At 39.5% G+C, this 72,089-nt stretch overlaps 4 protein-coding genes across 7 annotated transcripts in view; 1 reads left to right on the forward strand and 3 right to left on the reverse strand.

Annotated features, from left to right (window-relative positions):
* LOC116045936 (macrophage mannose receptor 1-like) overlaps positions 1–11,595 on the forward strand; it is a 36,420-nt gene extending 24,825 nt beyond the window's left edge. The window contains exons 28-34 of the mRNA XM_031293967.2: positions 1,812–2,044; positions 3,377–3,539; positions 3,790–3,960; positions 4,081–4,197; positions 9,085–9,243; positions 10,638–10,667; positions 10,756–11,595. Of these exons, the coding sequence (XP_031149827.2) occupies positions 1,812–2,044; positions 3,377–3,539; positions 3,790–3,960; positions 4,081–4,197; positions 9,085–9,243; positions 10,638–10,667; positions 10,756–11,012 (1,130 nt within the window). The 3' untranslated portion in view covers positions 11,013–11,595. The remainder of the gene's footprint in view (positions 1–1,811; positions 2,045–3,376; positions 3,540–3,789; positions 3,961–4,080; positions 4,198–9,084; positions 9,244–10,637; positions 10,668–10,755) is intronic.
* Positions 11,596–19,732: 8,137 nt separating this feature from the next.
* Positions 19,733–58,324, reverse strand: cacnb2b (calcium channel, voltage-dependent, beta 2b). 4 transcript variants are annotated; one of them, XM_036005444.1, is made up of 15 exons: positions 57,449–58,324; positions 31,119–31,184; positions 28,028–28,150; positions 27,721–27,860; positions 26,561–26,622; positions 26,417–26,442; positions 25,983–26,063; positions 25,740–25,798; positions 25,524–25,633; positions 24,599–24,607; positions 23,634–23,785; positions 23,372–23,467; positions 21,663–21,836; positions 21,357–21,383; positions 20,567–20,818 (listed from the first exon to the last, which is right to left on the reverse strand). In XM_036005444.1, the coding sequence occupies exons 1-14, from the start codon at positions 57,494–57,496 to the stop codon at positions 21,372–21,374; spliced, it is 1,158 nt and encodes a 385-aa protein (XP_035861337.1). In that variant the 5' UTR covers positions 57,497–58,324; the 3' UTR covers positions 20,567–20,818; positions 21,357–21,371. The 4 variants fall into 4 exon arrangements, with proteins under 4 accessions (XP_031149830.2, XP_031149831.2, XP_031149832.2 ...); XM_031293970.2 differs by lacking the exon at positions 21,357–21,383 and having other exon boundaries at positions 19,733–20,818; positions 57,449–58,314; XM_031293972.2 differs by lacking the exons at positions 21,357–21,383; positions 57,449–58,324 and adding an exon at positions 47,726–48,301 and having other exon boundaries at positions 20,072–20,818.
* A 3,404-nt stretch (positions 58,325–61,728) lies between these two features.
* si:dkey-32m20.1 (transmembrane protein 236) lies at positions 61,729–66,778 on the reverse strand. Its single transcript, XM_031293974.2, has 4 exons — positions 66,233–66,778; positions 65,312–65,384; positions 64,395–64,518; positions 61,729–62,691 (listed from the first exon to the last, which is right to left on the reverse strand). Exons 1-4 carry the CDS (start codon positions 66,643–66,645, stop codon positions 62,051–62,053), a joined length of 1,251 nt encoding a protein of 416 aa, XP_031149834.1. The 5' UTR covers positions 66,646–66,778; the 3' UTR covers positions 61,729–62,050.
* Positions 66,779–67,200: 422 nt separating this feature from the next.
* The window catches only part of stam (signal transducing adaptor molecule (SH3 domain and ITAM motif) 1), a 13,561-nt gene continuing 8,672 nt past the window's right edge, over positions 67,201–72,089 (reverse strand). Inside the window, exons 13-14 of the mRNA XM_031293975.2 lie at positions 71,183–71,304; positions 67,201–70,059 (exon numbers count right to left, since the gene is read on the reverse strand). Coding sequence (XP_031149835.1) covers positions 69,849–70,059; positions 71,183–71,304 — 333 coding nt within the window. The 3' untranslated portion in view covers positions 67,201–69,848. The remainder of the gene's footprint in view (positions 70,060–71,182; positions 71,305–72,089) is intronic.

Consider the following 72,089-nt stretch of genomic DNA (forward strand, 5'->3'; position numbering starts at 1 on the left):
CTCTTCATTTGGAAATTCAAACCAAGTGAGTCAACATGGGTATATTCCTGGTCATGACAATTTAGGTACGACCTGGGTCACAACCAGGGAGCAATGCATAACAATTACCTTAAGTGAAACCGGCAGGGCTTTACACGTCACATTCAGTGAACAACTAACTTGTCAAATACTCCAGACCAGCTGTATACCACAATGTTTTGTAGGTATTTGAATTTGTCATTGTACAGAAGAGAGAGAGTGAGAAATAGCAGGCTGGAGACCTGTCTCGTGCGAAAGACGGGAGTGAGAGCAGCTGTGCTGAGAAACTTAAACTAAGCTTATTTACACTAAGTTCTTACAGGCAGATTTGCCTGTAAAAACTCCGCTACCGCTCTGCAAAAGTTTAACTCATGGAGTCAACATAGGAGATGGGCAGACATCTGGGCACACTGTCAGCAGACTGTACTGATAGGAAATTAATTGAACTGCTCCGCTCTGCTGTTGTTAAAACTGCCTGTGAAAATCCAGCGTAAAGCAGACAAAATCTATGTTGTTGTTGTTGTTTTTTTAAAGTGTGCGGTGACCTGTGACGACTGCCCCAATCTCATTTCCAACCAATCACATCATTTGTCCCACCCCGGCTGTTAGCGACCCAGGCCGTGTGCAATTCATATTGAAATCGTCCCTTGCCTGACCTTGATCCAACCCACCTCGCTACGTGGGTCACGAAGCCGAGTCGATCGACTAGTAATAACCCATTTAAACACACAATCGATCTTGGTTCAACCCTGGTTGAGCCCTGGGTGTGAAAGAGGTATAATAGACTGTTGGTGTGTTTTAGAACAAATAATTGAAAAACTCAACAGCAGTGTCTCTTTCCGAAAATCATGATCCGGTTACTCAAGCTAATCCACAAACGTTGTGAGCAGTTTCATGTAGGGACTATGTTCTTATTAACTCTTATTTTCACTGGCCCTAAATTGCCAAAAAATTTTAGTTATTGCAGGTTTAAGGAAGGGAGTCTTAACCATAGGAATATAATAAACACCTTAAATCAATGTCTCTTCTACTTTTTCTCCTCTCCGTTGATGTATTTCACAGACAGTTTAGAAAGCTCTATTGTCAATAAAGATTTTTAGTATAACAGAAGGCAGGGCTTACACACTACAGGAGCAGAGGCTCTCTGCAGCACAGCAGACTAGCAGCTGAGCAGAGAGAGAGGGTGACTCTGCAGTCAGCTAACTTGTTGCTCTCTCTACCAATATAAGCTGCTCTGTTTTAACAATGTTAAAATGTTATGTTAAAAAAAAAAGAGCAAGCAGACTATAAACAGAGGAAAACTCAGCTAGCCGATTTAATCTAATTTATGCAGTGTAAAGTACAATGGCAAAACACTGAAGCGCTATGCCGTAAATCTCAGCCAGGAACGGAAGTACTAAAGCCTAGAAATAATTCATAATAATCGGACACACAAAAGAAATCCCCCGATATGTTTAATGGACGGTCCATCCTCTTTGTGCAAAGCCAAAGTGACAAACAAGTTACTTTTTTTAAATCCAGAATCCCTTATACATAGGATAGAAGACAGTCAATGATGATAACGAAACAATGATTATTGTGTTATTATATTTCATATCACACGACATATGCACTCCTGTTACTTTGACCAGCGAAAAGAGTTTAATCCCAAAAAAGAAACGCTCCGCGGGAGCTTTACATCACCGCAGTATTGTGGTTGTCGTCACAGCCCTACTTAAGAATCTATACAACAGAGCTCTTGAACTTAACAAGGATAGAAAAACTAAATGTATCTAATTTCTCACCCTAAACAGACCCATCCCTCCCAGACTCCCCTGAACCAACAACTTCTACCGACTATGTCAAAATACTTAATGACTCTATCAAGGTTGTTACTCAACAAATGGACTGGGATGAAGCCAAAAAGCACTGCGAAGGTGATGGTGCCAAACTGGCTAGCCTGCGAAACGAGTGGTCACAGGCCTATGTTGAGCTGCTGGTTTTGAAACTCAACGCTCCTCTGTGGATTGGACTGAACAAAATGGAGGTACAGGGCAGAAAGCCTCTTAAACTGAAGATGCTTACCTTAGACATTGTAATGTAATTTTATTTAAACAGGGACAGTGCATAATTAAACATTATCATAGTATAAAACAAGGAGAAATGCATCCACCAGGATGTAGCCCAATTGCTATTTTCCACCCGTAGTCCCTGGGCAGGTGGGTAGAGCAATAAATATTCAATGCAAGTGGAATACAAAACGTCAGAATATACAATTTTACAAACACATTCACACCAAATACGTGCAAAGTTGCAGCAATAACATTATCAGGGGCTCAGTCATTTCCACATCCTAAAACCAGTCCACCCACTCCTTCACAAGTATGTAAAAGTATGAATTTACTGTAATAACATTTGATAGGAACAAAGCTGTACAATCAAGTCCTAACCCCCTAACCCCTCCCATTACACACATGCACGCACGAAAAAAAAAGATCATTCCATTTGGGCTATATGATGGGTGCTGAATGTCTAAATTTAAATAGAATGGCTTGGGTTTCTCACAATAAATCATGATATATAGCCTATAAGGGTATACAAATGTAGCCTATACTGTTAATAAAAATGTAGAATAAGTCATGTGGTTTCATTCTCCTTAATACTAGAACAGCCAGAGCGGACACCATTGGGCACTGTGAAAATGTAAATTACTCATCATTGTTATTGCTATGTTTCCCTCTTTCCCTGACTTTTCCTTAATACCTATTCTGCACATACCTGGGTTCAAGCTGTTAGACAGGCTAGACTATATGGCTGTATATAGTGTTACAAACACTAAAGTTAACCTGGGCTCGTTAAAACAACAAAACACAGCTGCTTAAGGTTAAACTACTAACTGTGTGTTGCGTTTAACGTGAGAATGAGACTTAACTCAAGACTTTACAACAACCAATGTTGACCAAAGTTCTGTACAGAGGAATCAATAAAAGACATACAATACATAACTCACACAATGCTACTAAAATACAAACAATACATAAAACATAAGAAAAAATAACAGCCATACAATAAAAATAAAAATAAATAAAAACAAAATGTCAATGTCAGGTGTCAAATGCCAAGGTGAAGAGTTTGAAAAACAGACTGTTAAGATGCCTGTCTAATGGGCAGAGGCAGATCATTCCAGTTTAGGAGCTGCCACAGCAAAAGCACAGTCCCCTTTTCTTAACTGACTTTTCATCAATGTTGGAGACTAGCTAATTGTAAGAAGAAGGTGACAGTAAATACTTAACTATATAAATATTTCCTTAAAGAAAATAACTTGACTATATTTTGAATTAATGATGCTGAATGCAGTTTGATCAATCTTTGCTTTCAGACTGGTGGATATTTCCGATATATTGACGGCCGGCGTCTCACCTTAACCAATTGGGATAGCCGGGAACCAATGTATCAACCTTGTGTGTTTGTAAATGTGAACGGAAAATGGAAGACTTCTGACTGCAAACAGAAAATGGCCAGCATTTGCATGAAGTCTACAGGTAAGGCTCATGTAAATGTTAATAAATTCATGTGTGACTCATTCCTAAATGTTACTGTTAATTTCCACATACATCCTGTGTTTACTTGTTTGGAACATTATTACAACTGCGACGTAGATGTGACATAGTTCTTTCACTCTATAATATTGACACATACAGTAGGTGCTTTTTTCAGTGCACTGGATTTGAAATCATGTACTATACAGTAAGTAGTTAATCCCAGTGTCATCAATGTCTCTCTCATTCAAAGATGTGGCACCAACAGAGTCAAGCGATTTCCCAGGATATTGCCCTGATGACCCAGAACCACCTAGACACTCAATACAGATGAACAGCTGGCTACCATTTAGGCATTATTGTTACCTTATTATCCAAGATAGGACTAAGTGGCCAGATGCATCTGCTAACTGTGTAAGACATGGTAAGGATTTCCTTTGGATGGTCTAATACATATTCTTAATCACTGAGCTGTGTTTAGCTTTAACTAAATACCTACTGTTTTTTTGTTTTTTTTCATTTGTTTGTTTGTTTGTTTGTAAAGGTGGAAATCTCGCCAGCATTGAAGATCCTTCTGAGCAAGAATTCATTCAGAGCAATATTCAAATATATCAAGACGGCCTATCCTCATTCTGGATCGGCTTGTATAAAACTCACACAGGTACAGTAACATTGTCTGCTCTTTCATGAAAAGAAACATTAAGCTACACTTGAACATAAAAAAGGAAATTATCCTTGTACAACAGAAGATCTGACACAAAGCGGTTACAAAATTACTGTATCTTTATTATTTATTCCTGCAATAATAAAAGGCATAGAAACTATGTTTGGTCAACAACAAATGGAGAACAAATATATATATATATATATATATATATATATATATATATATATATAAAAATAAATAAATATATTAGGGCTGTCAATCAATTAAAAAAAATGTAATCAAATTAATTACATACTCTGTGATTAATTAATCGAAATTAATCGCATACATAATTAACGGTGCCTGAACCGATACTTTTTAAGAAAGTAAAAAAAGAAAAGAAAAAAAGGGTACTAAACAACAGTCGGTGACATTAAAGAACGGCTTGTTTATTGCTAAGGCCATATGGTCAAAATTAAATGATTTAATAATAATGTATAACAATAACTTATTTCACTAGTAAATTGCTGTTGAACGACAAAAACAACCACCAGATGGGAAAAGGACATTTACAATAACTTCAAATGCACCACGAGGCTGTAGTTTACCATTTTTATTGAACGCACCATCTGTGTTGTTTTTCCGACGGCAGCTGCAGATTGTTACATCCCGGTGTTGAATCCTCTACAGTAAAACACAGTCAAACTTTACACCATTTAGCGTTAGCCGTCAGCATTGTAACCGTGTTTAATCCAGCTACTAGCTAGCGGTAGGCTAACGTTAGCTGCTGTCGAGCGTAGTGTTAACTAGCGTCACATGCAGCAGTGTTTGTGTTGCCTGTATCGTCTTCAGAGCATCAGAGAGAAGTGCAGACATATCAGTGGCACCAGATTTCGGTAGCCAGGGTTGGCAGGAAGAAGATTTTTACAAGTAAATGTTCCAGTTAATGATCCAGGCAGCACATTCTCATCTCCCTCCTTCATTTTACAGTCGAATGGTGGCTAGAACGGCTCTGGGTCAAACCTCAATATGGAATAGGTTAATCTGCGTAATTTTTTTTAACGCGTTATTTTTTCTCAGATTAATTAATCGAAATTGACGCGTTATTTTGACAGCCCTAATATATATATATATATATATATATATATATCTCAACATCACACAAATCTTGACTTTATTTCAAATATGGATCAAATGACTATGCTTAATGTGAAAGCCGTCGCTCATAGTGCCAAACCTGTGATGAAATATCCCCCAGCCCCGCAGTTGCCCTCAGCTCTACAGTGTTTTAGCATCTTTCAGCTTGTTTGGATTTTCTGGCCCCAACACCACTTTAGCCAACCTTATTTACAGCTGCAGCAAATATGCTGTGATAAACCTAGTGGTGAACATAGTGGAGCATTAAAAAGATAAAGAGTAATATATTTCCCTCAGTCAAAACAGGGCTAAAAGTAGACTGAACACTGGATATTTATTCATCGGGTAGCCAGAAACACATCTATAAATGCTAATGTTGCTCCAGGGGCGGATTGGCCATCTGGCATTTCTGGCAAATGCTAGAGGGGCCAGACCATTTTTTTTTAAATGTGGGCCGGTCAAATGTGTTGTGTAATATTAAGCATTTGGCCAGTCGGCAACGGACTGCCTGGTCCCGAGATGGGCCGACCGACCCAATCAGAGGTTACTTAAATTGGGACGTTCGGTCAAAATCAAGCATGTCACCTTCAAACGGGATCTCTGTTTGCAGGGTTCAGGCTGTACCGGACCCTCCCGGTGATCATGCTGCACTGGGGGACCGGCTGCGCAGTGAGAAGCCGTTGCTGACGGGCGCAGAGCTCCGCCGGAACTCCGACTGCTGTCTGTCTGAGCGGCCATCTGACGGCATCAGTATTAAATTGATAGTTTCATTACCGGTTAAAAACGTCTCGTTATCACGTTAAATAGTAGTCTAATTCGGTACAGTTGGTTTTAACGCCTGATGCGAAGTGTAGGCTTGTAGGAGTACACATGAAAACCCTGAACAAGCAGCGTCGTTCTGATCTGTCTTTCTGCTGTGCCTCATTCACGTAGTGTTTAGTTTTACACTGTAGGTGTAAGTGTAATGTAGGTTAAACTCTGCAATTAATCCGCGGTTCACATGTATGTATGAGGGTCAAAGACGAATAAGGATTTAAAATTTGAAAATAAATGAAAGTGTCAAAAAATGCCAACTCAAGCACTTTCTATTTTCATTAGAGTGTTCTATATACATCTCAACAACAGGAATTTAATTTAGAAATGCAATTTAATTTTTTTTGATGAATCATGTGATTTATTCCATGAAAAATGTCCTTCCTGGGTAACGGGAATGGATTTAAAAAATATTTAAATGTCTACCTTTTTAGCATATAAATGTTTAGGCATATCCATAGTTACAGCTAAGAAAATGCACACTGTTCAGAAAAACTAAGTTTTTAACACAATTAATATGATATATTTAGGTATTTATAATTAAATGGTCTCATCGTTTGATTTTGGTCACACAATGTTCCATGCCAAAAACAGAAAAATGATGAAAGAAGTCTTGAAATGCTTTACAGTAAAGGTTATCAGGTTTGTATTGTATACTCAACTGAGGAAAACATGATTGTGTAATATACCATGAAAATCTGAGTTTAAACACTTGACTGTGTCATTGTTACTCGGGATGACATCCCGTTAGCCAGAAATGACATAATGCAAAAATGCCATAAAAGATTAAAGAAATACATATTATTTTATTAATATAATCTAACATTATCAACACAATGCTTGAAACGTGATAAATACTAATAAAAAAACTATTTTCATTAACATGTCCAATCTGGATAACAGAAGATCTTTTTTTTTATTATTAGATTATCCAGGAAGGACAAACTGTTATCCAGGAAGGACAAAAACATGATTTTCCCACCAAAACTCTGTCAAACATGGCATACTCAGCTAAAATATATCTTAGCCTTTAAAACATTAATGCCATATTTCACATGAAATAGGCATTTTTTTAAATATCAAAATATCAAATATGTTTTATTAGCGTTATCCAGAAAGACACATGATTTTTGGACATAGTTCACCAGTGACCAAAAAAGCAAAATATCAACTTTTTTAAGAGAGGATTACTAAACTCTCCAGATGTTTTGGGGTCCTTCAAAATCTTCTTTATGATGTAATATCATATTTCATGACTATGCAATTGCATTATGGGTAATATATAGAGTTTAAGGTCTGTTACCCAGGAAGGACATTAGGGAAATCCAAAAGTAAGGACAAATGTATTTCTTGAGTAACATTTTAAATAAGGGTAGGATTGTTACTATATTTGTAGGTATCACTGCAAACATCGACACAATTATGCCAAAGTAGATAATTAATGCTCTTATTATTATTTTTGACATTTTTGTCACATTTTTATACTTAGATTTTAAGCCCGGACGTTACCCAGGAGGGACAGTTTGGTACTTCTCAGCTCAATAGCTCTTTGAATTTTATTTTTTTGCAATAAATACCTATTAAAGTGAGTAAAGAGGGGAGAGTTGAGTAATATAATGTAGTTTTTTAAAATTTATATTTATCTTTTGCATTATGAATATGCTTTGGACACCATAATTGACATGCCACGTCTTTGACCCATGAACTGTGGTGGTCCTTTACACTGTAGGCTATATTCAACATCACTGATTAAGTAGTCTAAATCAATCCTACATTTTTCAACTTGGGAGAAAACATGCTCCTTGGGGGAAAAAAATTACCATAAAGCCCTGTTCATGCTAATTAAACAACTGGACTTTGGGGTCAAGTGTTGGCGTTTCCGGCCCATGTCCCGGATGTGAAAGCCTCCTTACTGGACTACTGAATATAATAATATTCCATTATATTTTGTATTTTGAATTGTTACCTGCCACCAGAATTTTGTGATTTCCTTGCAATAAATAGACATTTTTACCATAAATTGGTGCCTAAAAATGTATCAGAATGCAGGAATTGAAGTCTTTTACCCTCAAAATTTCCTGGGGGACGACCCCTAAGACCCCCCTGCTTTATGTGTTCCCCCAAAGACCAATTCTGAGCAAGGAAAAACCCTGAAGTATAATCACAGACAGCCATAAAAAATACTTAAATTGCAGAGTTAGAGAGTTAAAACGGATGAAAAGACCAGACAGACAATATGTACAGTGTCAACAGAGAGAAACACGGACAATCGAACAGACAGTGACAACAAAGAACATACTGTAGAGAATGACAGTAACAGCATACAAACGGCATAAACAGGCAGTATATGTAAATTTGTTATAAACGTGTACTCTTTAAAAAGTAGTAAGCATTGTTTGCCAGTTACATTAAAAGTTTAAAAATATGTTACATAAGGTTGTTGCTTATATTATTTCACCATCTGTACACAAATGTAATTAGTGAATGCACGTGTCCGTGGGTGGGGCTGCATGGGCGTGGTAATGTGGGCTGGTGTGGCTAGAGTGCCAGGGCTGAATTTTTGTCCCAGTCCGCCCCTGTGTTTGCTGTTAGGCAACTGTCTGGTAACTGGGGGAGTAACTGTTCAAAAAAATTCACGGTTCGGTTCACATCACGGTTTTGGGGTCATGGTTTTCTGTACAGTTGTGACAATGAAACGCCATAATGAAAGTGCAGAAATAGAAAATATCCAACATCTGTGTCCCTGATACACTTTCTCGCTGTCCTCATTTGTTATCTTTAGTGTGCACTCCTGGTTAGCGTTCAAGAAAATGTCCGCTCCATGTCTGCTGCTTTACTGCCTTGCACTACAGAGAACAACTTACACCGCCCCCTGATATTAAAACAATGCTTAATCTAGTACACAAAAAGAAACTGTAGAGAGGAAAATACTGAATTTCAATTTGTCCCTAGGAATTTGGAAGTGGCTGGATAAAACCACCATGGACTACACTAACTGGAGTGAAGGTCAACCTGGTGGCAACAGTTATGGTTTGATTACAATTACAAATGGGAAATGGTCGACAGGCCAACATTGGTATGACAGAGGATATGTTTGCAAAACACCAAAAGGTGAGATCATCATACTTATTAGAACTCAGTTTGAATTAACTTTATGCCTTTACAATAACAGGGAATAGTTAACACATAAAGTGTTGAAACTAGAGCTGGGCGATATGGAGAAAATCAAATATCATGATATTTTTGACCAAATATATCAATATTGATATTGCGGCAATATTGTAAGGTTGACTATTGGTGCTTTTGCAAAATAATTACACAATGAAATTGTTGATAAATAATCATCAATAACATCAACATAAATACAATATTATGATGATGTGAGTAAAGGCTAGATAACAGTTAATCAGTAACATTACTACCAGCAGTTTTGTGATGTATATTAAAAAAAAACACAATTTATTTTTTTTTGTCCAGTAAAAAATATGCTTGAATAGTGAATTTTTTCATCTACCCACCAACTTGGCCAGTGAGTCAAAATGTTAATTTCCAACACTGCACACAGGGACTGACGTCACTCACTCAACGCACCTTGCCATTCTCGCTCTAACTTACGCTACTCTTGTAACTCCGCATTTCCACTGGATGCAGAACGTCTGCGGACCGGTTCCGCTGCGGAACGGCTGCGTGCTCCGCCGTCCGTCAATACCCACTAGGTCTGGATTTGTAGCTGTAGTCACGAGGACCCACAAGATCTCACGAATTCACGTAGAATAGAACCACAAAACCAACAACAGTTTGTTTCCATCCAGTGGAGTAGAGGGGAAACAACTCTGTGCTGTGTTTTCAAGGTGTAGTGCAGGGAAATATGATCCGCCGTGAGCATGGTGTATTTTATTTTGAAAATTAACCAGATTTTTATTTTGTTTCTGTGCTCGACTTCCTGTCCCGCACTATCTGCCGTGTGCTGAATTGCTGCGGAGCTCTCCAGCGTCCGACAAAAATAGAAGACCGCCGGAGCTGGGACGCAGTCGGAACGCAGCCGTTCCGCAGTCAGTGGAAATACACACATTGACTTTAATGGAAACCTAATGACTCCACCGACGTTCCGGAGAAGATCCGCAGCCGTTACGCATCCAGTGGAAATTACCGGTAACAGGGGGTTGCGGTTGACCACCATATTGCGGTGAAAAAATCCATACCATCACAGCCCTAGAAAAGGCAAATAATAGAACAGCTAGAACAGTCTGGTAAGTTCAGAAAATTACATCACTTTACTGTAATGCAGTCTTTAAAACCAGGGAAAGACAACATTTGTGTCATTGCGATATCTAAAATTTAAGATGATATCGAGCCTCATATATTGATATAATATTGATATATTGCCCAGCCCTAGTTAAAACAACAAATGAAATCAAAAATATATTCATAAATTGATTTTGATATGTAAAATATAATATCAATCAAACTATACAGAAATGATACGCCTTTTGTTATCTTTTTAGTATTACGACAAACGCCAGAGACACGTGTTGGTAAGTTACATCTCCTTATCCATTTTAATTGACTCATAATTATACATTGGTTCTTCTGGCTCATCATCTACGTGTTGAATCTGTGCAGTACCTCCTACGGTGGATCCTCAAACCCGTGGCCACATCATTTTGGCAGTTGTGCTGGCCATTACTGTGATTGCCATAGTCATCGCATTGTTTCTCTTCAAGAAGTCTGGCCTCCGCTTACCTATTCCTGAAAGGTTATCTACCTTTGACAACCCACTTTTTTTCAACAATGAGCGGTCCCAGCCTGATCTGGTCGACACTAATAAACTGGTAGCAAATGCAGAGGAAGAGAACTCTGGATCTGTTATAACTGTGTGATGTAAATACCAGCAGAATCTACTGGGGCATTCAATGTATCCTGGGCAGAGGGTTGACGGCATTTTCATTTGCACAACCAACTGAAATGAGAGTATCAATGTAGATGGCAATAACTGGCTTTAATGAACAAAACAATTTAAGCTGTAGGATGTCTTATTTGGTATAAAAATCTACAAAAATTTGAAATTATGTTTGTTGTTGTTGTATGTTGTATATTTTATGGCACCTAAGAATGTACTGATTGATTGAATGAACAGGGGGAATCTTAATGGATGGATGGAGAATTTATTGATTGATTTAATTCATTGAATCATACCATATTTTATTTTAAACAACTATTCTTGCTAGGATTGTGAAATGTCTACTAGACATTTAACAAGGCGGAAATATTAATGTCCCTACTGGACCATAGTATGAGTTAAGAAGGACCGTATATGCCCACTGCATTTCATCGTTGTTGAAGCTACTGTAGATAACATTTCATCGGTCTAAAAATTCAGGTGACTCCAAAGATATGTCTTGCACATGAGAATTAAAACAATTGTATTAAAAAGCATTGTGAATAAATACCCATGGGCATTAAGATTAAATTTTGTTTGACTTTTTCTTAAACTCTAAAAAGAAAGGTCATAAGGGTGTATTTTGACATGCTTAGCTTTACTTATCTTTTCTTTTTAAGAGATTTTCTTTTGGCATTATAGGCCTTTATTTGATAGGATAGCTTAGGTATGAAAGGAGAGAGAGAGGGGGAATGACATGACTGAGCCTCTGCATATGGGCGTGCGCTCTACCAGGTGAGCTACCCAGGTGCCCTACTTAACAGCATTTTGAACTTTTATACCTTACTTTTATACCTTATAGACTTTTATATCCTTTACCTATATCTGCTGGTTGTGGTTACTGATTATTTAAAAGCTATGTTTACTGAGAACCAATAAAATAACCTGGACAAACAGGATACGGACAACAGTATTATCTACCTAGAGGCTGCTAGAAAAGGCAGTGTTTATGTGAAGTCACAGTTAAAACAGTTATTCAGGGTTTTTTTTAATGAAAGCTTTTGTTAAAAAGAAGTGGAGGAAAGTTTAAAATGCCATTATAGGGCTGTGAAATTAATCAGATTTTGATCGTGATTTTGGCTCCTAACGATCACAAAAACAATGTACTCGAGATAATCATTTTTGCACATTAAAGGTGCAATATGTAATACTGACAGCTAGTGTTTAAAATAGTTACTGTAGTACAAATTCAAAATACTGGAGAGAGTCGTCTCCCCCGCCCCCTCCTCCCCAGACTCGAAGTTCACGTTGGTTGCCAGGCTGATACCGGAGCATCCACAATAATGTTGCTAGACGCTTGTCTCACATAGCCAGACATCACTCCACAGCACAGCGGAGTAGCTAACGTTAGATGCTGGCTATATTGTCATAAAAGCCCGTGTTCACGTGGAGCTCTGTACCCAACTGACTTAATTTAGAATTACCGTAGGAACTGCTAAAAATTCCACAACCTCACCATCCTCTTCACACGCCAGACAGACACACTTCCTCGGCTCAGAATTACAATAGGAACCGCTAAAAATACCACTACCTTGCCATCCTTTTCCACCCGACTGAACACACTTTATTGGCTTAGAATTACGGCAACAATCTAAACTATATAATTCAATGTGAGTAGCTACACAAATGTTGAAATGACATAAAATGCCCGTCTCTAGTAGCTGTGATAAATTAGCCTGAAGCTAATGCTTACCGGTTCAGGAGGAAATTAGCCAACTCTGCGTCATTTTGGGCTCTAAGCTGTCTCCATCTTTCAAATACAGATCCAATATTTACCCAGACGGGTTTGTTACATCTCTAGTCACGCAACTATTAGAAACGTCCCGTTTTTTTTGTCGGGTAAAATCAGTCTCCGTTGATCCTGTTCGTTTGTTTGCTGCTTTTATGGCTGTACTAACCTTACAGCTATAGCACGCTGGGTTTACGTTTTTACAGGTATATCTGGCAATCCGGCCTGGCTGACAAACTGGGCAGTTGATACAAACTTCCGTCACGGAACAGAAATTTCAAAAGGAGAAAATACTGGCATTAGTATTGTTGTCAGAAAAGATAGTATTTCAGCTTAGCATGTTTCCTTAATATCTGATGACGCATTGGGGTCATTTTTGGATTTATTACAGTAAATATATTACATATTGGACCTTTAAATTTTGCAAGTAAACTCTTATTTTGTCTTGTGTTCTGATGGGGAATTCAAAAAGTTCAATGGGAAAACTATTCAGGGAAATTTGACTGTTTAAGGTGTTTTCACTGGTGATTTGTTAAGGCCAACGGTTTCACTGTTTTTTAAGTTATTTATATATAAATGCAACATCTAGTGTCCAATGTGACAATGTAACAGTGGATTCACTGAGAAGCAGGGGCGAGTGTTTCTTCAATGCCAAAATAACTTTTAAAATATATAAATAAATAAATATATTCTCTGCATACAAAAAGTATGTGCAATTCTATAGGTAGTTCAAGGTATATCGCGGTTTGAAAAAAGTCACGGTTTCAAAACCACTCCAATTTTCCGTCATACCGTTTCTGCGGTATGAGTTGTTTTTTATGAGTCGTCAAGGAAAGAAAGTGTAGTTTAGAAATCCCTCTCCCTGCCAGTGTGCAGTGCGTTTAAAAATAAAAGATTTTTGCTGAAGGTTATCATACCATCAGAATCGTATAGGCCCATGCCTATGCAATACATTATTACAAAACTTTCCATAGATATTATTAAATACTGAAAAGACCAAAAATATTAAAGAAGTGTACGTTCACATCAAAAAGCATCAATGCATGTATCAAATACATGGCTTTCACACTGTTACTCATATGCTTGGCATATCAGATTGAGCATTCAAGGCCTGCAGTATTCTGCTCACTGGTTAAAGCTATTTACACGCAACACAGCTTAAAGGTCCAATGTGTAGGAATTTCTCCCATCTAGCGTTGAGATCATATATCGCAATCAACTCTCTTGCACCACGCAGTTTAAAGTACGTATTACAGCTACGGTAGCCTTCACGCTTCAAAAAGCCTAGCTCTTGCTCTTTTCGATACCATTTTTTGCTTCCCGATACCGATTCGGATACCTGAATGTGAACTTGCGTGTCGGCCGATACCGAGTACTGATCCAATACCAGTGTGTCATATATTTTATTATGTTTTAACAACTGTGTACTACTATCCCTGTATGGATGTGATATTATTTCTATCTTTGTTGTCAGTCTGGCTCAGGTTAAACTCTTTGTGAAACATGAACAATGAACGCCACAGAACTTTCTTTTATTATGCAGTTTGACAGTCAGTTATAACGGAAAAAGAACATAAATAAACTACTTTAATGTAGATTTTCTTTAGGGCTTTATTACATGGTATCGGATCGGTGCATAAACTCCAGTACTTCCCGATACCGATACCAGCGTTTTAGGCAGTATCGGAGCCTTTCTCTACTCTCTACTACATCTCTACTTTGCAATATCCTTTTTCTTTTTCCGGGCGAAGAAGAAGACTCCTGTTCCTGAAATTTGGATTTTGAATACGTGTGGTCCTCCATGTTTCCTTCTTCAAACTTGATGGGGCCGGGAAGCTACGATACCCATAAGCAGCATTAGCAGCACCTGTGAGTTTATCATGTGACAGCGAAAACGAAAAAAAGGCGGAGCAGTATGTCCTGGATGTCCCTTACCAGCTAATGTATTTCAAGATGGCGCATGAATATGGAGCGTCTACCCCAGTTCATGCAAATGAAAATGTAAAATTTCAAGCCAAAAGGAATACTTGGAATTGATGGTGGTGGTAAATATTCATGAAAAAGGACAAGTTTGTGAACGGGCAACACAGATTTTGATAATGAACAACTAAACATGTTACACACTAGACCTTGAAAGACAAAAAGTGGAGGAGGAAACTATCCTCGAACAACTAACAGACTGTATACACATACTCATTTACAGGTCACACAGTCAACAGGTGGCTGAACCACCAATAAATGCAAGAATTGAGAAATTTCCAAATTATTCAATACTCCGTTCCTGCTACAGTGTCTCCATAGACAACAGTTAAAACGCAAGAGCAATATAGTCCAGGCTGCACAGCAAATAATATAACCTCCATAACATCCATTAACAAAAACGCAGCCAACGATTAAATACACAGCCACGGAGCGAGCAGAGGCATTCAGGTGACAGCTGGCAGGGTTTTGTCCTGCATAGAGAAATCACCAGCGCCAAAACGTCTGATTTTCAGCAGCCAGCCTTCCTCTTCTCCACAGCTGATGAGGCTGGCACTGATAAGACCACTAAACTGCATCGTTTTGAATGGAACTGAACGCTCCGCTGTGACGCTGCTGACGGGATCTCCGTTTGCAGAGTTCAGGCTGTACCGGACTCTCCTGGTGATCATGCTGCTCTGGGGGACCGGCTGCGCAGTGACAGGCGCAGCCGTAGGTCCGTCTGCTGCCTGTCCATGCGGTCATCCCACGGCATCAGTATTAAATTGACAATGTCATGACTGGTTAAACACGTCTTGTAGTCGCGTTAAATAGTTGTCTAATGGGGCGACCTCTAGCCCTCCCCATGTTGGCCGAGTCCTGCAGTGGCGCAGGTTTCGAATCTGACCTGCTGCCCTTTGCTGCAGGTCATCCCCCATCTCTCTCCCCCTTTCATGTCTATCCACTTTCAAATAAAGGGAAAAGCCCCAAAAAATAATAATAATAAAAAAAAAATAGTTGTTGGTTTTAACACCTGATGCAAAGTGTAGGCCTACGGGAGTACACATGAAAACCCTGAACAAGCGGCGTCGTTCTGCGCTCTTTCTGCTATGCCCCATTCACGTAATGTCACTTTTTCATCATGAAGGTTAAACTCTGCAATTTATCCGCGGTTCACATATAAGCATGAACTGTGATTGTCCGTCACACTATAGGTTCAACATTACTGATCATTTTTTTGATCAATATAATGTAGAAAACATTACACTTCATAACGTTTTGTATCCATAACATGATTGTATTATTGTACAAATTAGCAGTAAAAGCAGTAGCCTATGTAAGACAATCCTACATTTTCAACTTGGATGCAAAACGTGCTCCTTGGGGGAAAAAAGTGACCAAAAAGCCCTGTTCATAGGCCTACTGATTAAACAATTGGACTTTGGGGTCAAGTGTAGTCTATCTGTGCCCATGTCCCAAATGTGGAACCCCCCTACTGGAATACTACGGTTCTATAATTTTAGGCTATAAATTAACTTTTCGCTGCATGAGAAAATGGAGGTATGGCATGAGATGAAAAGTGGCAATTGCATTTATTTTTGAAAATGTACAGATTTTTGTTTCAAATCGCACACTGAGTGACAAACAGACATACAAACAGACATTTTAACGTCATCTGACTCACATTATTTGACGACGAAGTCCATTCTCCTTTCTGTCACAGAAATGAAGTATCCATGCCATATATTGTCCAACTGTTGCCGTTCATTTCGGTTGTTGCCAAAAATCCCCATCTTATTTCTCCATCCCTGCTAGCTAACGTTAGCCAAAAACACGTAGAAACAATATGTTAACTTAAGTTTAGCTAGTTAGCTAGCTGATACATCATTAGCCATAGACATGTCTATGCTCATTAAGTTCGCTAACTTAACACTGGAAAACAAGCTAGCCAACGCAAACAACTGTCCCGGTTGTTTTTAGTTGTTAACTTTATAATGTTTGATTTTTAAGGTATGAGTATTCTTTTTCTAGAGAACCTGACAGTTCATATTTTGCGCAGTGGTGTGACCGCATTTTATTGTTTGATTCTAGCTAGCTAACGTTAGCTAGCTAATGTAAAATAACATAAAGAATGTCAACCTTACCTATTCAGTAGACTTCGTTACCATCTTTCAACACATAACACGACTGGATTACATTTACCAGCCGTTACGTGCTGGGGGCGCTGTTTCATGGGCTAGCCACCCCATAGATATAATTACTTTCGGATTCGGACCTGTGCTCGGCCGGTCCATAGACAGTAAAGGGTCGGTCGTATAATACCGGTAGCATAGACTGTACTAAACAGTCTATGACCGGTACCCTACATCCATGGCAGCAACCGCTTACGTAGGTCCTTGTTAACTTCCTCTCAGTAAGTCGCTTTGGATAAAAGAGCCGTCAGCTAAATAAAAATGTAATATAATGCAACAGTGGTGGAAAGTAACTAAGTACCGGTAAATTTACTCAAGTGTTGTAAAGTACAAATTTGAGATGGGCTACTTGGAGCCTGCCCTACATTTTGTGCTACTTTATACTTCAACTCCACTAACGTTACATTTCAGAGACAAATAGTGTAGCCTACTTTTTTTTTTTTACTCCATTACATTTATTTTTATATAACTTAAAACTAGTTTCTACGTACTTTGCAAATTCAGATAAATAATACAAAATATAATCAACAAATACATGTTGATGTAATATATATATATATATATATATATATATATATGTATTATATTATATAGATTAAAATAATTGATCCTCAGGGGGACATTCACAAGCTAACCAATGTATAAAATAATTAAATTTAGGCACACTTTTATCAGCTGCAACATAAGACAACACAAGTATCATGCAACTTTCACGTCAAGGCCAAATCTGGAGAGTAATAAGTGATGGAGGTGCTGACATCTTTACATTAAATGTCAATTAACACATTGCTTGTTTTACATTTTAATAATTTTCAAATTTTCAAAATTAACATCTGAATGCTGTACAAAACAAAAATAACCAAAACAAATCATTTTGAAAAGAACAGAGTCAACTCTATCTCATCAACTCAAAGCAATCATATACAGTAGGTCAAGTTCTACCAAACAGTGCAACAGGCTCTCTGGTTCTCCTTACATTTACCTAACAAGGCAATTATGAAGTATGTACAAATGCATAGAGATTGTATTCAAGCAATATATTTTATCACAAGAAGATGCATAGAGTATCCAGCATATAGCACAGGTCAATGTCACCAAAAGATATTTCATGCTTCCAGACAGAGCAAATGCAAGTCAATAAATATGCTTGAACACCATTTAGAAAAGTAGGAAGCAACGTATGACTTCCCTTTAATCACATAGAAAAATAGTTTGACTTTCCTTACCAATGTTTAAAATAAATTGTTGGCTTTTGAAGATACACCGACTGTAACACATGGGGGCAGAGTCAGATGTGACACTGAAACACACAATTCTGTTGTACTACAGTTTTTTTTTTACCATCTGATCAGACAAAACATCCTTTTGTGTAACTTTGCAGAAAGAAAAATCATGAGATGCATTCCTTTTACGAAAGCCGAGAACAGCTGTTTATCAATTATTTTATTGTATCCCATTATCTCACGATCACAAGTTTTTTTATTGTATTATGTTGGGATAACTGAGATGTTGTCCATGATAACCTGATTTGAGCTATGACTAATGATCATTTTCATTATCCGTTAATCTGCTTATTACTTTCTTGATTAATCAATGAACTATTTAGCATATAAAATGTCAAAAGAAGTGAAAAAATGCCCATCATAATTTCTCAGAGGCCAAAGTAACATCTTCAAATAGCTTGTTTTGTGCGACCAAAAGTCCAAAACCCAAAGATCTTATTTTTTAAATAAAATGTTCTAAAACAGACAGGCTGGAACCAGATATTTGGCATTTCTGCTTGGAACTATTAAAAACTAGCTACTAACAAATGAATCAAGGATAACTATTTTGCTATCTTGAGAAAACAAATTGTTTTCTGGAGATATCTCGATAAAAGAATCTTTTGTTTTTCTCATACTACAGTTGTATAATACAACATTCCTGCAATAACTACTACCTTCACAAAGGTTATGTTCGGTTTTATTGAAACTGTTTTAGAGAGGTGTGATCATTCTGGAGGATGTAATTTGTGATGCTGTTGAACTGAATTGTGGTCACCCCATTTATATCAATGAGGGTAGGCAACATAAGAGAATCGCCTGTCAGTATAATGCAATACAATTCAACGGCTTTACAAACTACATCCTCCAAAATGATCATAAGGTTGAATCAACACCACTCTTAAACAGTTTCAATAAAAACTAAATATTATAACTATATATATATATATATATATATATATTTTTTTTTTTTTTTTAAAGATTATTATTTTGGGGCTTTTCCCTTTATTGTGTAGAGACAGTGGACAGACATGAAAGGGGGAGAGAGATGGGGGATGACACGCAGCAAATGGCAGCAGGTCGGATTCAAACCCGCGGCACTGCAGGACTCAGCCAACATGGGGCGAATGCTCTTACTGGGTGAGCTAGAGGCCGCCAACATTATAACCTTTATGAAGGTAGAATTTATTGCAGGACTGTTGTATTATACTGCATTCTAGGTGTTCCTAATAAACCAGCAACTCAGTGTAATTGTAAGGTTATCACAATAAAACAAACCAGAGATAACAATAAAAGTAATGTAATTGATAAATGATTATGTTTTAGGAACCTTGCTGTGTTGTTTGTTCAATAACATCTATGTATGTATGTATGTTGTATGTCTGTATGTTTGTAATGATAATAGCAGCAGCATGGGGGTTGGCCCAAGCTAAATTTTCCACATTGTGGAACAATAACGTTTATCTCATCTTATCTAACTCTGTGTAATGTTAAGGTTATCAATAAAATAAACCAGAGATAACAAGAAAAGTAATTTAATTGATAAAATGAAATTATTGCAACCTCGACTGTTCTTGGCTTCTGTACATCCTGTGTGACCAATGCAAAATCAAAAACACATGCTGCATGAGCACAACGTTGCAATAATCTTGTCTAATGTAATAAGGAAAATAAGAACTAACACGAAAAAAACAGAGAAACAAAGGATAGTGTGTGTGAGTGGCAGAGCATACAAAAAAAGTCAAACAATATGAGGAGTAACATTTCTACAAAGATGACACACTCTGTCCTGTCCATTAGTGCATTATAACTTGAGCAGCATGAAACCATGCACCAACCACAGAAGAAACAACAGTCACTAGTGTATATAGGAATCCCTGTGCAATTGTCGTGCATCTCTGTTTCTATCTCTACCTCGATCTCTCTCTCTGTCCCTATCTCTGTCTCTTTCCCTGTCCTTGTGTCTTTCTCTGTCCCTGTCCCTGTCTCTGTCTCTGTCTCTGTCTCTGTCTCTGTCCCTGTCTCTGCCGTGGTAGTTGTGATGATTGTGTGCAGGGTAGTGACCTGTTTGGTGTGTCCGTGGTGGAATATGCTGGTGATGTCTGTGCTGACGGTTGCGTTCATTGTGCTCCTGCTCATAGTCTTCCTTAACGTGTGACTGGATGTTCCCACGGTGATGCTGTTGTTGTTGTTGGTGGTGGTGATGGTGGTGGTTGCTGTTATGATGGTGGTGGTTATGGCCTCGGTGGTTATAGCGCTTCTCCTCCTCGTCCTCCTCCACCACATCCTCCACCTCCTCCTCCCTCTCCTCAGGCAGGCGCCTGCGGGGAAGCCTCTGGCTATAATCTCTGCTCGACCGTACTTCCATGCCACCGGATGTCTGGTTGTGTTGGCTGTGGCTGTGATGCTCCATCCGTCGGTGATGATGGTGGTGGGTGTGCTGGGGTCTCTTTGATTCAGTCCTCAGTAGCTGCTCTTCCTCCTCTTTTTGGCCCTCCTCAGCCCTCTGCTCCTGTGCTGGGGCTAAAGGTTGCTCCTGGTCTAAATGGTTCTCTCGGGAACCCTTCCTCTTGGGGGCAGCTGACTTCTTGTTTTTCTGCCCATCCTGGGAAAAGAAAATGCAACGTAATGTCACATACATCCACATGAAGGACACTCATATGTAGACAGCTTGCTCTAACACACACACACACAAATACTGGGCCCAATCCTATACACTGTATGTCTTCACCTACACACTTGTATTTGCACGTCCATATGTACAAACACAGCTGCTGTTAGAGAGGCAGCTGGCTCTCAAGTGCCTAAACTGGCAATTACCAGAGGCAATTTGAATATTTTTGGATGATAATGCTCAGTTTTATCATGGGACCTTGGGCCATCATTGCACGGTATTGCTATAGCTGACACAGATTTCATGTGGCATGGTTGAGGGCAGCATATTTATTTACCTTTACAAAGTCATTCTACTGGTTTTCAGCAAGTTGCTTTATTTCTTAATTTAAAAAATAAAAGAAATATATATAAGCTATCATATTAAAGCAATACATTGCCTGCACCTGCCTAACCCTAAACAGAAAACCCATGTTAATCTTTGTTAATCTAATTTTTTTTTAGACAATACACAGAATTATTTCACTCACCAGAGTAGACCTATTTCATTTCTTCAACTTTCCAGTGGAGTAGGATGAGGAGAAATGAAATGAAAATGTTAGATGAATACATGGAAACAAATACAGATGCAGCACACTGTGGAATTCCTCTGTCTAGAAAAATAACATTCCTGCTGAGCTCATAATTTACTGTGCAAACAGTTTTTCCACATTCAGCAGACTGCATGTGCAGGTGGGATGAGTGGGATGAGATGAGATGTATGAAATCTTTGCAAATGATTTTTATTGTTAACGTAGTTGTTTCCCATATACAGTATGTGTCTGTGTTACATGTACCGGTATTGCTGAAGGACTGGTGGGCAGTGTATTCTCGGCCAGCTGGGCCACCATTGTGTTGGGAGGCTCCATCTCTGGTGGATGAGTGGCTCTCCAGTAAGACTCCAGATAATCAGCAATGTGCTCACAGGCATCAGTTAGCTGGTTCTCATCTAAGATGACGTCAAACATTTCCTACAGGAAAATGAGAATAAGGACAAGAATAAGTAAAAGACCAACAGTAGGAAACAAACAAAGGACTACCCTTTAACCGAGACAATAGTTGAAAGTATAATCTATGACTCCATTGAAAATGTGGCAGAAGAAGTGCCTGTAATGAGATCTTGCGACCAGATTCAGGGAAAGGGAAGTAAGAAAATAAGGTCATCTCAAAAATGTGAATAGCGACATGAGCATTCAGCGAAGACTTTGAATTTGGCAACAGAAAAATATGCTGAATTTAACTATGTAGTCTACAACACTAATTTTGATATCTATAGTATGCATAAAAGCAAGGCCTTAGCCAGGATTTAAAAAATGCAGAGGTCCTGCATGGGCACCAAAAACAAAGTCTCTAAAAAATTCTATTGAATTGTTCATATTTATTTATTCTGTTAGCGGTTTAATCATTTGTGTTTTATTAAATGAAATACTTTAAAAATAAAAAAAAACTTGATTCTGTCTGAAAAAACAACAACCATTGTTTTAAAATTGTAGAATATAAATTCCAAGTTCCAAATTCCAAGAAAAAAATACTGGGCACATAGTCTGGATCAACAGAAGTACATTTCCAGGATAATTTCCTGACATCCGTTCGGCTCACACGCCGGATGTCCCTCCACTTCTGCTCTCTGTGTGTTGCCGTTCTCAAAATCCATTCGCTTCGGGAAACAACAAACTTCGAGCTAGCAAGCTACACGCTGAAAATGGCAAGTTTTAAGAAAATTTGGATTGTGCAATGACGTAGTCCTGCTTGGTTCTTTCGGGGAATGACTGTAAAGATTTACAAAGAATATGTTTACGGCATTTACAATCTAACTGGGACGTTTCAAGACTGATTTGTGGGGTTGCTGTTGATGAAGCACACATGGCGATACACTGGCAAGAGCAAATTATGTTTAACCATTTATCCAGCTAATTTAAATGTATTGTGTGAACAGTTGACTTCATTTAATATTGTGTTGCATTTTCTTTTGCGGTGTGTAAATGTTCCTCCAAAACAAGTTCCATCCCCAGACTATTTTTCAGAGTGACCGTCTGGAGCTTAGCGCCGCCCAAGATGATTGTGACTGGTTTAAAGAAATGCAAATAACCCAGAGCATTTTTTTCTCCTATCCCAGAATGTATGTGTGGTAGAGCCAGACCTTACTCTGCAGCGCCGTGGAGATAGTTCTGGCAATGCGAGACTACTGAAAACATGACCTCACTATTGTAAATGGTAGCCATGTCCCTGCATTAAAGTCAAGAGGGCCAATAATGTATTTCCAGTTTGCATCAAACTCAGTACTGATTTCTTTCAATTCCTGGTCAGATGTTACCTGTTTAACAACTTCAACAACAGAGACACAGCCAAATGTTTAATTCTGTGCAGCAAATGAAATAACTAACATTAGCCTACAACATGATAACAATCCATTTATTCATTCATCTATTCAAGATAAAATGTAGTATTTCTGAACAGTAACTACCACTGCAGCAATTTCACACACTGGCAACTAGATGGCACTCACCGTCGGGCATTGGGCGAGCTTGTCTGCGGCCACCATCTGAACATTAAGATGCTTGGTCTGTGACTTCCCTCTAGTCTTGATCAGTCTCGTCAACACCTACAGTGAAGAGATGAGGAGAAAAAAGAACAGAGGAAAAAAGGTTAAGGTGGCTGTCTGCATTTTACAGGATCATGTTTGCTTAGTATACACATGCAGTACAAAATATTGAGAGAACTTAGGAACAATCAGGCCAAAGAAGGTGCAGGTCTCTAGTAAAGCTTACCTTTGGTGAGGAGATCTTGACATAGACAAGGATGGGTGCCAGGGAGGTCTTGGACACCTGGAGCGGGTGGTTGATTGTGTCTGCATCTAGAATCACCAGCTGCATGCTGCGGGCGAGCTCAAAGATACGCTCCACCTCCCCTTGGATCTGGGCTGAAAAAGCAAAGAAGAAAAGCATGACTCTGACAACTAAGATCTAGGAAATCCATCAATTGTGCATATTTCATTTCCTTGTTAAAATATAACTTATTAACTTACAGTAGATATGTTCCTGTCACTGACCCATAGCTTTGGATTTTTATTGCACAACTTTACGAAAATTTATTTGAAAAACCTACATTATGCCATTGTGTGTAATTTTAAATTATTTCACATGTATTTGCATTGCAAGAGCTGGTAAGTGAAGATTTTTTTCATTCTTTATTGTATTTAATCAAGATGAAGAAATGACGATACAATCTGAAATCTTTTATTTTGAAGGTTAGACCTACCAAACCAGAGGTAAGGTAAGAATTAAATTATCAAGTTATATTTTGAGATTTAAGGTTTATTGTTGGAAAAAAAAAATGATCAATTTACTGCAGTAGCTGTTGTGGAACGAATCACAAGAACTCACATGACAGCTTACAAAACCCTTCAACAGATTAAAAACTGTAAAGGTGACCTATGACAAAACACTTGTGAGACTATGGTTATAAAATAAAGGATGTATGGGAGGAGTAATTCAAAGATTGTCCACTAGAGGGAGAACAGGAACGCATGGCACAATTTCAGCCCTTTAAGAAGGGTTGAATTACATCTTACACATCTCAGTTAGCTTACTAAAACAAATAGACAGCAGAGAAAACATTGGTGTATGTTTACAGTAACAGTGTCAGAACAGTGGCTGTTGGTGCTGATGAGGTAATGAAAGGAAGGTGGACATTCAAACAGACATGGACTACCAGTGCTTTCAGTCATACATACCGGCAGCATCTGGGATGAGAGAGCAATGAGGAAGAGAAGAGTAGAGAAAACCAAGTAAATCTTATCCCCCTTCTGTCTGATACCCATTCTTTATTTTCTTAACCAAAGTGGGGACTTAACCTATCCTACTGCACAATGTCACTGGGGCAAAGACAATGAATGCCCAGTAAATATCAAGTACAATTATTACCATACAAGCTTTACTGACACAATCCAACAACCTTCTTATGTCTCAGATGTCAACCTGTTTTCCAACTTACACTTAAATGAATATTTAACTAATATTTCTAACTTATTTCCTTTCTTGCCAGAATAAGATTAAAAGGTCGATGCCACACTCATATGTGTACGCTGATTATGAAGCTGCAGCTAGCAGCTAATTATCTTAGCATAAAGAATGGAAATGGGGGGGAAAGAGCTAGCTCATCTAGCCCTCAGCAAGAAAGCAAATAAGTGTATCTACCAAAATGTAGAACTATTCCTATTATTATCTTCATTGTGGTGCATCCAGTGATCTCTGGCATTATTATTCCATTGAGTAAAGGATCATCATATGCAGTATACAGTATATACAAAACATCTTGTGAACCCAAACTGCAGTGTTTTAATGAAATAAAGAAAAAGGGAAAGTATGACACATTCATTTTAGACTTAGGTGAGATAGTATTGGTTGCTTGTTTTAACCTAATTAGGGTTGCAAATGGGTGAGGTTTGCCACCAGGGACAACACGAGTGCCAGAAAGCTGAGACAATTACAAAAAGTTATTTTAGAAGTCAATTTAGTGTACTTTTCTGTTACTGATACTCTGTGAATTGTACTGATGAGTTAAACCCCAACCGTCCTGCTTCCAAAACAGATAAAAGTGGTGCCAAAGAAAATTTGTCACGACTATTGGCTCCATGTTGCGATGATAAAGCTGTGTACCTAAATTGGAGCGGGTGTTCGACCGGTCCATTAAGGCCTTTTTGCCAGGGTTGTTGAGGATGGACCGTTTAGCCAGAGAGATGTCTGCTGTTACCCGTGTAATAGTAATTCTGGAGAGGACACAGAGAAGCAGGGATTGTTACACAGTTGTGATTTGCATTATGTTTTATTTCCTCATGAAAAGGTGTGGCACTAAAGAATTAAATCAGAACTTACCTGCCTTCAAATCGATGTTTTAAATAGTCAAATAGTGCTTTTTGCATCATATCTGTAACCTGGAATCACAAAAGAAACATGGATTTTAAATAAAATTCCCCTCTATTCAAGTTCAATACAAAACATCAATATGTATTTTAAATACTAGATTAGGTGTCTCAGTTTTACAGCATCTTAGGCCCTTCACAAGTCAAAGGCAACTTATTAAGAGATAACATTAACGAGTGTGTGAGGCAGACTTACCTCTAAACCCTTTAATGATGGTCCCATTAGAACCACAGGACGCATTGTAGGCACTACATCATACATAGCCACCTGCTCCCCCTATAGCCACAAAGAAGTTACGCAAGTTTAATTCAATGTATAAGTTACTGCTGATACAACATGCAGGGCAAACATAAGATAAGATAAAACTTTATTCATCCCGAGGGAAATTGCTATTCATAAGTTGCAGAACAAACAAAAGAGTGCAAATATACAAAAGACTAAGATAACATAAAAGCAGATGGAAAAACAAAGTGAACATGGATGGAATGTGAGTGTTTGTTCTCACCCTAATGTTCTATAAAGCTCTTTATAATAAAAGAAAAGGTCTACTAAAAGTTTCCAGATACTGATGTAAAATAATGGGTTAAAACAGATGCAGAAAGCAGAACAACAAACATTGGGTCACTTACCGGTTTCTTTTTCACCTGCTGATTGGCTGTTTATACAGAAGGATAAAAAAGGTATCTAATGTTAACTCACCAATCACCAAAAATAAAACAACAAAATCATCTTTCTTTTTTTTTTTAATTGACCACACACACACACACACTGACCTTGTGATGGAGGAGTATATTTCTTTGAGTTCAAATCTTGAGCTACTTGAGACGCTGCTTTGCTGGAATGAGAGAAAAGTCCTGAATTAGGTCAGATTTTTTCACTAAAGATAGAGACAAACAGCCATTTTCTTTAGAGTCAAAATCTTAATGTTTCACTCATGGTGAAAAAAGAGCACCATGTACTGTATCTAGGAAATAAAAGAATGTGTGCTTAAAGACTGTATATCTACGTTTATAAGACACAGCTATATAAAGCTTAGAGGGTAAATCTTTTGAAGTGATGACTCAGCACACAGAGTTGCCACTGAAGCCAAATTTCCAAGATCCTCTACGTGAGTTTCTTTCAGCCTAACTAGGTAAAGTCCAAATCTTTCAGTCTGTAGTGGATCGTCCTGCCTGCCAGGCTGATTAGAGTAAAAGCAACCTGCTGACTGAACAAAAGGTAAACATTCCTGATTCTCAAACTAGTTTTTTTGTTTCTGTGAAAGTGGATTTTATAGCATGTTGAAATAAATCGAAACCAATGGCTGTCTGATAGCTATGGAAAATGTTTAAAATCTTTAAAAAATGCCAGCCCCAAAAAGCCGCAGTATCACTGTGTGACGGCTGGTTTGTAGTATTTGATTAATTACAAATTTGCTCAGGAGTATGTTCCACTGAAATGATAAGGGTCTATGGATAGAGGGTGTTGTATGCTGTACAGATTGTGAAGCCCCTTGACATAAATTGGTTATTTTTGGCCATATAGATAAATCTGACTTGACTTGACCTCAACTCACCCCTAAGTGCGTACATTGTATTTGTTTGGTTCATTTTTGCTCACTAATGCATAGAGAGTGCGAGAAAGGAGGGTCAGTCGGGGCCCTCAGCAAATTTTTGCCACAGTGCAGCGGTTTGCAGTTTGATCCAGCCATGCTTGCTTTCCTTCTATCTAAAAAACAATTCCTGGTGTGACCTTTTCCCAATGAAAGCACTGTTTTACTCAAAATATAGTTGACAAATCTGTGGATGTTTTTGACATATAATCCTCTGTATGTGACTTTGTAGTGATATTTGTGTTTGTATGTGTGCTGGACCAATAAAGATTATTATTAGGCTGTAGGATTACGAATGAATCTTGTATTGAAACTTGTGGAAAGTGGAAATGCTGTACATACTTGGCTAAGGCCTTGGCAGCTTTCCTCGCCTGGACTTCTCTTTTGATGAGAATGGTTTCCAGATTGACTGGACTAGGGATGAAGCCCACCACACCATCCTCCTTCACCGGCCGTCCGATCCACCACTCATTGTTAAATTTCTGGTAATTAGAAGGAAAAAAAAAGGTGTGAATTTAAGGCCTGGCTCATATTTATTTTTTACTCTGATGATTCTTATAAGTCTATTCAACACCTGCATTATTGCATTTTATGTCATTGTTACCTCACACCTGTATGTGACAGTGTGATCAGTGTGTTTGTTTCAAACCTCTTTGACATGGAGGAAGTCTCTGGCCTCAAAGGTGACGGCCTGGCCTGGTACGGGAACGTTGTCATCGTCTGCTGGTGTATAAGAGAAGTTGCAACGTACTGCGAATGCCACAGGCTTGTACTGGGGACACAGGACAGGTGTTCTTAACAGAATGTAATTACTAATGGATGTCACAGTTATCTTTAATTCCGCGATTTTACCCAGATACACATTTTACACAAAAAATCATTCATATTTTACTCAATTTAATATTTTATATATATATATATAACACATTATAATAAATCTACGCATTGAAAACAAACTTTCTCACAACCAGGAACAACTAATGTTGTATTGGAGGAGCGGAACTAATGTGAAATGAAGCCATCTGCGCACAGAAACATTAAATACTGTAATCTGCCTAAAAGTGCTTTTGAAGCATCGGTGGATTTGTTAATGAGAGAATAAATGTTTTTTGTATAGTTCAGTTTGTATTAAGCTGTACATATTCTTTTTAAACATCATGATACCAGCATAATTATGTTCCACTGTACCTGCCTGTATGCATGCTGTGTGTGTGTGGCATGTCTTGATTTGGGTCGTTTTCCCTACTGCCCAAACAGCTCTGCATTTAAATATTAACAACTTGTAAATTGTAGCATTTGACCTTACAGTACTTATGTAAAGGAGATTAATAAATAATGCAAAACAGTTAGTTAGTTAGTTAGTTAGTTAAACAAGTAGGATGTATTTGGAAAAGATAGCTAAATATGTTGCAGATATACAGAACCCAGCTGGTATCATGGAGCAAAAAACTAACACATTTTTCCACAGAAATTAATTAATTGTGCTCTGGAATTAATTTGTGCTCAAAATTACAAATTAATTTGGACACACAAAGTAACAAAATATATCAGAAATAATATGATTACCACACGTCAGGATATTAAAGATAACACAACATTGAAAATTCAAGTATTGCTACATATACATATCTAAACTTACAAAATCAATTCAAAACTAATGAAATGAAATCCCAGCAGCATATTTAATTTGCATTGTCTATGCCCTGACAAGTTAATCAACCTGCTGCTAAAACTCAATATCAAGTTACTGAAACAGTAAAAACAGTATGAACCGAAGTTACAGGTAAATGTGGCTACTCTATAGTCAGTTAAGTAGTGTGTAGAGTAGAGTGTTAGCAGCAGGAAGAGCATGCTGTGTTTTGGTACAAATACGTGATTCATTCCACCACATTAATATCATTAGGTTATCACATTCATTACATTTGGTTGTCCCTTCGAGTTGTGTAACTAAATTGAACATTGTGTCAGCAACACTGGTCAGCTTTGGCTCAAGTGCACGTATACATCTGTGCAGCCTAATGCAGTGCAAAATGAACATGGTGACGGTTGTCAGAGCATAGCTAATCTAATCTAAATGAGCCAGAGATATGTGGATATACAGGAATTAGTGTGTTTGCCTGTTGAACAATATAGTGTCCCTTAAACATATGTTAAAATTATGTTTTTAAATGTCTTCTATCAATAAACTGATTTAACTCGAGAATACCATTCCTCTTGCATCTTTCACTTTAGCTGCTTCAGTTTCAGAGTCCTGGTATTGTGTATGCTGGCTCACTGACACACGTCATGGCTTACTGGGACACTTAAACATAACAGAGCCATCCTTAATGATATTACCTGTTCCTTTCCCACTATGACAAATGCAAAATGCCTGCTGTAAAAAAAGACCCATGCATCTTCTCTTTGTTTCACAGAAGCTACAGTATGCTTCCTTCTGATTGAATGCCTGTTGGTGGTGTAATCCTATCAGAGTCAAATGTCAGTGGCCACAGAGATCAAGCTGCTAATTACTCCACTTTGGGAAACATGAGGCTGTGGGAGAGGTTGTGGGGACAGCAGGAGACAGGTCGAGTGTGTTTGCTGCCTTAATTACAAAGCGCCAGTGGGGGCACATTAAATCTGTGGGGGAGGATTTAATTCAATATTCAATGGGACGTGTATCAGCAGGTGCTGAGAGATAAGAGTTTGATATAATATATACACCTTGTGTAATTGGCCTATGTAGGCCACTCTAAACAGTGATTGCCAGTGCAGGGAAAATTCTGGCAACAAGTTTTATTTAAGAGGTTGAAATGGTTCAACTTGACTTGGTTTCAGATTGCTTTTAAATTTTGGCACAACTGGGATTTCCTTTTCTAAAATGCACTCCACAGATAGTTTCTCAGATACAGTTTGTGTTCTTGTACTGCACATGACATACCAGTATTACATATAGTGGCTTTGAGAGCACAACGTATTGCTATTAAAAACACAAGCAAACAGACTGACCATTTCTCAAATCGACGCCTCGACATTATCATCCATTTTAAACAGTAAATTGCCAGTTTGAGTTTCTCTCTCTAGCTCTCTTTTTTCATTCTTGGCAGAACTTTTCATGTGAACTACAGGGAGAGACTGTCTGAAAATGTGCTCCATTATCCAGCAAATCTATTCCTTAATTGGCTTGTTTCTTAATTTATGCGCAGTGTTTTTCTATCAATCAATACTTTAAGAAGTCTACTTATATAACCTTGAATTGTATGTGGATAAATGTGAGATAAAGTAAAAACATTTGTGCTCGAACACATAGTAGTAAAATGAGATTAAGTGCTTTCCCTTACCTCACATGCACACTGGATTACAGATTATTGTCCTCGTATATCATTATAGCTGTTAATGCAAAAACATTTTGAATGTTGTTGCATTAGACTCTGGTTTCTTTCAGTGGAAATATATTATATTGCTATAAAAGCAGTCGGCTGAAGACAGGGTCAGAATTAATTTGAACAGAATCAGTAATAATTAATATCCTTCATTATTATCCTTTTCCAGACATCGAACACATAAAGGGATGGCAAGGATGAAGACTTCAGTGACTCATTTCAGTAGCAGAATATTGCTCCGCTAATCCGATGTCCTGATGTCTGTGTTTACTGTCTGTGATGTAATCATGTCCTTGAGAGCAGCTGCTCTGAAAAAATGTGTCTGTGAGGGCCGCGGTGGGTCGGGTCGTGATGGTACCAAGAACAGTGAAAAAGTACCTTGGCCTTCTCCAACTGCACCTGGGCGTTTCTTTCCTCGACGACGTCCGAGTCATGACGTTCTCCCTGCAGGAGAGGGAGAGTAATGATGATTAGTTGAATCAATTTTCTGCATTGATTTGATCATTGTGCATTGCCCTGTAATATAGACTTTTTGAAGATGTGGAAAATTCCTTTTTGTTTATAAAGTAAGAAAAGAACGAGGGACAGAAAGATAGAGTACACAAAGAAATTGTAAGTATTACGTTTAAATCACTTAAACACATCAGTCTTACAGATAAAATGTGTCATGTGTGATTGATTCAAGTTGTGGTTGGAAACACTTATTGTATTGATAATGTATTTATTTGGCCTCATTGGGATTAAAGAGAGGCAGTGATAACAATGAGTTACGGACTAATTATATACAGATAACACAAAATATGTTTAAACTAAACTTTTATTTCTATAAATCAGTCTTTGAAGCATATCAAGTTTAAACAAATTCTTTTATTGAAATAGAATTTATGACTTTACACTCGCTTTTAGGACATCAATTGTGTTGTTCATTGATAGAGCATCATGCTGCTGCAGGCACTGGTGTTCTCTCTCTGTTATGGCCTTTTTTTGAGTATTTTGTATCACGTCTAATATCCTCCGTTCTAAATGGATCAGGTCTCTATTTCACAAAAAAAAAAAAATGTATGCACATATGGTAACATTTCGGACCTGGGAAGACCTCGAAACTCATGCCCATTAAACTGTAGGATGCAAACACTGATTGAACGCTTCACTGTTAAGCTTTTGACCTAACAACATTTCCAAGACATGCCTTTTCATTTACTGTTCCCTTCTCCCCAGAACCCTCTTGTCTTTAATTGTCAGGAAGTGTTGCAGCAGATCCCTCCTGGGATGCTCAGGTTTATGTGCCATGTGTCCCAGCGATTAGATTGTCCCCCCCAAGGACATGGTAATTATGGCCTCTGTGTCATAGCCAGGAGGTGGCACAACCCTCTGCGTCAATCTGGCACTTAAAAAAACCCACTTGCATCCCAAAGTCACAAATCAGCTGCCTGGTTGACACTATTCAATTCAATTCAATTCAATTTTATTTATAGTATCAAATCATAACAAGAGTTATCTCGAGACACTTTACAGATAGAGTAGGTCTAGACCATACTCTATAATTTATAAAGCCCCAACAATTCAAGTAGTTACAGACTCTGCTCAGTCTGGTGCATTTTAGTCTATATCCTTGACGCTACACTTCCGGGATTGCTCCGGTGCAGCAGAAAATTCCGTCGTATGCATGTATTTTCCGTTTCCTTCCACCTTCTTTGTGTTGGAATTTTAAATTCTGTGGATTAATGAGGACTATTGTTGACTGCTCTTCAGATCTCCGCAGGGTAAATTGAGACAGCTAGCTAGACGATCTGTCCAATCTGAGCTTTCTCTCGCACAACTATTTTGCAGCGGCTCTGTGCTGAGCTTAGCACTGCCCATGACGATTCTGATTGGTTTAAAGAAATGCCAATAAACCAGAACATGTTTTTCCTCCATCCCCGAATGCTATGTGGAGTAGCCAGACCCTCCTTCAGCATGCTTTGGAGGAGGGTCTGGCAAAGCGAGACTAGGTGCATTTTAACAACACAGTGATCCTGAGTCCTTGGTCACCAGTGTGTCAAAGTCCATTATAGAGGTATTCTGTGTATATTAATAACATGAAAGGCCACATTTATTTAAACTTTACAATTACATGTTCACACTATTATGTGTAACCTACTTTCATAATTAACCTCCCTCATGCTAAATACAGTAGTACATTACATTCTTTTGGCAGATGATTTTTATTGTTATTATTTATACACATTGGTAAAATTTTGGGGTTCAGTGTTTTGGACACTTTGACATGTGGACAGGAAGTGCAGGGGATTAAACCACCAACACTGCAATTTGTGAATTTTTTAATGCTACAATTGTGTTGACTGTATATCAGAGAGGCGTTGATTCAGGATGTCACCGTGCAGTGTATGACCTTGGGCTAATATGTTCTCATGCATATTTGCTGCAGTGCTGAAAACGATCTCCTTAATTTTGTATCATTTAGGTTCACAATGCAGAACAAATGTACAGTTAGAGTTTTTAGCAAAAGAAAGACATCAGAGTACAACAGCTAACGTTAGTGAAGCATGAGAGAGTAGACGGTACTCTCCTGCAGCTGAGCCTCTTCAACTCTGTCTCCTAAAATGATGTTTTATATTATCAATTTGCATTAGCAAATACTCTACATTTTGTAGGTGGGTACGCAAACAGAAATGTACAGAAATGTAAAATGACAATTTCTTGTTTTTTATGTAGTGTAACTTTTGCAACTTGCCGGAGTCTTAACATCATCAGGATGTGGTTGCCTGGTTTGGTACCTGCGTGCCTTAACAGAGACCCTAACTAAAACCGGTGCTCACAGACGCTATCTGGCAAGCGGTGCTGTTTCTGGAGATGCACAGAAGTCCAGTGTGAATGGATAAACTGAAGTTGTTCCAGTTCCATTTAACTACTTCTAAAACCACAAATTGTTCTGTTTTTGTACAGATTAAACAAACAAGACGCAACATGTTATTTATTGAGCTTCAGAGGTGCTGGTATGTGTATCTGTTACCTTGAAAAGACACAACCTTGCCTTCAGTCTTTATGCTGGTCTAATCAGTTGCTCAATGGTGTTTTAAACCCCCAACGTCGACTTCAAGGCAGCGCTGAGACCGTCGACTTCAAGGCACCTAACTCTAACCCTAACCATAACCATTGCCTAATCCTAGTGCCTTCCAGGCAGCGCTTCCAGGCATCGCTGCCTGGAAGTTGGGGGCTTAAAACACCAAACACCAAATCAGTTTATTTCCAAAATGTTCCAAAACTTCATTTAACCAAGTGCTTTAGTAGCCTGAACATAACAACATGTGGGACCCTGGATATGAACCATCCAACATTCTCCCTATGACCTCTGTAGTCAGGATGTTACACTTCCTGGACTGAAGCAAAAGTCATCCAAGGAGCAATTATGTGTCCTACAAAACTTCTCTGGCAAAGCAAATTATTAGAATATGAAAGCATTTAGTAGGAGACAAGGTTACCCTATTGTATGTTAATTAAAGAGAGCAATAAGAATACACAGGGTGAGTATGAATGTCAGTTCTGACTGTGTTCACTGCTCAAACCTTATGCTCAACCAGCAGAGAACAACTTCCCTTTGGCTCTTCTTTACCCCGACACCCACTCCTACTCTCTACGATATTCCAAGTGAGTGCACACTGCGCTGCCTGACACTTTGACGATGACAGATTATACAGCATGTCATTACTATAGGCCAATAGTTATGATGGACCTATCTTCAAGTCCAAAAGACTCAGCTTTAATAGCGTGTATTATGAAATTACTGTAAGTGGGACGACAGAGGGAGAGAGCTGGAGTAAGCGTGGGAGAGAGGGAAGTGAGAGAGAAAAAGAGACAGTACCAGTAAAGAGTGGAGTGAGGATACATGAGAAAACTTAAATGATTAGGAATTATCATCCATCTTCAACCACTTATCCAGGGTCGGGTTGCAGGGGCAGCAGCTCCAGCAGGGGACAACAAACTTCCCTTTCCCGAGCCATATTAACCAGCTATGACTGGGGGATCCTGAGGTGTTCCCAGGCCAGGGTGGAGATATAATCTCTGTATCTCGCCAGCTATTCCTGGGTCTTCCCTGAGGCCACCTTCAGGAATTATCATCTAGGGACAGCTGTGTCGTATTGGGGGTGGAAATGGGACTGAGAAACCAGGGCCCTCATGTGAGGAGGGCTCAATAAGATGCTAGAATGAATAGCTGTGGATGTGGACAGGGGCCCATAGAGAATGCCTTTCTAAAGGGCCCAGAAAGTTGTGCTACGCACCTGTCTAGGGAACATGAATGCCTGTACAAATGTCATGGCAATCCATCATATAAAGGGACAGACATTGCCATCCCTCAAGCCATGCAGCTAGTGTGGCAAAAGAAATGACATAAGTGTTGACAGTGTCAAAATTAATCTGAATTGCCGAGATAAAGAAGACTTCAGATCTGTCCAAAATAGCTCACAATATCAAGCATAACTCAAGTAAGGACAAAAGGGGGTATTCTGATGAAAAAACTGCAGAAAAACAGAGAAACACAGTCACCAATATCATATTCAAAATGTATTAGATTTTCAATTAAAAATACTTATGGCTTAAATTCAGGATCCAGCAAGAACATGTCAAGACAGAGAATTCAACATGATGAGGAGGGGATAAGAGAGGAGGAGGAAAGGAAATCTCCCTGGGGCAGAATTATGCCCAGGCATGGTTTTTTGTTTACCCATGGCGGGTGTAGACATCTGTTCGCACAGCACGCCTCTCCTGCAAGCCAATGTCACCCAGCCAACAGTACAAAACGCCCCCGCTGAATTATTAAACAATGTTGAGCTCTACTGCAGGTGACTTAGAAATGTCTGCAACAATAAGGGAATTATATGAATTATCCACTGGCTTTTTTTTGTCCTGCATTAGTGTTAATTTGAATATCTACCCAAAAAAGGTCACATATTATATATCCACATCATCCAAATAGGATTCATCTCTTACATGTGAGCCATCGTGATGGCTCAGCGGTCTAAGGCACCACAGGTTTAGTATGTAAAAAAATTAGGGCTGTCCAACGATTACATTTTCTTAATCGCGATTAATCGTTGAATTTCTATAGTTAATCGTGATTAATCGCATGTTTTATCACATGATTAAAATTCTATTATTTTGCATTTCAAAACTGTTTTATATTAACAATGGAAAGCAATTCTTACCAGTGTATCTTGATTGGGAATCAAATGAATGCAAAGAAAATGACTTTATGAACTTGATTTTAAGATTTGTATTTGTTTATTATATATTTAACCTAGTCACACATTTGAATCTAGAGTCAATATTAGGGTTGGGTATTGTTTGGTTTGGATACCGGTGCTAAAACAGTACTTTTAAAACGGTACCGGTGCCTTAACGGTGCCTGAACCGATACTTTTTAAGAAAGTTAAAAAAAAGAAGGGTACTGGACGCCCAGATAGCTCAGTTGGTAGAGCAGGCGCCCATGTGTAGAGGTTTACTCCTCGATGCAGCGGCCGCGGGTTCGACTCCGACCTGTGGCCCTTTGCTGCATGTCATTCCCCCTCTCTCTCCCCTTTCAAGTCTTCATCTGTCCTGTCAAAAATAAAGGCCGAAAATGCCCCAAAAAATTATCTTAAAAAAAAAAAGAAGGGTACTAAACAGTCGGCGACATTAAAGAATGCCTTGTTTATTGCTAAGGCCATATCGTCAAAATGAAATGTTTAATAATAATGTAATCACTATAACAATAACTTATTTCACTAGTAAATAGCTGTTGAATGACAAAAACAACCACCAGATGGGAAAAGGGCATTTAACAACAACTTTGAATGCACCACGAGGCTGTAAATTACCAGTTTCATTGAACCGTTTCATTCGACAACAGCAGCTGCAGATTGTTACATCCCGGTGTTGGAATCCTCTACAGTGAAATACAGACAAACTTTACACCGTTTAGCGTTAGCTGTCAGCATTGTAACCAGCTACTAGCTAGCGGTAGGCTAACGTTAGCTGCTGTCGAGTATAGTGTTAACTAGTGTCATGTGCAGCAATGTTTCTGTTGCCTGTAACGTCTGTTTCAGAGCATCAGAGAGAAGTGCAAGCATATCAGTGGCACCAGAATGAAGGCACCGAAATCCGCGTTGTTATTCCTGCGGCAGCAGGATGTGTTACGAGGAAGTATGGCAAAATAGTAGCCTGTTGGGCACGACGCAAAGCCGATCGAAGTGAAAATAAATTAATAAATGACGGCATGCGATAAATACGATTAAAAAAAATTAACGCATTATGCTCGGCCCTTAATCGCATCGCGATTAACGCGTTAATGCTGACAGCCCTAAAAAAATGCTACTCTAGATTGTATTTTACAAGTTTTAAAAGTGAAAGTAATTCTAATACTTAATAGATATATATATAATAAAATAAATAATATTTTGTATCAATGTTTTAATGGCTGTCTCATCATTCTATCTTTGGCTGGAGCCATGTATATTTTTTAAAAGAGCTGAATCGTTTAATCGATTAGTCAATCAATCAAAAAATAATCTGGGATTTTTTGCCATAAATTACTAAACAGTTCAGTTAAAGGAAACTTCCTCTTTATTGACCAATAATTAATTGAGCTGAATAAATGAGCTATAATAATACTATACTGTGCAGTATTTCTTATTTATTTATTCTTTTCTTATTTCATGCCATTCTTTAAAAAAAAAAAAAAAAATCCAATATGGCTCCTCTAATTTTCTAATTTGGTATTTTATTCAAATTCTCTAGCCCACTTCTTCATTCATTCATTTCTCCATCTCTTCACCAATCCCCCTTGCTTCCTCTCCCCACTGTCCCTCCCAGTTGGAGAGCTATCCCAGCCCATTAACGTGATTACGTGGCTTAGAGGGTGAGCAAAGGAAGGTAGAGGACAAGGATGATGGGAGGGTGGGTGGACAAGTGAAGCCACATTCTCTCATGTGCTACCTGAAGGTGACTCCTTTCCTGCACAAAATCGTTTACACAGCTCTTTCTGCACACGCCAAAGGAGTACATTAGGAAAGGAACGTCTGATTGGGGAGATGGACTCCATCCCTAAACTGAAATAATCAGAGGCCTGGAGCCATGCGATTCCGAGGAGAAACTTAACTCTGGACTGGGTCTTAAAGAAATGCTGAGATGGGGCTTATGTTCTCATGAAAGATATTTCAAGCAGTTACAAATGTATCATTTTTTACCTCTTTATTGTTTGATTTGTTTGAGCAGCTGAGAAAATGTGTCTTTCTCAAACAGATTGGACAAAATCTCTAATTTATGCAAAATGACATGTTACTTGGTCTTATAAAATAAGCTACATACAACAATTGATTCAAAGTCCTGCTCACATGTGCAAAACGGGCCTAAACAAAAGAGAACATTGTTGTGTGCAAAAATACGACAAAGTAAATTTTCTCACAACCAATCTCTGACCAAAGGAAATAGACTTAACACTAAAACATTTTGTAGCAGAAAATACTGGTGCAGAGGAAAAAGAAAGAGGCCCTTGAATAAAGGGACTTTCATGATATTCATTCAGTTCAGTCTTAGTTGGACGTAAGGCCGTTTGGAACTGTCTTTGATCTGTATGTTTCCCATTGAAAAGCTCAGGGAACAGGCTATGCACTGCTCTTCATCGAAAGCAGGGAAGTTAAACTGATGTACATTTGCAAACCAACCAGTAGTCTTCATCCTGTAAGTTTTCTCTTATAAAACCAAAACATACTGTTTAAAAACACTTACAATGATGCTTTAAACGTACAATATGTAACTTTCTGCCGCTAGGGGTCTCTCAACCAAAACAATGGATTGTAAATACAGACATTTGATGACGTTGGGAAGTTGCGTGAAATTATGGGAGTTTTTATTGCTAAACGCTATCGTCGATTAGAATGCATCTGTTCACGGACGAGTTTACCCATTCAAGTTTATTCACGTTACGTTTAGTAACGTTTATTCATGTCATGCTAATGAAATAGCTGCAGTTTCCCCAACATAGTTACGTTTTTCTTGATTCAATCTGTATTGGTAGCTAGCTGACCAGTTAGCTAGTTAGCCAGGGCTAACATTAGCACACTATATTTCACATGCCAATGTCACCTTTTGGATTTTACCGGGCGGACAGGGTTTGTTGTAACGCTAGCTAGCCAATCTCCCCCTTCACTTTTCTGTAATCTTAACTATTCGTTTTGGTGCTTAACCCACATTTTGTCTGGTTAATTTAGCTAGCTAACTGTAAAGACAGCTAAACGCGAAGGGGGGAGAAATTCGGCAAGGAGGAGATTTTCGGTACAAACACCGGTAGCTAACATTATGGATGGCCGATGTTGTGACTAGGATGCCTGGGTCTGCTATTCTCTGTTTCTCGATGCTTCATTAAACTGCCGTTAGCATCGTTAGCACCCGGCACCAGCTGGGGCTAACGGTAACTAGTTATTGCTACATGTCCCGGCTGTGTTGTCAGCTATCATCCCGAATGAAGTCTCTTTGTGCCGGGGGAGTGAGGCAGGCAGAGCGGGGTGTGCTAGCTGGCTAAATTAGCATTAGATTAATCGTCTATCTAGCTATACAGCTAACATTAACGTTACTAGTGAACTTATTCGTGGGTTAGCGCAGTGCTGCTTTTATCCATGGTCAAAACAATCATACTACTAATAACTTTATGAGCGTGATGAACAATGTTGTAACCCTATAATGTTATCCACCAAGCATTAGCTAGCATTAATGTTAGCTACTTGTCAACCAGCACATACATTGTAGTAACATTAAGCTGGATTAATATTGATATGTATCAATAAATAAGGTTTCTGCTGTATTACTGTGTTGCAAAGTGGCATGTAATTAATCACAAAATGATGCCTTTTGGCAGAAAAAGCAGTGTTACCCATATTTTTTTCTGTGACATTGTATGATTTACAATTACTCTCGAACGTAGCATCTGGGTGCCCGTGTTTTGACGGAAGTTACGAGTAACTAGAGGGTGACGCCACTGACGGGTGACTAAATGAAACGTGACGTATAACATAACAGATTTCTCTGGGTTTGCCATTTGGTGGAAACATTTGGGATAGCGTAACTACACAACTCAAAAAAATATATAACGTAGGTATGGTCGTTTTTAGACATTTTATAGCAGAAAAGTTACATATTGTACCTTTAACCTCAGCTTTGTGTCTTGTATGAGTTTGATTTTGAGTATGTCATAAGAGATGAAGAAGACACACTATTCTACAAAATAAATGCTTAAAAGGAGGAGAACTAACTTGGGTTGGTAAATGTAAGACATTTGTCAGGTTAACATGACAGAAAGGGGTTAAGTTATACACTGCTTTACAGTCAAGAGAAAGCAACACTGCGTTATTTTTATAATTTATACAATATTATTTACACTCCTCGGTTCGTACGGGAACATGAAACTCCGGTTCCCAACCCAACTCCCTACAGACTGAGCTACTGCTATTTTTTTTAAGGCATTTAATGTAAACTAGAAAGGTCAAGGTCAAATTCAAATTTATTTATAGAGCGCTTTACAATCAAACCAGGTTTTCTGCCAAAGTGCTCTACAACAAACATAATTGAGCTAAAGGATTATCACAAAGCATAAATACTTAAATATATGCATAAATACATAGTGCACACATAAACATACAGTACACACATACACACACACGCATACAGACATTCATGCATGTCAATGTAGAATACAAATCATGTCAAGAATTATTGCAGGTGTAGGCAAGGGAGTGAAAGTGGGTCTTAAGACACCTTTTAAAAGAGTCACAAGATTCTGCTGTTCTTATCAGAGAGTCCTGGTGCAGCTACTGAGAAGGCCCTGTCTTCAAAAGGTTTTCGATGAGATCGTGGGATGGTTAACAGCCTTTGATCTATAGATCTGAGAGGCCTAGCCTGATCTGGGTTATAGCTCGAGGTGAGACCATGCAGGGCTTTAAACACAAACAGAAAAATCTTGTAAGGAATTCAATGCCGAATGGGGTGCCAGTGCAAAGATGCTAGTACAGGTGTAATATGTTCTTTTTTTACATTTGCATTGGATTCTGGTTGCAGCATTCTGTACCAGTTGTAAGCGGTGAACAGAGGCCTGGTTGATACTAAAATATAGAGTTGCAAAAATCGAGTCTTGAAGATATTAGAGCATGGAAAGCATGGAAATTTTTGACACTGATGAAAATGCTGATAGAAATGCTATACGGATGAACTATCTGTGATGGAATACCTACCATCTGACCAACCAACCAGAACCAATCTTTCTTGAAGCAGATAGTATACACTTCTGTCACTAAAGATATCATTCCTTATGCACATTCACTCTCAACATATGTGGAGACGTTTCCATGGCAACCATCTAGAGAAATATGCCACCTAAGCATAAATGACTCCCACTGATGCAAAACACGTCTCCCTTTGTAACTTGTATGCTGTATTGCGTCAGTACCTCCAACGCATTTAGTAAAATCCACGACATCCTCATACTGTAAAAGGCGCCAACAGTGAAATCAATGGGAGATCCACAGAGGAGCCACTGAAGTGGCAGTTAGACCTTGTGTAGAGAATGTCCATATAATGAAGTCAACTTGGCAGCGTTCAACATCACTGCTACTGTACATCTTACAGTCAAAGACGTCAAACATCAAATAGTAAAGTGTCATTCAAGCTGGCTACATGTCAGTACAAAATGTAAGCATCAAAGAGTCCATATGGAAGCAGCAGTGGTGCAGTGGTGAGGTGTACCATGTGAAAGAGTAGCTCCACGGTGACCGAGAGAGCAGGGTTAATTTCAAGATGAAGGGTATGTGGCAGACTACAGTGTGTGTGTGTGTGTGTGTGTGTGTGTGTGTGTGTGTGTGAGAGAGAGAAAGTCTGCGTGGTTAGGTGGGCTGTTATCTTGATTGTTTGCATTCAGAGAAGAAGTGTGTGTGTGTGTGTGTGTGTAATCTTGCCACTCACTCTGCCACATCTTTGCAGCTTCCTGGCTGCTCCCCCAGGTGCTGCTGTTATCTAGCTCTCATTTGTAGCTATGAAAAGACAACTAGGGTGCAGTGTTTCCACACCTCGACAAAGCAGCTCCAGTATGAGCAGCAGATCGGTGAAGCCTTCAGCCCTGTAGCAGCTGAGTGTATCGTAAACCTAAGGTTTAGACAGACAACTTAGTGAAGGACAGTGAGCTCCAGAGCTTGGTAGTTGATTGTGTGGAGATACCCCACGACTGTAGCACCATCCACTGCCCAGCCAAATAGTTTCATCGTGCAGGACTTTATGGTTAACTTTGGTGAATCTCAGCTAGTGAGAGGGGCTGCCCATTGTACATGCAGGTGCATTCAAATGTTTATAACAATAAAAAACTGACAAATGTATAATAATTTTTGTCTGAAACCAGGGTGGAAATAATTACAGCAGTATGATGGAAACGATCAAGGGATTGTAAACCTGCAACAAGCTCAGCTGTTGACTTGGTCAAAACTGCAAATAAAAGATCTAACAATACAGGAAATCTGCAAACCAGTGCTAGTTACTTTATTCAACATGTTATTATTGACGTGCCATATTTCAAACTTTGGGACATGCCCATCATGTCTGTCTCATCTGTCTGTTCAGAGGTTGCACAAGTCGATAGTGGGTCAGTTGCTGCTCACAAGGGTAAAATTCCACATAAATACCTCCAGAGATGTACAGATAACAGATTCAGACTTCCTCTAAAAACCCAGCCCTCTAAAAATTGCCTTTGCAGCAAGTCAACATAACTTGTATTTCTAAAACCATGGATGCCAAAATAACTCCTCCCATTCACAACTCTAGTGGAGAGCAGAGCAGCTTGTGCTTTGAGCTAGTGTAAAAGAGTTTTCATGACAGAAGATTAAAACTGAAATATGTTTCCTCATATCTTGGGATATTCTAGTTGATCTGCAGAAACATTTGTAGCTTTTAAATGAATAAGCTTTGCTAAAAACCTTGCTGGTGAGCTTCAATGGATAGAGTTGTGCATCTGAAACCAATAAAAACACAGCCTGCTTCCAAAGCACCGTTTACTACAGTTCATTGTTGTATGCAGGGCAGGTCACTAATCTAATTATGACCAATTTCCTGTCGTCCCTCCAATGAGCTGCTGGCACTTAGCCCAGGTGTTCACAAATTCCCAATTTTCGCCTATAAATATTTTTTTGTATTGGCTCTTTCTGCTGAAGAAGAACAGTGAAATGTTATCTGATAACAACAATCCTCTTGCAATTTAGCTGCTACTAATTTACTCTGATGTGTTATTCCGTATACTGTGATGATTTCTTTGCTACTCTCTCTCTCCTTCATTAACATGCAGTGTGTGTTCGGTTTTCTCCAAGCCCTGTCTAATCAGCTGCTCTGCATCATCTGTCTGAAGGAGGCTGGCTCCATGCCCTCTGCCTGATGCTACCATAGAGCAGATATGGCCTGGCTGGCACCGCCACCTTTACTTTGGCACAAGTCTCCGTCTGTGGAGTTAAAGGCTGCATCAAGGCCCTTTAGATCTCCAATTATAGATCAAGAGTGGCAGTAGATCTGTGCTGCACTAAAACTAATTTATGTCTATAGGCTACAGTATGTTAATATGGGTTTGATCATTATTACTGATGTCGCCAGTTTGTGGTTACAAAATGAAAGAGAAGTGAAGAGTTGAAAAGTGGAAACTACAAATAATTAAGTTCGCTAAGCCTCACCCCCTTAGTTACTGTTGCTAGGCCTGTCAAGCATTCCGTTCTTCCATAGAGACAGAGCGCGTTTAAGTCCCGCCCACACCGGAAGGTGAAAACAATTCATTGCTCTCCATTGACTTTGTGTTGTGTGAAGCTGCCTTCTTGATAATTCTGTCTGCTAGCAAACAACAGAAAAATGCATAAAAGCTGCTGTGTGGTGGGATGCACACTCACAACACGTTAAAGAACTCATAACTTAGTTTTTATAAGCTGCCGAACCAAATAACTGAGCTTTTAGGAAGACAAAAGTCGATACAGGCAATAAGACATGAGAGGCAGCAGCCGGAAGAACGGGCAAACTGTGGGATCCTGACACTCAGAATTTTGTTACTCTTGGTATGTAGCCTACATATCTAAGAAATAATATTAAAAGACATTGAGTGAGTTTCATGTGGGACCAACTTTATTTTTCAGAATTAAAGCATTCTTTTGGAAAATGCACCCCAAAGACAACGTCGTCAGTATTGACAGACAATGGTGCAATATTTGAAAATCGATAATTATTTATTATTTTTTTAAATTACATTTATATCTGCATTTATGTCAAAACCTAGAGACTTTCAAACATCAAAATGTCATTTATTAATATGTATTTGTGTCAAAATGACATATAAACATCTTTTTGTTTTCTATTTTGCCTGGAAACGCTTCCAACACGCTTGCGTGTCGCGTGAAAAATAGGCGTCACCACGCAGGCAGTGTGCAAGCTTACGTCGGCTATGTAATCGCTTACAACTGGGACAATTTCATAGTGGTTGGTGTAAACCGGGACATTTTAGCGTCCCGACAGGCTTTTGTTGGGACTCGGGACACGCAACTCAAAATCGAGACCGTCCCGGTCAAACCGGGTCACCCTAAGTATGTCTAACATTACGTGTGCACTGACATTTGTCAGTTTTAAACTAACTATATTTCTGTAAATTAAGCTAAAGCATTTTTGACCCTATGCAACTTGGGTTATAGTGGAATGTTGATTATCCACATTTCACTATAACACAAGTTGCATATTATTATTTTTGCAAGTGCCTTAGCTTGCTAACACATAGCTAACATTAGCTTACTAACAGCTAACTGGTCCTCTCTGGTAGACAGAGTGGTAGTTTGATATGCTTAAATCTAATCTATTTTTTTTGCTAGCTAAGGGCATTTTGTTAGCTTGCAATTTACATTGGTGTACATTTTGTAATCCACTTATTACACTTTTTTAATGTTTTTGGTTTTGGGGTGGGTGAGAAAAAAAGAAAACACTATCCAGTCTCTTATAAACAGAGTATTACTTTGACTACTGCCCCATGCATACCACTGTGTAACCGAATGATTGATGAACTGTCAATTCCTTTGATTAATTTCGTTCAGTGTTTGCGATCAGATCTTACCCTTAAGGTAAAAGTAATGATATAAGAGTAACATGATTTTTTAACATCATATATGATTTTAATATAATTCAAATCATTTAGCTAATGACTACAGTACTCATGCAAAGCATGTACTAATCATAGATTGTATAATATTAATGGACAAAGCATCCGGTTCGGCGAAGTGCTGCAAATGCGGAAGTGCCTTAAACCTGCATTCTATCTGAATTCCAGCAGGGGCGACACGTGCGGTTGTAAAAGGAGTTCTGTTTCTGTAAAAGTCTATGAGAAAGTGACCCACTTCTCACTTGATTTATTGCCTCAATAAACATTTTCATAATGAGTTTATGGTCTCAATCGCTAGTTTTAAGTCTTCTGCAATACAGAATGATGTTCATTTTTTTGAATTATGGTCTCATTGATTTTAAAATCGGCGATAAAGCAGGGGGTGTTTTAGGGCGTGGCTATGATGTGATTGCCAGTGAAAGTGTGTAACGTAATGTGGAGTGTAAGGCCTTCTCCCTCACTCTTCCCTCTCGTCTAAAATCGTCACATCCGCAACCAGGATGGCTGCGCCCGTAACGGCAAACTCGACGACTCATAGCAGATCTCCACAAACCAATGGGTGACATCACACATGCTCTGTCCATTAATATTAACAGTCTATGGTACTAATATGGAGAGAATTTGCACATTTGAAGGGACATCAAAAAGACAAAAATGATTTGCCTTAAAGAAAATCACAGAACCAAAGACTAAATTGGAAGAAACAAGTAATTACAGGGGAAAAACTATGTGTATTTGGGCTCCTCTCTCTCTGGGTCATGATTGTCTCTGAATAAGGAGATTAAGATGGCATGCATCAATCCAGGATTAAGAGCGAGAGAGAGCGAATGCAACCTCCTCATAGACAGCAAACACTGCTGCTTGGACTGCATGTGCTCAAACTCCCTGACAGTCATCAGATAGAGATACAATAGCTGCATTAATAGTATCTATGCAACTTAATTCCTGGCTTGCTTGGCTCCTATAATGGATATTTAATCTATAGTTCATAGAAGGCAAGTCTCTCTGTTCGTATGAATTGCACAGCGTTATCATGAATACTGTTGGTATCAGCAGGGGTGTGCGTGTTTGGGGATTATAAAAAAAAACATTTGCCAATCATTCCTGTTGTGATCATTTTTTGAACAATTATTGAACCACCATTAACACATTGTCACTCTTGGTATGGAAAATATTGAGGACATTTTTGTCAGGTTAAACACAAAAAAAGATAGATATATAAAAATTAAAACAATACTATCGTCAACATGGAAACTGTCCTAATCCCAAAGGAAACAGGTCTACCCAGTATTCTTCACCTTACTGCTTCACTTCCTGCCTGAATGGAGAGCAGGTCTCTGGACGTCACGCCCCAGTCACAGCTACTAAGAGGCTTTTCCTATTCTAGGTAACAAGCAGTGGGCCAGCACTAACCTGCACACTGTAATGCAGGACAGTAGGCCATCCAGAGACTAAGGTTTTCCTCAAGCTCCCTCATGTCCCTCATGTGTTATCATTACATTTGAGTCACAGAGCTGAGGATCTATTTCAATAAATACCATGAGATCTTTGAAAAACCCAGAATGTTGTGCAATGGTAACTGTTGATCTGAAAGTATTTCAAGAATCCTTAAACCGGCATTAATTGATTTTCTGGCCACTTATGAACCACACATTGACATACCTTTTAGTTGCTATGGCAAACATGTTAGAAAGCAGTTGCTTATTTACACATCCAGCAGATATGGAGGAAACGTATTATTTCATATTAAAATATAAAATAGTGGCAAGTAACTTTCATACAGACAAATTATAAACTGATGATAAAAGTTTTAATTTTGGTTCACATTGTCTAAATTAAGCAAGGACATATAATGTGTAATTTCCGGCTACCATCTTTGGAATAAGAAATAAGAATTGCAAAAATAAAAAAAAAAGATTTTTATCGTGCAGCAGACAGAGAATTTCTTTATCCAGATGGTTAGAAGAGTATTTAGGGATTCTAGATAAACCTTCAGAACAGCAGTAAGTGTTGTAAACCAACCCTCTGGGTTTTTCAAAGATTGACAGGTGGATACTTCACTCTGTGACTTGAATGTAATGCTCATGCATGAGAAGCACAGAGGGGTAGGTGCTCACTAAAATATATCACTTCTCTCTCTGCATGTGGCTTTAATATTGGTATTTTAATTGTAAGTAAAATACATTTTTTCAGGCAAATGATGAGAATGATGTAAGTCAATGGAACACTACAATAACATCATGACTGAAATGTTCTGCTCAGGTAAGGTAAGAAGTATCTCAGGAAGTCATACAGTATGTGCATTCATGGCTTGTACAGCACGAGAAGGAGGAAATTTACTGCACCTGCTGATGTACAATTTAAAACTTCTATCACATGTGGGGTGAAAATATGTGCATGTTTCAGTTCCAAAATCACAAGAGTTCACATCAAGTCCAAGAGAGTGAAAGAAGAGGGTAAGAAAAGAGATTTAATCCATTTGATCTCCACAGGCCATTGGTTATGCAGCTCTCTCTGAAGCCCAGGTTTTCAGCTAGACACATGGCATGATACATGCATGTGCATATGCATCTATATCTGCCCTTGTGACTGTTTTAGTCAGTTCAATGATGTGGAAAGGCCTCACACAAGGATTAACGCCCAATGCAACAGATGGTGCATTCTCCGCGCGCACACACACACACACACACACACACACACACACACACACACACACACACACACACACACACACACACACACACACACACACACACACGAAAAACACCAGAAAAACACCAGAAAAACACCAGAATTGTACCTTTTTCTTGGGTGGCATGGTGGTTAAAGCGGTCCACTGTGTTATCCCCCGGTTGTAACCACCAGATCAGATTATCGTTCAACTGGCTCCAGTAAATGAGACATTATGCCATGAGACCGAAATTTACCTCCGAAACAGGTGGATGTATCCGCGGATGCCGTTAAATGCAGCAACAACACCGTTCTTTAAGCGCCGTTTTGTGCGTAATGGTGAAATGTTTCCCAAGAAACCGCGACACGCTGGACACCGCCGGAGACACGGATGAGTAGCGTGAGGGGTTTCACTTAAGTCTGTATTGTGAGTTGAGTGTAGTTACCCTCTCCTGAGTCCTAGGGGTATTAAAGGCTTATTTCTCGGTGCGGCATCTGTTGCCTGTCCAACCCGTCCGCACTGTCCATGCGCAAAGTGAGGAGTGTCTCACTTATGTTGTTGACCAGAGTTGACTCCCTCCGCTGTGTGATGCCTGATTAGTGTGTGTGCCTCCAAACAACTTCCGGAGGGTTGGCTGCACAAATGGGAATATTATAATGGCCTGGCTCCAAAATAGAAAGATGAAATTAAAAAGTGAGCACGACAGAATTCCTTTGTGCATTCGATACAGCATACTACTACAGATAGACCGACTACTCATCATCTCCAGAGCGCAATAGTGATTCTTTTGCCACATCATGTCACTACTAGTCTATATCCTCGACGTTCCACTTCCGGGATTGCTCCGTTTGCCGACGGAAATTCCGCCGGATTTTACTCATTTAGGCCGGATATCCGTTGCCTTGGGCTTCCTTTGTGTTGGTATTGTAAACTCCGGTCGATTTATGAAAACTATGGTTAACCTTTTCTCAGATCTCTGTAGGGTAAATCCAGACAGCTAACTAGACTATCTGTCCAATCTGAGTATTCTGTTGCACGACTAAAACAAAGTTTGAACGTACACATGTCACTATTTTGCAGAGGCGACGTTGCTCCGTCCGGCGCTTAGCGCTACTCAAGACGATTGTGATTAGTTTAAAGAATTGCCAATAAACCAGAGCACATTTTTCTCCCATCCATGAATGCTCTATGGACTAGCCAGATGGGAGAAAAACGTGCTCTGGTTTATTGGCATTTCTTTAAACCAATCACAATCGTCATGGGCGGTGCTAAGCTCCGCACGGAGCCGCTGCAAAATAACCTCGGAAAGGAACTTGTTTTGGTGGAACATATGTACATTCAAAGTTGTTTTAGTCGTGCGAGAGAAAACTCAAATTGGACAGATAGTCTAGCTAGCTGTCTGGATTTACCCTGCAGAGATCTGAGGAGCAGTTAACCATAGTCCTCATAAATCCACGGGTTTTAAAATTTCAACACAAAGAAAGCGGAAGGAAACGGACATCGGCGAAAAGACATGCATCCAGCGGAATTTCCTGCGGCACTGGAGCAATCCTGGAAGTGGAACGTCACGGATATAGACTAGGCAAAGCAAGACTATGTCACTACTCGCCAAGGATCAGCCACACACACAGGCTACCCTCCGCACATCACTCATTTTCTTCTAGTATCCTTAAGTTATCCTCATTGTGTTTTACTGCTTTCAATGGGCCACATCCTACGCATGTAGCCAGGTGTAAATATATGTCATAAATAGCATAAGCACCCTCAAAGAATTGTTTCCAAACCGGATAAGAAAGAAAAAAAAAACTTGATGAGGGGTCACATGTAGACACTGCTCCCTTTTAAGGGTCAGAAACTGTAACCACTGCAATAGCAATGGGGAAAAGAAATTAAGAACCGTTATTCAATTGTAAAGTACAGTTTTGAGGTAACTGAGTATTTCAAATTTGTATGCCTTTTATACATTTTATAGTGAAATATTGTACTTTTTACTTCACAATATGTGTTATATTTGTATTATAGGTACTATTATGTTTGACTTAGAAAGTATGATGCATTTCTATACTAATATACATACAGTAGTATAGTTTGGCTAGCACCAACTGGTCCAGCTACACAATTAAAGGGCCAGTTCACCCAAATTTTAAAAGATGAATCATTCTGTAGCCATGCAGATAGCTTTCAGGGCTGTAGGACACCAATGACATGTCTTTTGGCACCTCCCAATATAATGGAGGTGGATGACATTTTGTTTGTGTTGCAGTGAAAATTGACATTTGAAAATTCGGCAGCAACATCTCTTTCTGGAGACAGGTTCCCTCTTTATAATCCACAGAACAGACTGCCAAGAACTATTTCTTGTGCAGAAAAGGTCATTCCAATTGAAATAGTCTTCTCATTTCCACAAATAATACAACAAATACCTGTGAGCCTAAATACCATGCTATCATACTTTTACTTTAGGACATCTTTAAATAAAATACTTTTATTTATGTATTTCACTGTGGTACTGCTAAGAATCTTCCTCCATCACCATTAGCTGAACGGTAAGTAACGCTTTTGGTTCATTTGTCACTGTGGCCTGCTACCCAGACAGCCATGCAGGGGACGCAAGCAGATGGGCAACACAGTGAGGTACCAAAATCTCCAGGGAGAGCTTTGGGAGGCAATGGACACAGATGAGGGTGTTACATAACTAAGAATGGAAAGGAAACATGCAGGGCTGGAGTCACTGGGCCAGGCTGTGACACTGACCTCTGGGTCAAACACACATCTGGACCTACACACACACACACACACACACACACACACACACACACATCCTTTTCAATATCTTTACTGCTCGAGTGGACGTCACCTGTAGAGGTCAAACCACCGTGACAGAGAAAAAAAGACTGTAAATGGAAGTTCCCAACATTTAGTCTATGACCTGGGATTGAACCAGACTTACTAAATCTGCTCCATGACACCTCAAATCTCCTCCGGTGAGAGCCAGCTGTCCTCCAGCGCCAACAAAACACTCAAACAGAGTCCCTTACTTTGACTGCCTCTAAGCACAACTGTGAAGTTGTTACATAAGGCGGTCGGATCAGTCCTGTGCTGCTGAAAACGAGCTGTCCATGGAATACACGAAGAAGCTAAAATAGTCTCAACGACCACTGAACCATTTATACACTTTGTATATTAGTGTCATGCACCCTCCAAGTATATGAGTAATGTATTTCTGTGTGTACTCTTTAAAAACTTTGTATACTGAAAAAGTGTTCTTAATTTTGTTTTTCCAATGCAAACACACAAAGAATGGGGTTAGAATAAATTGATAGTAAATGCCTTGAGCACCAATCAATGGAAGCTGCCACATACAAGAATGTATGTTCACATTATCGCAGAAAAACTGCTTTAGCACACGCCTCCTCCCTTATTATGCATGTGGTGCGTTGCAGCAGTCCTGTAGTAATGTGTGCGTGGCACAGAGCAAGGCTGCGCCAAAAGTTAAAATTTGTTAAACTTTGACCAATTGCTGTAGGCTGCTGCTTGGGCTCCAATTAAAGATGGAGGACACATTAATGACGAGTATTTCTGAATATAAAATTGCAATAACAAATCATAACCAACCATGAGACCAAACTGAGAATGTTTTCTCTGTGAAATGTCAGCCTTAGGACTCAACTAAGGTTTGTCGCAAACATGCTGTTCAAGTCTGAATATTGATTTAATTGATTTAACAATGTACATATAGTCTTTGCCAAAGTAATTCTGCCTGATTATTAGATAACGACTTATGAGAGATTATAAAACTAAACTAACATCCTGACCTGGAGCAAAGCGGCACAAGTAGTGGAAGTGCTATATATTTTTTTGCCTTGATGTGAATGCGGCCTCAGAATGAACTTGGTAATGTATTTAACTTTGGTTAATAAGACTTGAAGAATGATCTTATTCACCTGATTCAGAGGCAAACAGAGCCACTATCATACAATGCCATCTCACCCCCTACACAGCACATGTGATTATGTGCTCTCACACATACATAAACAAAAATCTGTTCCTAAGCTTCTTACAACCAGAATTGTGTATTTGTGCGTGTGTGTGTGTGTGTGTGTGTGTGTGTGTGTGTGTGTGTGTGTGTGTGTGTGTGTGTGTGCTGTCAAGCTGGGGAGAGTAGTACAGGGCAGGGCTGCCCAGAGAGAGATTGATGGCACGCACAATTCCAGCCTTCCATTCTGCCCTCCACTGTGTTCACACAGCTAGAAACCACACATCTGCCCTCAGCTAAAAAAAAAAAAAAAGACTTCATCATTACTTAATTGACGCAACCAAAACAGCATTGTGTAAACTACAGTCATTTCACACTCATTGTTTCGAGCCTAATCATCACCTTTTCTTTTTTTGTCAACCAGTGCAGTGCCTGTTCAAAACATGCCTGTTCGGAACGGGGCGTTTGCTTTTGCTTTGCATGTGGTATTGCAGCTTTCTCAAGAACCACTGATCCAAACAACTATACAAACTCAACAGTTTGATTCCTTGGGTCCTGAGCAATACACCTGCCAGGATATTGTTGCATCGCATACCCAAGTCGTGGCTAATCACGGTCAGAAACAACAGTACATACATTCTGGTTCACAGGAAAAACACCAAGAGCAGACTTTACCATTAGGCAAGGTAGGCAACTGCCTGGGGATTCCTGTATCTATTAGATAGATGCTCTTTTATTGTTGGGCAGGATGGTGTAAAGCAGGGTGGAAAAGAACACAGAGTGCTTCAGGATAGTTTTGACCACACAGGTGTTGGACACATCAACATCAACAAGGCAGATGTGCCACAGAGCCATCAAACAACGGTTTTATCTTCTCTATCCTAAATTAAGTCTATAAAACATGCTCCTTCTTTGGTCCAAAACTGTGCTTTGGAGAAGCATGATGCCAAACTGCTGTATGTTGAAACTAATATAAAAATATATATGTAGCAATTAGTTATGAGAAATTACAGCCAATGATAAATTCCAAAGCAGACAAGGCTGACAAAAATGAAAAAGGACTTAACCTGAACTCCTAATATCCACCGACAACAGCCCTCCCCGCTCCATCCCCTCTCCACTCCTCCCCCTCCCACCAGCCAGAGAGGCAGTACTCACCCAGGAGACATTTTTGTTCTTGAACAATTTTGACATGGCTTGCAGACGGAGAGGTCAACGGTCCTAATCCCGAAACACTCAGCGTCCTCACACACACACACACACACACCACACACGCACGCACGCCAACCCTCACCAGATTTACATCTGCCTGGAGCGTTGCCCTCGAATCACACCCAGCTAAACATGATCCAAAACTGACTCTAGAAGGAGGAGGAGGAGGAGTGGGAGTGAGAGGAAGAAACAAAGATAACTCCAAAAGTATCCGTCAGAGGCAGAAATAGCCTAGAACATGCAGAAAAGTTCCTTCAGTCTTTCACCTGAATCCTCCTCTTCTTTTTCCTTGTCAGTGGCTATCTGCTCTACTCAGATCCATAAACCCTGTATGAATATGCAACCAAACATTTGGCTTATGCCCCTCCTCCGTGATGCCGAATGCTGGGGTAAGCAAACCACTCTTCCTGCCCTCTTAACATCTGGGAGAGGAGAGATTGAGAAGAGATGGAGGGAGGGAAAGAAGTGGAAAGGAAGGAAGACATGGAGGTGATAGTTGTGAGAGGGACAGGAGAGCAGAGAGAGGGAGATGGATGGATGGTGAGTATATCAGGATAGAGGGGAGAGTGAGAGTGGAGGAAGGAGACGACAGACGACTGAAGAGGACCAGTCAGAGGGCGCAGCAGGCCGACACAGATTGACAGACAGGTTACTGATCCCAAATATGAGATTATAGAAGAACAAAAAAAATATGTTACATTGATTTTGTTGTTGTGAAATACAGAATGTTCATTATTTATGATTGTGTCTCTGTTTATGTCACATGCATTTTTGGTTGTAATCTCACTGCTGAGCTCCACGACAGTGATTGGTCAGAGAGTGGAATAGATGAATGGATAGAAGTAAAGATTGATGGTTTTACAGATGAATGTCTCTCTCTCTCTCTGCCAATCCCAAACTCATGCTACACTCTCAGCAACTGCAAATGACAGAAAAGGTGTTTTTCAAAGGAGAAGTAAGAGTGGTATCTATCTACTGTCTGCAAGAAGGAGAATAAGAATATTTCCCAAAATGTTTAACTATTCCTTCAAGTGTAAAATATATTCCGATTAACAAACTGCAGTAGTATAGCTTTTATCTAAATCATTACTGGAAATATATTACAACCCAAAGGCCTCTTCTAGTCAAACACAGTATATTAAATTCAAGAATTGAACAGCTTCCACATGAAACAGTCAAGATAACACCTGTTTTTTTTTACTTTATAAGCAATTAATGTAACCCATTTACTCATCTAAACTGCATTTCTAAGAATAAATAAATAGCTGAGGCCGAGCAGCCCTAAAGAGCTTTTTTTGGTCCTACACAGATACTTGTCTGTCATCTACAATCCCATCGCCTCTGGTGAAGTAGGACATAGCAGTGTGAGTGTGGAAACAAGATAATACTGACCACAGCTTGCAGCGTGTTTAACAAATCCAGAGGCTTTTGATTCAGCGTTATGATCAATGTCCACCCAAGCGCTGTATGGATCTGTGGTCCTTATAGATTCACCTCGACAGAAGTGGGCTACAGGAGGAATCACAACTACCTATACAAAATTCAAGAGACGCTGCATCCGGCACAGAGAAATGAAACAGAGGCAGAAATATGGTACCAAAACCAAAAATGTCCAAAAAAACAGGTGGTAAGATCACAGGGAAGTGTATTTCTATTTCAAGATGTTGGTAGTTTCTCCACGTGTCTCCTCTCCAGATTTAAGACTTGATACATCTGAGAACAGTTGAATATATATTTCAGTAATCTGATAAAAAAAAAAAAACTCACTGTCACTACTGAAAATCAAGTCAAATACCTCCATCGGTGACGTTATCTGTTCGTTTGAATTTTGAAGCCTCTCCCAACAGTCACATTTGTTGATTATCAACAATCCTACTCAAATTGATGTTCAGGTGAATTCAGGCCGTGAGGCACAGCTGGGACTTTGTCTGTACGATGTACAGTAAAGCAATGATTTTCTTACAATGGCTTGTTTCTTAATTCTTCATATTATGAGGGTCGCTGTAAGTATCACAAACCACGTGATGAGTTGAAATCCTCCTAAAGTAAAGTGATATGTTGACTTAGTGAAATACTATCACAGAGGCATCGTAAGGCAGGATTTATAAACGTTATCCTAAAAACGACCTAAGAAAATACTCCCATAAAATGATCACTTGGTTCCTTACAAGCCTCTAAAATACAGCATGCCTTTACACGCTGACAGAAACATTTCATTTGTTGCATGTCATCCGTCCTCTTCCCCTCTCTCCACATGTCCTGTCTGCCTCTCGACTATAAGTTTAAGGCAAAACGCTCTTGCTGCAACAGTGCTTCATGCAGTACTTTTTAAGGTGCATTTTTTGTCAATGTCTTTTGGCAAAAGGTCTTGCAAGTATAACTGCCTTACCTGGCTTCCCTTCATTAAAATAACACATACAGTACACTACACAGAAACAATGACAAGCTTAACGACCAACTGTTATATTAAAGTGTAGAGTGCTCAGAAGTTCAAACAAATCATGAAGGTGCTCTTTGGAAGGGGAACACAAAAGTTCAAAAGAGAAAAAAAGGTCCAAGGCACTGTTCTTGCAAAAAACATTTAAAAGCCTTTATTTAAATGGCTATTTCATGTTGAAATCTAGTCCATTATAAATAGAACTGGGTAGCACCCTGAAGTGCCTTTTTTCTAAGGTTTTAGCAGATTTATATAATGGGAATAACTGAGCCCCGCCCATCACCCATTGGCTGAGCCGCCCCAACACCGACATTATGAGAACAGCAGCAACTAAAGCTGAGAACAGTAAGATGTCCTAAGCTCCTTCTTAGAGCCAGGCAAGCACTTCAGGTAATCCAGCCTTGTTCTCTGCCTGGAGAAAATATGAATTTGAAATGGCACGTGGTTTATGCTGGAAAAGTTGAGATCAGTTGTTGTTGTTATTGTTGCTTTGAGCAACGGACATTACTTAATATATAAAATCTGTTGCTTGGGATGTGTATCATGTCAGAAATGTATCCGAAACCAGTGTTTCCCAACCTCCCAACCTTTTTGGAGTGATGTTCCCTACTCAGACTGTTTCATTTGAATAGTTTTAAGAAGCATGATGAAAGAAAACTATCCAGTCTTTCCTAATTAAAAAAAGCAAAGATTAGAGAAAAGAAAAATATATATATATATATAAACATAAATTGTGTAGTAGAACATATTTATTTAACTATTTTCCAATCTAGAAAGTAAATTTTGACCCCAGGTAAGGAGCCACTGTCCTAGGCCACATTGTGACTTACATTGATCCATCTTTTTTAACATCATTGAAGACTGTCTAGGTCAGCAAATAGAGTGAAGATAACGGATGAGTAATGGACCACAGACAGAAAGGCATTTACCATTAATCAAAATCTTTATAAGCCGGAGTGCATCTAAACACATTTTGTAGATTCTTTTTTACTTCCTTGTATTTACATGCATTTTATCGGCTCAGGGTTTTTAGTTGTGCTAAACTATAAGCACATAAAATCAATGACGCCACACTGACTGTTGTCACCAGATCCCACTTCTTGATGTGTCACTGCTTTTATCTGTGTGTGGCTTTTTGATTCCGTAAGTTCTTTTTCTCCTGGCTTTTTGCTGAGGTGGGCACACATTGCATGCAGCAGAACAGTATGTGGTAATCCGCGAGGCTTTGCGCTGACAGCCTATTGAGTGTTGATGGCTGACAGTAAGCCTATTTCATGTAGGAATGTGGCTGCGTTAGAGTCCTCTGCAGTCAGCGCCATCACACAATGCACAGCTCTGAGACTCTATAGTATTAGCTGCAACAGGACCTAACAGAGGTTGTGTAGACACATGCAAGAAAAGCAACAATGACTATGATGAAGAAGCATGTGATGAAGCAGCAGACAGATGGGCAGAGAGGAGAGGGAGGAGAGGAAGAGGGAGATGTGGAAAGTGAAGAAGAAATAAAGAGAAACAGGTGGAGGAGAGGAGTGACTGTCCTTCCTGCTCCTCCCTGTCATTGAGAGGAGAGTAAAACCTGGCCTGTAATGAAATAACTGCGCCTGTCTGTCCTCCTTTAGACAGCTAAGCCAGGACAGATGATGCGAGTAGAACAGCTCTTGTCTTTCATGTATTAGAATGTATTCATGTATTTATCTCATGTATTCATCATGTATTTTAAATAACCTTATCTTTAGTTTCACTTGCTTGAAATCAAACTGTTGCCTCATGGTGGAAAACAAACCAGAGATGAAACCATCCCACACAGATTATTGGCTTCTATGATATGTTTTCACAAAGTCCTTTACTGGGATCAATACAGAGAGCTGTTTGACAATGACACCGTCTGTCCTGATAAACTGCAGCCTAGCTGAAAACTTATAAGCATATACTGTCACTGAGAAGTGAGAAAATAACAGGTTGTAAGATTCACACTCATAGCTGCCACTGCACTGCTTGTGTAAGTGTGCTTACAGACAACAGATGCAAAAGATGACAATAACTGTGAATGAATTATCAGCATTGTAAAAGTATATATATATATATATATATATAAGCAATACTCCTGCCATTGCTCATGTATTACACAAATGTATCATCCACCCCCACCCCACAAGACTCCACTGTTGCTATGGGATCAAAAACATGTTGATGGATGCCGCATGTGATGCTGAGATGGGTTACTTACATGGGTGGACTGTACTCTCCGCCAGTGTCCCAGCCCACAGCAATACATCAAGACATCCAGTTGCGGGAAAGAGGAGGGGAGAGGCTGATGGAGCCTCCGGGGCGGGTCGTCTCAGGCCAGGCTCATACACAGGATCCTCATTGTACAGGTGAGCCACCTGATCGCCACCTCTTCAGGGAGATCCCGGAGGAAAAATCTCTTATGTCCACAGGTTCTCTCAGGGGAGGATCACTTCTGGCTGGTCCCTCTCATAAGTTATGTCCCCAGATGAGTTCAGGTGATCCGGACGCCAAACATCTCACAGCATCTTCAAAGTCCTGCGCTCTTTCCCGTGGACCAGTCTGATGTGCAGAGAAGTATGTGTGCGTGAGGTTCGTATGTCTTCTTGTGTTAACGTGTGTACTCACCTCATGTCAGAAGGACAGGTGGTCCATTTGCCACCCTGTGTTTATCTCCCCTCCCTCTACCACACCTCACCTCTCTCTCTATCCCGACTCACCCTGTCGAAAAACCTCCCCTCCAGCCTCCCCCCGGCTTAAGCCCCCCGAATAGTCTTGTTCCAAAAACTAAATGTCATTTTCTTTTCTGTGGTGCCTCTCAGTGCTCTCTAGTCTGTCAGATTTATCCAATCAGAGCTCGCATCACTCCACATCCGTCTTGCTTGTATCCCTGTCTATCCCTCCCTTTAAGCCCACCCTGGGAATCCAGATTTTCAGTTTCTGTGCGACTCCTCTTTTCTTCCTCCTCAAAAATCCCAGCTCTATAGCTCCTCCTCCAGTGTCTCTCACTCCGCCACGCTGCTTCCCTCTATCAGGGGTGCTCTCTCATAAGGAGCGTTCTTGCTTACCTGAGTCACTCTTTGCACTCCTGTTGTGACCGTGTATGCACGTGTGTGTGTGTGTGTGTGTGTAGGCTGCAGCTGAAGCTCACCGCTCTTCCCTCTCTCTCTGTTGCCATGCTAGAGCAGGTAACATTCGGCTAGCGCAGGAGACACACAGCCTGAATTCAAATGCGCCTCCAGCCTCTCAGATTTACAAAGCCTCCACCCCTCCTTAACAGCAACTCCCCCATCTCCCCTCCTCCCCCATCTCATTCTCCTCATCTCTGTCCACATTGTCTGCTCCCTCTCCCTCCACTGTTGCTTCTTTTTGTGTCATTTCTCCCCTCTGCTGCCATACTGTTGCTTGTTTTTCATGTTACGTTGAGAGTGGAATGAGGAGGCACTAGGGGTAATTCTGCTTCTGCTCAACACTGCATTTCTGTCTACAATTAAGTCAAAAATCCTCATGACATAAATGAAGAAAATCTGTGAGATTATTTCCAATCAACTTGTTTTCTAAAAGCACAGATGGGCTTCTGTCATCTTGTTTTAGACTACATTGAATCTTTTTAGGCAAGAAGACTAGAGACAAGAGTCAACAGCCACTCTAGCGGCTCTTTGAGGCTGCACCTGTGCACAGTGATGCATTGACCAGAGTGCTAACATCAGCATGCTAAAATGCTCACAATGACAATGTTTGCATGTAAATGTTTAGCAAGTAATGTTGACACCGTCTTAGTTAATTAGCAATAAAAACAAATTACAGCTGAGCCTCATGGGAATGTCCTTAGTTTTGAAAGTATTTGGTCATAAAGTGAAGTATTGGACAGTTAAAATGTTGACCTTATGATGGCGCTAGATGAAAAGTTAAATTATTAACAAGGTTGCTACAATTCATCCTGAGAGGACAATCTGTCTATTCATTTTTGAGACATTTCACATGCCAGTGGCTCTGGAGGAAAAGTCAGACGAAAATAAAATAACTGCGATTCATCCTCTGGGGACCCCGAATGTCTGTTTGTCTGCGCCAATCTATAGATATATTTCACAGATAGGTGAAAAACTTGGACCTGCTGGTGGGGCTAAATTAAAAGTCAGGAGATCCCGAACATCTTTATGATACATCCTCTGGGCACCATGGATATCTGTACAAAATGTTATGTCAGTCCATCCGATAGTTGTTGAGATGTTTAATCAAAAACCAAATCAGCCTCTGTGTGGCAGTGGAGGAAATGTCTGGCATCGTAAATAAGGTTTAATCCTATTTTAAACATGAATGTCTGCACAACATTTCATGCCTATCCATCCAATAGTTATTGAGATATTTTAGTCTGGACCAAAGACTAAAATAAATCAACCCACCGACAGCACAACATTGCTTCCCCAGGAGTCACACAAAGAGTGTGGCTAGAGATAAACTTTGCAGAAGATTACAATTGAAATATTTAAAGTTTTTAAATATTCCGAAAAGAGTTATGTTGGTGGTTAGTCAAACATTGGTATGTTGAGCTTGAAAAGTTTTGGACTCATGATCTCAGAATTTCTAAAATCCTGGTTATGGCCCTGGCATCTATCTGTATGTTCAAAGAAAAGGGCAGGTTGCTGTATTTCTGTACTATCAATTTTAGAAAGCACTTCAAATAAGTTGATTAATGTGATTAAATTAGTGATTAGCGTCTAAGTAATCCTACTGAACTGGCAGATTTGTTTAACCTGTTTTAATAAAATTAGACTCTAAGGACTCAATTTCAAATTTCTGCATCCTGAATATGAAGTTAAAACTGGATGAATCAATGCTAAGCTTCTCTAAGCATGCATGAAAAGTTCATTTTATGACAAAAAAAAGAAGGAAATGAAAGCCTTTGCCTCAGAGAACTCTTTAGAGTTGAATGTGGATCTTACAGACTTAGATAAGGAGGAATAGATGCAGGCTGTTGCTTTTTCCTTTGATCATTCAGACTTTTCAGAGCATTCATTGTGTGTCACGGAAATAAAAAAAGTGCTCACACTGCCAACATGACTGTAAAATGGCCACAGTAACTCAAGCTGCACTAATGCTTTCTTGCAGATTATAGTATGAATCATTAAGGAGGAGGATGATCATGGCTGTGGGGAAATTAAGGGAAGTTAATTTTAGTTTTCATACCAGTAAATGAAAGCAGGCCAGCTCTGGTCCCTCTTTATGAATTACAGCTGCTTGTCTAGCGTCCTGTCACTGGCCGTGTACATCGTTAATAATGCATTTAACAAATCTTCCCATTCAGTGTGGCAACGGCGCTTCACCCAATTTATCAACACAGATGCACAAGGATGGTTGCTGCTATCTTTCAAATTCCTTCATGTTTTCCCTTTTTTGGAGGGAGAGACATGAGCCACCAACTCGGCAATACCCTTAAACAGTTTGTCCTGCAGCCCTGGCTCATCCATCAGACGGACAAAGACCAAGTGCTCCATGGGGTATAATTCTGTCAGACATGTCCTGGTGGAGGACTACCGATTATACACCAGCATCTCTCTGTGTTGTCACTGTGGCATCCTTTATTGATACAGCCACATACAACGCCCAAGGTTACAATTCAGTGAGTTATATTGCCATGAAAACACACACACACACACACACACACACACACACACACACACACACACACACACACAGCCTGCAGGCAAAAGATGAGGATTAGATGCTACTTTGCAACAGCCAAGGACAAAGCAAGTGAGTTAGAAGAGGCAAGACAAGATAAAAAAAAGATAAGAAAATACTGTATATCCATCTGCTGGTTCTGCGATAGAGTCGAATATATGCTGAAGACGAAAATTGCAACTGAACTGTTTTTGTGTGTGTCTCAGATCAAACAAATTTGTCATGGCAAAATCTTGTAGTCTGCACAAGCCCTTAATACGTTACCTAGTTTCTTCACTCAGTGGCAGCTGTTAAAAAAAAAAACGTAAATGTATTCAGTCAGTTGCTAACTTTTCATATTCTAATAAGCACCTTGGTAAAGATACAGTATTATTGATGTTGATTTTTCTTATTTAACTCACTGTTCCATAAGGTATGCCACCTTAAATGAATGAAGTGAAATAAAATGGCAATTCAGTCAGAACGAAGGCTAGGGTGAGTTTTTTTATACATTGTTTAAAATAAAGAGATGTTTTAATTTGTTGTGTTAAAGGAAGCATAAGCCGTTTTTTGATATGTAATAATACCTAATAAATAATTAATTTACATAGCACTTAGAACCGCCACTGCTGCAAAGTCAGGTGATAATTCTCTGTGGGCACATTATAAATAGTAAATTAAAATATTGTCAAAATGTTTACACCTGAGTTAACACAGAGGTTATTTATTTAACATAGTTAATGTTTGAAATGGTTTAGAAGCTTTTGTTTACAACAAATGTGTTTTTTTTTCATTACTTTTTGTAGTATGTTAACAAATATGGTACAGATAAAAAAAAAAAAATGTAGCAAGTAAACATAAAATTAAGTATCAATAAATACATTTGGATTCAAACGTGTCACAGAAACATGACAACTGGCTTACTGTACACTCCACCTACACACCTTTTTTGTTTGAAATCCAGAATCTTTTTTTTTTACACTTTGATTTGGATGAATGGCCTCATATACATCTCAAAGCGTGTTCTTCTTGATCATCAGTACCTTCTCCATGTCAGCTCCACGTTTCTCTGGTGCTGCTCCCTACACAAAAATACACCAACTGTTCAACAGTCCACAATCAAAGTGGATCATTCATAAACAACATAATGCGCCACCCCTCCTCAAAACATGCTCTGCCTTCTGAAAATCCTCAGCCTAGTCAGAAATGTAAAGTAGATAAAAGTCAGGCTCACCAGCACATTTTTCAATGTGTACAACACAGGAGTTATATAACCAAACACAACAATCAGAGCGACCCGAATGATGAAGAAAGGAAGGTCCTGCAGAGCAACTCCAGCAGAAGACAGTAACGGATTGTGAGGAGTGATGACCATGCGGAGAGTAGACATGAAGGCGAAGATGTAGACAGGAAACACCCAGGCCGAGTAGAAGACTGATGGCTCTCCTGCCACTCTTACCATCTCCACAGTGTCGAGCCAGAACAGAAAACTATCCACAAACACCTCTGACCTTCCGTCCCTCCTCAACAGGAAGCCCAGAGAACCCGAGTAGGATCGTTGGCGTGGCGATGAGGAGTACAGGTAGGCAGTGCTGGGTGCTCGTGAGCTGAGTGTCGAGCGGCTGGGTGAGCCAGCGAGGTCCTGCCATCTGCCTGAGGTGCTGCCATTCCTGGCCTCTGGGTGGCCCTGGGTCGAACCATTCTGGCCTTCATCAGGATGCAGCTGGCCTGTTACGGTGGTCACCTGTTCCAGGTAGGTGAGGATGGGGCCTGGCATGTCAAAGTCAGAATCCAGGCTGCCTGCTGCAAATGAGAACACATCAGCTGTTATACTACATACTGTATATGACAGGGATTATGGTTAGCCTACACTCCAGCCAATGTCTAGTCTAGAAATCTAGACTGACCCCAGCGTCAGTCTAGCAACTCTCCGCTGGCTTGCGAGCTGGAAAAACCAAACTCTGGTCGGGCCAATCACATCGTGTATAGTGTTGGTGGGCGGGCTTAACATAATGATGGCAGAGTTGTGACGGTTCCGCGTGAATTCCCTGCTACTTGAAAACAAAGATGATGGCTGCTGCTGCTGGCGAACAGCGGCCTTTCGAATCGGCTTTGGCCACGACTCTGGGAGACTTGTAGGAACAAAGAATGGCACTGAAGTCATTCTTAAAAAAGGAAGATGTGTTCGGGAATTTTGCCAACCGGATACGGCAAAAGTTTAATCTATCAACTAGCGTTGCTCTGGTTGGTTGTAGAGCTATCCTATTGCGTGCAGAGGGAATTTGAAAGATAACCGTTTATCCCGCCCCTCCGATTGAGACCTGCCAATGGTGAGTTCCCAGACCCAACATCTTGATGTGGGTCTGGCTTGTCAGGCTAGCCAATGTCAAGATCATTGCTATATTTTATACAGAGAGGTGTTTCTGTTATTTAGTCTACCCTCCTTCATATAAATGGGTTAGATAAAATAATAGAAACACCTATAACACAATGCAGTTTAACAGCACCACAAATTTAAATGTTCAAAATGGTCATTAAGTTGAATCAACACCTCTCTGAAACAGTTTTAACAGAAAGTGAACATTAGACTGTTGTATTAGACTGCATTCGTTTTAGCTAGGCGTACCTAATGAACTGACAACGTAATGTACAGCTGTGTACAGCTACTTTAGTCGTGCTCTTTAACATATAGAGCCAGAGAACATGCAAATACTCAACCTTATTATGCCTTTCTTCTAAAGTTTTGATATTGTCTTGGTCATTTGTTTAGCTCTCTCTTTTTAACTTTTCGGCTGGCGCACTGTGGCCACCTGCTATCACGTACTCATAAAAAAGTAAAAGACGCAGGTCGTTGATAAACAAAGACATAAACATATAGATGTCTCACTAAAGAGGCTTCAGCGTATTGAAAATATGTGTTTTAGGCACTTTTGGGGGGGTACTTTTCAGGTTGTTTTGAAATGGTGCTGTAGGATTGTATTGGAGAGGCACATATAGGTATACTGTACATCTGGACTATCAGGGCTGGATTAGCCTGCTAGGGCGCCCCAGGGAAAAAGTGAGCTGTGGGTCTTTATTGAGTCCACCCTACACCAAACGTCCCCCAAAATCAAATTGCCCAGGGTCCCAGAAACCAACCTGTAAGTCTACAATACCATGTAAACATAATATTAACTAAAACATTAAAGGTGCCATGTTATTAATTGTGCTTCAGTGTTTGCCAAATACATTTGTAATTAACCAAAGTAATTGCCACACAGAAATCTTAGGGCTCACAGTTGCCCATTGCATTAGTAATGCAGACTTACTGACTAGTGATTGATAAGAAACTGACCAAATGTTGGTATGGTGGTCAACTAATACCGCTGGTGCCTACAGTATGATAGAGAAATGAGTCCAGCTGAATCATTACAGGTATCCATTTAATCTCACAGAACAAAAAATGCAGAACATATACACTTCAACGTCATTTAAATTGTAAGAATACCAACGACTACAAAACTTACGTTGTCCGACGAGCCTAAAGGGGCGAATCCTCTCTATGACATCCACACAGATGAGGGAAAAAAGTACCAAGGAAACGGGCAACTCAATGAAATGGTCGATTCGGTGTCCTCTGTCCACCTGCACCTACAGCACAGTACAACCGGTAACAACAAACATAAATGTGAATTCAATAGTAAAAAGAACCGATCTGCCACTGAGAAATCAGAGGAATGAAGCAGGAAGAAACTGAATCGAAACCCTTTCATCAAGGCATTTGGCTGGACTGAGAAAGAGGAGCCAAGTTTTATGAAGCCATCTGATTTTATCACCCCATCATTATGGACATTAAGATGCTGCTGAATGCCCTTAAACAAGATGAAGACATATTGGATGTATGAATATGTCTGACAAGTTTTTGTGTGGTCAGATGCTCTTATTTATGTCCTTGCTTATCTTGGAAGACATTTTTCATTTAATTTCTTTTTTGTTTTAGAGTGGTGGATGGTATTAAAGTTTGAGTTAATGACCAACTTGTTATGTTCACTGTGGGTTACTGAATACCAACAGAGAGTACAGGCATGTGACGGTGGACACGTTACTTTTTCTTACAATTATAATGGTGCCAAAGTCCCTCTCAGTACACGGTGAGAAAATATTTGGAAGCAAAATCTCAAGACTGAAGACTGAGACTGAGACTGAAGCATTGGTAACCAGCCATCTTCTTTCTCTGTGGTGCAATGTGCCGTGTCAACCATCACTCAGCGAATAATAATAGTGCTCTAAACACATTCTCTTACACGAGGGGGTCATAAAACGAGCTTGTGCCACAAATGTTTACAACAAATATGCCTGTTCAAGGACCCCGTCAGAGCATGAAAGAACTAAACATCAACAAATGCTTCTCTGTGACAAGAACAATCGGTCTTGATGACTTTACCTTGGAGCTGGCTATTAAAATAGCAAAGCATGGTAATGTACACAGGATGAGATACGCTAGTGCTGTTGGTCTCCTGAAAAACAAAATAGGATGTATTTAGTTCACATTTGAATAACAATCATTTCAGTATAATGAATAATTGTTCCTTTTTTTTTTTTTTTAATAGAAGTGCTGATCCTATTCTTAATGTATATACTATACTGCATTTAATCTATCTTGTCAGGACTACATTCATTTTATGCTACTTAATAACTACAAATACTGCTCTTTTTACCCATGACATTTATCAGACACCTATAGTTAGTAGTTACTTTGTAGATTGTCTGCTATCTCCTGATGTCAGGCTTTATCCCAACAACCAGTCAAAAGTGTGGACACACTTTCCCATTCACTTGAATGAGAAAGTATGTCCAAACATTTGACAGGTACTGTACATCCGTTGAGCCAGTCTACTTTGTAGATTAAGTAGTTAGAATTATAGGGGACATTGAGTCAGCAAACTCACTCAGTGATGTCAGTTACGAAGCAGTATCTATCTAAAGTTGGCTAACATTAGCCACCGTAAGCTACTGGTCATGCACGTTATACCTGGGTAGCAGTACTAAAACCCTTCAGAAGAGTGCACACAAAACATAAGAAATATGATGCTTTGTTAAAGATTAAACAACAAAACAGTAGTTAAGCTCCACATCAACCAGCTACAATGCCAACTCCAATTTGCATCATGGGCACTTATATTTTTCTGATAAATTCAGGACTTATTAGTAACAAGGTATTTATACATTGTAATATTGCTACTTTGTTTGTCATTTCACTACTGCATTGTTATTCAAGTGTTTTTCTCTTCGTCGAGTCAACTTTAGGCCAAAATCCCAAATCTGCCTCAAAGGGTTTGGGTTCTATCCAAACAGCTGTACTCACCACTGTGTGATCTCTGAGATAAACCTCTGCCGCTTCAGAATGAGATATTTCAGAGGAACCCACACCAGCAGGGTCACAGAGGTCACATAGGCAATAGAGGCTGCCACCACTAGCCAGTAGGCTGTTAGATCCCCTCCTCTCACATCATGTATGAGGCTGGCAAACCTCTCCATAATCACAAAGATGGGTACGATAAGGGCTGCAAGCTGCAGAACCTCATACAGGACGAGCTTGACCGTCTTCCCCGAGGGCATGGTCCCTGAAAACCAGTTGCTGGTCTGAACTTGGAACGAAAGACTTTGACAATCATCTCCCACAAAATGAGCCAGTCGAGCTGTTGGACTCTGCACACTGACATTGCTTACACTGCACTGAGGCTGTATTCTTTTATTGCTGAGGTATGAGGTGGTCATGCTCGCCTTTTTATGGGCTCACAAAAAAGAGCACTCCCATCCCATAATTTCAAGGACAAAATTACACTCAGCCGACTGCTGAAATGTTCACAAGTACTTGATTACATTGAGACCCATGTCTGTTTTAACAGATGTCAATCTCTCTCTGGGCAGCCCTGCCCTGTACTACTGTCCCCAGCTTGACAGCGCGCGCACGCACACACACACACACACACACACACACACACACACACACACACACACACACAATGAGAGAGCACCCCTGATAGAGTAAAGCAGCATGACGGAGTGAGAGACACTGGAAAAAAGCGAGGGATAGACAGGGATACAAGCAAGATGGCTGTGGAGTGATGCAAGCCCTGATTGGATAAATCTGAAAGACTAGATAACAACTTCAATAGAAAATCGAGTGTCCATGTAGTTTAAGGGTCTTTAAAATCTCCTGACTTTACCTATCATCAGTTGAACTCTTTGCAGTTAAATATAACTAAATAAAACACGTTTTGTATTTCATGCATCTGCAAGTGCTCTAAAAACAAGACAAGGTCATTCATATTATTCTGTACATTTGGCCTGGTTTTATTGTGAATACCAATTAATAAGTATGGTTAAAAGAATACATACAAACATCAGGATACAAGTTCAGATATAACCTTTACAATAATGATGTTTAAAACTTAAAAACAGGCAGCGTCTCACTCCTGTGCAATAAAGTTACATCGGGGCTGCAGTCCAACACTATGTTGCAACAAGATTTTACATTTGGATGATGTGTGATGATTAACTGGCTCCTGGTCCTGTGGTCCCAGAATAGCTGCTACTTTTTATATATTTGATATTTACAGCCCTCTTTGATCCAACAGATTAACACTATTTCACTCTTGCACTTAGTTAAAGGCAGCAAATATTTCTAATCTTTAAAATCAAGTATGTTAATGCTAAAATCAAGTTCTGGAGAATTAAATGGCTTCACATTTGCAAAGTCCCAGGTACCAAGGCTCACGTTGTGGGTTGTTTTATATTCTTACGGTGGCACATGGGTGGCAACGAGGAGCACAATTATAGTATTTCAAGAGAAATTGAAATGACACAAATATCATATCAACACCAATTTGTCCCGCAACTGGAAAATCTACTTCATCATATTTAAAACTGCTTCATAATTCCTTCATGTAGCATCGTTCAATATCAGACAACGGATAAATCATTTTCCTGTTTCATCAGTGTTTTGCAATCCAGTCAGTATTCTTAAACATCAACTTTTTCCCAAAGACTTTGAACACATAGAAGCCATGGAAGAGTAGGTAAAGTATAATACGAGAAGTAGACTTTCTACAATATTTCAACTTAAAGGGTCACGGTAACTGATAGCTTTAGCGAAACCTTGAGAAAGAGGTGTTTTGCAAATCCTGACTGTGCATTCCAGAATCATAAAACTGTATTTCAGTTCTGCTTCAGGTAGAATTTGTTTTAGTGTTAGACAGCTCTGAGAAAGGACAGGTTTGAAATGCATGGGGAGGTTAGATCAGTTTTTCACATTACCATCCATTTGACCCTACAGTACAATAAGCATTATCAAATACTGAGAAAACATTCTCATGTGAGTGACTTAAATATACAACTAAGTTAGGCAGAATATCACATATTACACTTTTCTCTGAATACATACATCCTGCACTGCTTCTTCATATAAAATAGCATAACAATAATCAAAACATAAATTAAAATGCACTACAAAAAAAACCCATAGTATTCACGTTTTAACACTGACTAAAGAGATGCTTTAAAGACACGGGCAGTTCAGTTTGCCCTTTAGTAGCCAAATCTGTAGTGTGTTAGTACAGCCCCTGAATAGAGACAAAGCAAACCCTACATCTACCAACAAGGATCAAGAGCTGCTCATTTTGAAAAGGAAAACTCTGCAGTATGATGTTAAAAGTCAATCTTAAGAAAAGAATAAAAAGAAAAATCTTGTTATCTGGCGTTTTTTTTTCCCATTTTTCTCTCTTTGGCTTTTACACCTTTAGTTCAGCAGGGACATCATGACTGCAGAGTTCACCTTTAAGGCTGAGAGAAACACTTGGAGCTGTGCTAACATCCAGCCCACCCATGAGGTCATCATGTGGCTTCACTACTAGTTCATTACAGTATATACAAGAGTCATGTGCATGCTTCAATTCCTCTGGTTTCTTTTTCCCTCCAAAAAACAAAGTGGCTTCAGTTTTCAGTACTTCTAAAAGTTGATCACATATACAGAATGTAGTAACTCAACGTTTTTAGCATCGCTAAAAGTCCTTTTTCTGATCAAAAAAAAAAAAGAAAGAAAGAAAGTCAGGTGAAATGTAAGTTGACGCCCCTTTTTTGAGACATGATTAGCACTGCAGTTGCTTTAAGTGGGTGAGAAGGCTGTGGTATATTAGTGTGTGAGTGAGGGTAAATTATCATACACGACTGAGGATGTGTGAACCAACTGGTGTGTCTCTGCTGCTGTACACCTGTCTGTAGTGTGTTTGTATCCTGTGTGTAGCTTCAGTGGGCATGTTTAGGGGTGATGTGAAGGAATGCATGTGTGTATATCACACTTGATCAAATAGTAATTGCATATATATTTTGTAGTTAGGTTAGATAAGTGGCTACAGCTACACTTGTTTTCTCAAAGCAATTTTGTTAATGCTTTATTTTAGAAGTCCGTATTTTCGTAATTCTCGTACATAAAAAATGGACAATGCATATATTGCTTATATATCTAGATTTGGAAGTGATCAGGCTTAAATGACCAAAACTTAAATAAGTGCAACTGAAGATAAAAGTGCAAATAAAAGCTCCTCCGTGTCTTCACATCTGAGTCATGTAAAGGCATGGAGAAAAAGAGTGAAAATGCAGAAACATCATCAATTAAAAGAACACAGTGTGTCCATTTTCATACTATGCATGTCTTGGTGGGAGCTCTTCAAATCAAACCCTCGTGATCACTTCTAAACCTGGAGTGAGAAGTGTAACTGTATATTTATCTGCCACATAAAACAACTCAAAGTGTGCCAACTGTCAAGTTGTTTAGTCTACTCTATTTGAATTGTTTCATCCAGCTGGTGTTCTATGATAAAACTAATCATAAAACATAATAAAATAAATGATCTAAGACCACTATTTGATCAGGTCTGGTTCATGTGTATGTGTGGCGATAACGGTGAGCTCAGGGGGGCCTATAGCAAGGCTTTCTCTGAGTAGGGGGCCTGTGAGGGGTCTGAGGAAGGTGCTATGCTCGGCCCAGAGGAGGTGCTGTAGTTTGGCATCTGCGTCATGCCTGGGGCCTGGCCAGGGGCTGGGAGCTGGTAGGACTGTAAGTCTGCTGGGGCCATGCTGCCTGGAGCTGCAGTGTAGACTGGTGGCTGGCCCATGTACATATGAACATCACTATGGAAAAGAATGAAGCAACATCAATTACGACACTACAGCATGTGGTGGAGGGTAGAATTCATAATATAGTAAGCTCTCTAATAAAAGCCAGTATTCAAATACTGTCCAAGTCTCAAATAATAGCCGTGACCAGCACGAATAATTACAGTTAGTACAGGTAGTCACTAAAGGACAGACATGAAATTAACCTGTCATTTAAATTTCACTTGCATGGTAATTTCAGCCTAATTTAGATTTCCACAGCACTAATTCCATCTATACAAAAACAGAGTAATGTCACACTCACCAATCTGCTGCTCTGAATTTCTTTTTAATACAAATACTTAAATTGCAAGGTTACATTTCTTTTTTTCTTTTGAGCGCTGTTAAGTTATTGGCAATAAAACTCAACACTTCCTGCAAATGTTAAACTTTTAAAAGCCAAACAGGAATGGGAGGGATTATGCCGTTGGAGCTGCATGAAGCCTTTTAATGTTCAACATCTGAAGGACGTGTCATTGATGGTACTGTAGCAGCACTCATTAGTAAATGAACAGAATAAACAGTATTTCTATTCTGAGGTATAGGGTAGAGCAGTGTGTGTTGAGTATGACATGATTCTGTTGGTGTAGTCCTTGTTAATTAGTACATGGAGGAGAGTGACAAGATTGTAGATTGTAATGTGCTTTAACGAATCAGAAAAAGAAGCTACCGGTAGGCCTCTAACAATTATTACATAATTGTCAATTCTTTTAAATAATCGTAGTTTCTTTGTTGAACCGCAATTAATTGCTAGCATTAGCTGAGGTCTTAATTGCTAGCATTAGCTAAGGTCTTAAGGCATATGACAGGTAATTGTTGATTTTGTTTAGATATGCCAAATGGTAATTATATAAGTGATTATTGGTCGGACTATATTTTTAATATTATTTCAATTGTTAGTTGTTGGTACTTGACCCTAAACACATTCATAGCAACAAAAATGATGAGAGGGGGGGGGGGGGGGTCACATGACAGTGATATAACCAACAGATGTATCCTGGAATTCATTCACAACTTGAATTTGTTTAAAAAAGTAATACATAAATAAATATTTTTAAATTTGACTGAAAGAGACAATTATAGTGTATCTGAAACTCACCTGGGAGCTGGCTGACCAGGTATGGGGGTTCCAGCTGGAAGCTGCTCCATGGGAACAGTGTAACCCTGCACCGTAGTACCGCTCATGGCATACGAACCTGATGCAGGCTGACCAGCGTAGACCTGTGGTCACAAACATGCACAGTGAGCAGTAAGTTCAACAGTAGTTCAAAGATCAATAGCAATTTACATGGTAACCTAGCCGTGAGGTTACCAAGGTAAATCTAAATAATCAAAGCACATTGGCCCTATCTTGCACCCGGCGCAGCGCAAAGCCCAATGCAAGTGTCTTAGCTATTTTAAGACCGTCCAGCGCCCACGTCGTTTAAAGGAACACGCCGACTTATTGGGACTTTAGCTTATTCACCGTAACCCCCAGAGTTAGATAAGTCCATACATACCCTTCTCATCTCCGTGCATGTCGTAACTCTGTCTGACGCACCCACTGCTAGCCTAGCTTAGCACAGATCCTGGAGGTAACCGGCTCCAGCTAGCCTACTGCTCCCAATAAGTGACAAAATAACGCCAACATTTTCCTATTTACATGTTGCGATTTGTATAGTCACAGCGTGTACAAATAACAAGGTCATATGAGACAGCCGTCTTCTAACTGTATACATACTGGGAACTATATTCTCAGAAGGCGAAGCACTGCTACTTGGGCGGAGTGATTTGCTCACAGCACCTGAGAAGCCCTGTGGTGAGGAGCAGAGAGTAACAACGGTGCTTTTCAGGTGTTGCGCTAATCACTCCGCCCAAGTAGCAGTGCTTCGCCTTCTGAGAATAGTTCCCAAATGTGGATTTGGACACGCCCTAAACACACCTGCGCCATGCGCTTCACGCCATGCGCTTAGATCGTTAAAATAGGGCCCAGAGTGTGTTATTCTTTTTATTGTATAGCAGGGTGC

This window comes from Sander lucioperca, chromosome 9 (genome assembly GCF_008315115.2).
Source record: "Sander lucioperca isolate FBNREF2018 chromosome 9, SLUC_FBN_1.2, whole genome shotgun sequence".
NCBI classification, from domain to species: Eukaryota; Metazoa; Chordata; class Actinopteri; order Perciformes; family Percidae; genus Sander; species Sander lucioperca.

What these genes read in the sequence shown, in the direction of transcription:
- cacnb2b (XM_031293970.2), bottom strand. Translation starts at nt 57,496, where the DNA reads ATGTATTGCTGTGGGCTGGGACACTGGCGGAGAGTACAGTCCACCCAT. An exon ending in ACTTCCTCCATGTCAAAGAG is followed by an intron (nt 27,861 to 28,027) that starts GTTTGAAACAAA and finishes TCTAATTACCAG; the next exon opens with AAATTTAACAATGAGTGGTG. An exon ending in AAACATCGATTTGAAGGCAG is followed by an intron (nt 25,634 to 25,739) that starts GTAAGTTCTGAT and finishes TGTCCTCTCCAG; the next exon opens with AATTACTATTACACGGGTAA.
- si:dkey-32m20.1 (XM_031293974.2), bottom strand. Translation starts at nt 66,645, where the DNA reads ATGACCACCTCATACCTCAGCAATAAAAGAATACAGCCTCAGTGCAGT. An exon ending in TTTTAATAGCCAGCTCCAAG is followed by an intron (nt 64,519 to 65,311) that starts GTAAAGTCATCA and finishes ACTGTGCTGTAG; the next exon opens with GTGCAGGTGGACAGAGGACA. An exon ending in CTTTAGGCTCGTCGGACAAC is followed by an intron (nt 62,692 to 64,394) that starts GTAAGTTTTGTA and finishes TCTCATTTGCAG; the next exon opens with CAGGCAGCCTGGATTCTGAC.